The 72,089-nt window shown below is 36.3% G+C and overlaps 2 protein-coding genes and 2 pseudogenes across 5 annotated transcripts; 1 reads left to right on the forward strand and 3 right to left on the reverse strand.

Moving 5' to 3' along the window:
* Positions 1-1,983: 1,983 nt before the first annotated feature.
* On the forward strand, positions 1,984-42,261 carry LOC127789647 (L-type lectin-domain containing receptor kinase IV.1-like). Of its 4 annotated transcripts, none has more exons than XM_052318587.1 (3): positions 1,984-3,517; positions 3,586-3,883; positions 41,851-42,261. In XM_052318587.1, exons 1-3 carry the CDS (start codon positions 1,992-1,994, stop codon positions 42,025-42,027), a joined length of 2,001 nt encoding a protein of 666 aa, XP_052174547.1. In that variant the 5' UTR covers positions 1,984-1,991; the 3' UTR covers positions 42,028-42,261. The 4 variants fall into 4 exon arrangements, with proteins under 4 accessions (XP_052174547.1, XP_052174546.1, XP_052174549.1 ...); XM_052318586.1 differs by lacking the exon at positions 3,586-3,883 and adding an exon at positions 40,505-41,484 and having other exon boundaries at positions 1,984-2,537; positions 41,553-42,226; XM_052318589.1 differs by lacking the exon at positions 41,851-42,261 and having other exon boundaries at positions 3,586-4,060.
* A 3,817-nt stretch (positions 42,262-46,078) lies between these two features.
* On the reverse strand, positions 46,079-53,977 carry LOC127790093 (uncharacterized; annotated as a pseudogene).
* An 11,568-nt stretch (positions 53,978-65,545) lies between these two features.
* LOC127790473 (L-type lectin-domain containing receptor kinase IV.1-like) lies at positions 65,546-67,648 on the reverse strand (annotated as a pseudogene).
* Positions 67,649-69,447: 1,799 nt separating this feature from the next.
* Positions 69,448-71,627, reverse strand: LOC127790094 (uncharacterized). The gene is made up of 5 exons (XM_052319377.1): positions 71,231-71,627; positions 70,784-71,028; positions 70,207-70,670; positions 69,941-70,101; positions 69,448-69,674 (listed from the first exon to the last, which is right to left on the reverse strand). Exons 1-5 carry the CDS (start codon positions 71,625-71,627, stop codon positions 69,448-69,450), a joined length of 1,494 nt encoding a protein of 497 aa, XP_052175337.1.
* Between the last annotated feature and the right edge of the window lie 462 nt (positions 71,628-72,089).

The raw sequence follows: 72,089 nt of genomic DNA on the forward strand, positions 1-72,089 counted from the left end.
GAAAAATCCATGTTTCATCACATTTAGAAGTTTTAATTTATATTTATAATTTATAAATAAATATATAAAATAATAAATAATTTTATTTTAATAATTAATCAATCACTACCGCAAGACTAATGCATGAGTTTTTCAATATTAATTAAAATTTAAGATATTATATTTTTAAGACTAATATATAATTTTTTTAATATTAATTAAAAATTTAATTCATAAATTTATTATAATTATACCTTCCCTACATGGCAAGGGTGAACACTAGTTATAGTTTAAATCCACTCAGTTTTCGTTTCAGCTTGGGATTTAAGAAGCTTCCAAATGAATTAGTAGAAGGAAAATGCCATTTGTATAGAAAATTTTTTACAGAATACTTACAGGGATGATATATCGCGATTTTTGACATCAAAATATCGCGATATTTCGCGATATTTTGATCCCTGTTCATCCCCTTCTCCCTCTCCCCCCTTCCCTCGCCGCTACAACCTCATCCGCCGTCGTTCTTCGCCTCCATTTGCTCCCACCTCGGCTCGCCTCGCCGTCGCCTCGCCTCACCGCTGCAACCTCCACCGCCTTTGCTTCCTCGCCCCGTTGCCTTTGTTGTCTCATCGCGTCGCCTCAGCCGCCTCGCCTCGCCGCTATCGTCGCTTGTCGTTGCCGCTGTTGCCGATGGTGTGAGAGGGAGAGCGAGAGAGAGACAGAGGGAGAGGGAGATGCTATTGGGCACTTGGGTCATTAATTGCAGGGGTAAAATAGATATTTTGATTCTTCTGTAAATTATTCTGTAATATACATTCTATACAAATAGCATGATCCTTAGTAGAAAGCTGTGAGAGCCGAGTTGTGTTGTTAGTACAGAAGCATTCTTACAGAATGCTTTACAGGGGTATTAAAATGACCATTTACCCCTCTGATGAACGACCAAATGACCCAAAAGCCCCAAACCCAAAAGACCTAAAACTCATTCTCTCCCTTTGTCTCTCTCTCGCTCTCCCTCTCGCAGACACAGCCCCAACCCTCCGATCACCCGTCTGTCTCTCTCCGAACATCGTATCCCCAGTCGAAAGTCGTCGAGGCCTCGCTTGGTAGATGCAAGAAGAGTCATTCGACTGGATTGTCATCGAAGAGATGGAAGTTCTGGGATTTGTTTCGGTGAAGCAACAGCGAAGGAAAGGACGCCTTCGTGTTCTTGACTTCGAAGAATAGAGACCAGAAGGCTGATAAACTCGAGAGAACTGAGGTTCCCAAGTAAAGGCGAAACTCCGTCGACGGCTTTCGGGAAGACGAAGGCGAAGGGACTCGCCGTTGATGGGGAAAAGGCGTCTTCATCCGCTCACGAAGTGTTCTACGTACAGAATCGAGCTTCGAAAGAAGGAGACAATAGAAAATCGTATCTCTGGTACAGGCAAGACCATGTTGGCTTCTTTGCGAACGTCAATGGATTGGGAAGAACCTTCCCTCCGTTCTGAACATACTCCATTTTTGCTCTGTTGGAGTCTATACATACACATACATATAACATATATATGCCATATTTACAAATCCATATCCAATCGCTACTTCTCTTTTCTCTTTAAATAATCTGTTGTACAATTATTTCTTAGATTAATTAAGAGTGTATCTTAAGACAGTCGATGATAGTAGTTGATCGATCATCATACTAAAACAGCTTCTCCTGCTTCATTTCTTACAAATTATAGTTTTGTTCCGTCTCTTTTCTTCTCTCTTTTCACTTAGACTAGATTTACCAGAGACGAGATATCGCGATAAATTGCTTTACTTTACAGCCGAGATATCGCTAATTTCTCGCGATATCTCGCCCCTATAAAGCATCCTGTAAGAAAGCTTCTGTACAAATAGTACAACTCGTGAGAGCCACAGGTACATGCATCAAGCAAATTAATTAATTAATTAATTATTAGTAATTGTTAAACGTAATTAGTAATCGTTAAATAGATAGAGATGGGGAGTTGCCCGCAGTCACAGCCACAGCCATGCTACTCAAGCTTCTGGTCCTTCTTCTTCCCTTGCTCCCCCAATCTGCGACCGCCGATGACTCCCACTTTGCCTTCAACGCCTTCAAGTTGGCCAACCTGACCCTCGACGGCTTAGCCAAGTTCACTCCCGGCGGCCTCTTGGCCCTCACCAACGGCACCATACAGAAAACAGGCCACGCCTTCTACCCAAGCCCCATCCACTTCAAGAACTCGCCCACCGGCTTAGCTCTCTCCTTCTCCACCACCTTCGTCTTCGGCATCATTCCCCAGGACCCCACTATCAGCGGCCATGGAATTGTCTTCGTTGTCGCTCCGCAACGCGGGCTTCCCGCCGGCTTTCCCAGCCAGTACCTTGGCCTATTCAATGAGGTCAACGATGGCAAGGAGACCAATCGTGTTGTGGCGGTGGAGCTCGACACGATTTACAACAGCGAACTCAAAGATCTGAATGACAACCATGTCGGAATTGATATCAATGGACTGGAATCAGTCGAAGCCAAGCCAGCGGGCTATTACGTCGAAAAAACCCACCAGTTTCAGAACCTGAGCCTGATCAGCGGCAAAGCGATGCAAGTCTGGGTGGAGTACGGTGGCTCGGAGAAGAAAATGGACGTCACAATCGCTCCGGTCGGTGTTGAAAAGCCGTCAAAGCCACTTCTGTCTTTGTCTCGAGACCTTTCTCCAATCATAAACCAGACCATGTACGTCGGCTTCTCCTCCTCCACCGGCACATTCGTCACATCCCACTATATTCTCGGCTGGAGTTTCAAGATCAACGGCGAGGCTGAACAACTTGATCTTTCTGAGCTTCCGAAGCTTCCACGAATGGCACCCAAGAAGACATCCAAGTTTTTGACAGTTGGGTTGCCTTTGATTTCCTTGGCTTCGGTGTACGCCGCTATTTCCGGCTCGGTTTTCCTTCGGGAAAGGAGGAGAAAGTTCGCCGAAGTGGTGGAAGAATGGGAACGTGTCTATGGCACTCATAGATTCAAGTTCAAAGATCTATACATCGCCACTAAAGGATTCAGAGAGAAAGAGCTTCTCGGCAGTGGCGGATTTGGGAGGGTTTATAGAGGAGTATTACCAACTTCAAACCTTCAAATTGCAGTGAAAAGAATCTCCCATGAATCCAGGCAAGGAATGAGGGAATTTGTGGCCGAAATCGTCAGCATCGGCCGGCTCCGGCACCGGAACTTGGTCCCCCTCCTAGGCTACTGCCGGCGCAAAGGCGAGCTCCTTCTGGTCTATGATTACATGCCCAATGGAAGCCTTGACAAGTTTCTCTATGACCAACCAAAATTCACCCTCAATTGGCAACAAAGATTTGAGGTCATCAAGGGTGTGGCGTCTGGGCTGTTCTATCTACACGAGGAATGGGAGCAAGTGGTGATCCACAGAGATGTCAAGTCCAGTAATGTTTTACTAGACGGCGAACTGAACGGAAGATTGAGCGATTTTGGGCTTGCAAGATTACACGATCATGGAACTGGTCCTCAGACCACTAATGTCGTCGGAACTATCGGGTATTGCTGAATTAATGTTAATCACCGCTTTATCTAATGTCTTGTACTTACACATTTACATTGAACAGGTATATCGCGCCGGAGCACGCCAGAACCGGCAAGGCCTCGACAAGCACAGACGTGTACGCTTTTGGGGTGTTCCTGCTAGAGGTGGCCAGCGGGCGGCGCCCAATAGAGGCCAGCAGCATGGGAGGACATACAGTGTTGATTGATTGGGTATTCTCTTTATGGAGCGAAGGCGAGATTTTGCGAGCGGTGGATGCCAATTTGGGGGGCGAGTATGTGGTTGAGCAAGTGGAGTTAGTACTGAAGTCGGGGTTGCTGTGCTCGCACGGTGAGCCGGCGATGAGGCCGACGATGCGACAGGTGATGCGGTACTTAGAGGGAGATGTTGGACTGCCGGAGCTGGCATCGATCGGCATCTCGGCGACTGAACTCACGTTCTCAAGCCCAGAAAGATTCAATGACTTCGCTTTGTCACATCAGTCTTCCATGGACAAGGGGTCGTCTGTTGCGGAATCGCTTCTCTCTGGTGGTAGGTGATGCCGCCATTCATGGCTATTGGCTTGTGGTCTGTTTCCACTTGAAGTGACAACTTTTTGTCAGCTCTATATTGTTAATTCCCTGTAACTATCGTCTTGTATTGGAATCGTTGGGGTATGTTTCTACTAAATTTTGTTCGAAAATATTTGCTTTCAAAACTTTCCTTCCATTGACTTTCTATTTTTTTATTATTTACTTTTTTTAATTTATTAAAGATTATTTTTTAAAACGTTGTCAGCTCTATATTATTTTTTTATTATTTACTTTTCTCTTGTATTTGTTTTAATTTATTAAGATGTAGTCTTTGAGTGTACACTAATTTTCATAAATTAATCTAATTTAATTTATACCAAATATTAAATTGTTCAAACTTTTGATTCATTTTGAAATACTAAATTTTAAAAACATGAAAAATAACTTCGGGCATCCTAACCAAAAATCTTTAAAAATTCTTAAAATAAATTTTTAAATCACTACAACTCAAAATATAAACTTAAAGGTCTTTCATTTCCTTTAAAATTAAATAATGTCTTAAATAAAAATTTAGTTTGTATAATGGGTTTAACATATTTAATATACTTGATATCACAAAAATAAAATACATACATGTTTCTATTACGTCACATAAAAATATGCATAGTATTTATAAAATATGACATATCACAAAAATAGTGAAGTTTTTAAAATCTACACTTCAAAAACTTCATTTTTCCCTCGAATTGTTTGTCTCACCTAAAACGTTTGAATATTTTAAAAATATTTGAATAATAATAGTGTCATAGTAAGTTAATTAATGATAATGTACAAATTATATAAATGTTTTTTGTAATAAAAATTGTCTATTATTTTAGATTAAGTCGGTCATAGTTTTTGTAGCCACGAAAGGGACAGAATGGACAAAAAAGGGTACATTTCGCAAGAACTTGCCTGTTAATATAGGAAGATCTTCTTCCTCTTGGAGCCATTGATCTTAAAATGGCAGAGGAAAACCCAGAAACCAAGCTTCCTCAACAGCAACTATCTGTATGATCCAGATTCAAGTTACAACCACCCAACTATCTATATGATCAAGAGATTGTGATAGCTATATATAGGATGCTGCAATGCAAACTTCACTCATTCTAATTCCCTCTTCCTCTTCATTTTGCTGCTTCTGAGATTGATTATGTTAAAAGCAGGCATCTTCAAGAGGGGCAAATCCAATTGGCAATGGTATTCATCGACCTGTTCCATTGTGACAAAGTTACTGAACTCGAAGGGCAGCAACAGTAACAGCACCATCGTCGAGCTGTTAAGTTTTGAGTTGGGTGAACCAGCTTCTCTTCCATTATCTTATCACACTTGATCAAATAATCCTAGATTTAAAAGCAGAAGAAATTAAACATCTAAGCAAGATTTCAACATCAACCAACCATCATGGAATTTACCTGCAAAATTTCAGTTGTTCGAACATCACGAATACTTTTGAGTCGAAGAGAATTCAAGTGAGAGGCAGATTGAAGAAAGAGCTGGTATCCAGATTGAGGCAAGAAAGTTGCTTCTTTCTGCAGGCATGCGGCGAAAGCTAGTTGGTGATCTTCCTTAGTCGTGTCGAATGGGGTAATACTGATACTGCCATGTATGATGCATTGATTCTTTTATATATATATATATATGTATATATGTATGTGGACCGTACTAATCCATTGAGCTAGAGCTCACGGCTTGGGATTGAGCCCGGCCCCTAGATCAGATCTTAGCCCAAAAAGCTCATATAACCTTCCCATCTAATTAATTTGAGATCCCGACACCAATAACAAATTCTTTCAATTTTGAGCAACTCGCACGCTGATTCTCATTAGCCCATAATCTTCATCGAATTCGAGATTCTCGAAAATGATCCTTATCACTATCTTGTATCTTGGCCCTCCATCCTCTCGCAATAACTGACAACATGCAAGGCACTTTCATTTTTATAAAAACGATTATGATTAATTATAGGTCAATGTATGTTCTTTACAAACTTTATCCACACTCTGTTATCTTGAAATCTCATTAATTTGAGTGTCGGAGTGCTTGCAAATACTAGTCATCCTCTCAAATTGCGACATTCTACCGCTATTGCAACCAATTTTATTAACCTTGTTGGGACAGAAAGAACACTATATATGTGTATGTTCATAGAAGTATGTCACCCTTTGTGATTTATAGTATTTTTTAGAATATTTCTTGTATTTTAAAATTGACTTTTAAAGTCTATAGTTTTTCAGCGTGGACCTCCTTTTTAATTTTTAAATGTTAATAATCTCTATTATAAATTATAAAATGACTTAATTTTATTAGGGATACTCTTGATAAAATTAAAATAACCTATAGTTAAATTACATTTAATTAAATTTATATAAAAAAAGAAAAGACAAACAACATGTGATCTATATACATACATATATATATGTATATAGATCAAATTAGAGGTTAGGGTTTTCTGTAATTTACCCATACACACACATATATTGCCGTAACAATGGATGAAGACTAGGCTCCATACACAAGCTTTATAAGCCAGCAACAATCAGAAGAGTTACACAACCTTCAGCTGGCAAATACAACAACAAAATAAGCAGACGGGTAACCATCAACTTCTACTTGGCTCTGCAAAGGGCAGAGTCGGCCAGGGAAGCGCAAAATCTGCATGTGAAGAATTATTGACTACTTACCAGGAGGGGAGAGAAAGATGGAAACTCGGTCCAGTGCCTTATGTCATCTTCTGACCTGAAAACAATGCGGAGATGAGGGAAAAGGCTTTCCCACTATATCATCAATAATCGACTCTGGTTTATCATCTTAGTTTGAAAATAAATGATTTCCGTGCCAACGAAAAGAAAAAGAACATACGTTGCCTCCCATTTCCCAGTGAAGAATGTATAATTCTTGGTGTCCACAATTTCCCCCTCCCAGAAGGTCACAACCTGAAAATCTCACAACCAACAGAGGCAATGAGTGCTCAATGAAGTTCGCAAAGTAACAGTGAAACTTTGGTTGGATGGTTAAATTACAGGGCATCTCGACAAAAGATGCTGCAACTAAGCAAACAAGCAGTTGAATGCATCCAAAGTACACTATTTCGATATTGGAAATTTATAGGATTTTCTCTCCTACCTGAAAGACTAGGTGCAGCAAGTCAAAATAAGTGATGATGTATCACTCAAGATGATATTACTTGAGACGTTTTAGGCGGGATAGTACTTGAGCAAATTGAAATGCCATGCAAAGTCCTCTAGGCTCCAGTAACACGAAAATGAGGGGGAAAGGCACATGACACACATGGATGCATAAAGCATGGCTCTTTATTACATGGCATTGCTAAATTATAAACCGCAAAGGCTCTGCTGTTCTATGGCATTGCTGTTTTATAAACCCCAGAGAAATCTTCTTTTTGTCACAGGCAAAAAATATATTCTTGTAGGTTGATCTATCTCCACAAGTACGGCTGTTAGTGGAAAATAACTGCAAAATAGAGAGTTAGTGCAAATCAAAATCGAAAACCAGATTTAACTGAAATTAAAGAATATGAACAACAGTAAGTAAAATTTCCTGTTAAATCGTTCAAGACTCAGATCTGATATGTCCGTTCACCACTTTGATAACGCCAACGAATAGGGATTGCAAAGCCACAAAGAAGCCCCCAAATCAAAAGCCTAGAAAACCCCAACACCTCTTGGCCGAGCAAAACAAAGCACTCTCTCCCCCAATCGATCAAAACCACACAAAATAGGTCACCACACAAGGTAGATCGGTCACAAAGACGATGGGTTAAAAGCATAAAGCCAAGAGAAAAAACTTATCCGTAAAAAAGTCCTAAGTCTCGAATATGTAGATGTTGAGATCAGCATCGAAGGATTGTCCTTTACACACAAGGAAAGGTGGCTGCAAGAAATGAAATGATAGATCAATTCACAAAAGGCAAAAAGTCCCAATCACAATTAGTCGAAAATGGGCTATCAAATAAATAGTGATGGATTTGGGTTCTTCAATCCCAGGACAAAACCTATGAAAATAAAAATCCACCCAAAAAATAGTTATCGCCTTGGATCTCATTAAAAAACACAAACCCAACAACAACTTCAACGAAGAAATTTACACTTCCAACTAAAAACCAAGAATAATCAAAACCCTGATAGGTATCTACCTAAAAACACATTGATGAATCATTAACACATGCCCAAGGATTCTCATAGGTATCTACCTAAAAACACATTGATGAATCATTAACACATGCCCAAGGATCCTCAAACTGAACATGCTCAGAACAAAGAAATATAGAATTACCTGAGTTAAAAAAAAAAAAAAAACATTGAAAGGCTGTATAAGTTTGACTAACAGGGAAGAATAATCACAGAAAATTAAAAAAAAATAACTGGTATTATTTTTTTTTAAAAAAAGAAAAGAATGTTCTGTTCTCATAATTCATATGTCCCACCCAATCACATTGATAAAACTGAAAGCTTCACCAGCACTGACTGTCATGCACTTATACTTATCAGATGTAGGACACTCATGTTGGGTTGAAACAAAACAACCACTCCTTAGCACCAAAAAAAGAAATGAAAAAATAAATAAATAAAACCCCACTGCTCTAGAATTTTATTGTTAATTGCAGTTTGCAATAGTATTGACAGCCTTATAGATCTAATGGCATTCCAGAAGTTTGCTTCCAGTTGCTGTACTATATACCAATGTTTACGTACCATAAAATAAATGGGTGTAATCCACAGCAAAAACAAATAAATGGATGTAAGGGTAATCCATTATCCTAACAGAAACAAAAGCGGCTTACTGGTGTGTCGGCCATAGGAACATTAAGAGCTTCCATGGTGCCACAAAGATAACCATGATCAAGGTCACAGCCCTGGATTCGTACATTAACTCTCCATGCTTCATCCTTGTGTAGACTAGAAACATTCTGTGTTCCAGAGAATGCCTGTAACATAGTAATTTTAGTGCAAGTTCTTTTCAACAGGAGTATAGAGGTAGATGCAGGAGCTTTTACTAGTGACAAAGAAACACATTTGGGAACCGTAGATTTGCCAAGAAAAACAGCATCTAAATAAGTAAATAGTACTTGGAATGGCCTCAAGAAGTACCTTATATAGAGATCAAGAAGGAAAACAAGTAGAAATTCACCTGTGCAACACTCAAAAGGGTACAAGCTGGGGGCGAAGTGTTGCCAAGACTTGCACCTTCAGAGTGAATAATGATAGCATTATTAGAATTTCAGGAACCAATATTTAGAAGAAGGTTCCAACAGTAAGCTAAACCACAACATGCAGATGAATCCCTCTAAATTATGAAAATCAATTTAAACACAATATGTTTTCTAAGAACCTGAAAAGGATCATGGAACAAACAGATCAAGTTAGAAGGCTTAGTGTGCAATGAAAAAATAAACTGCTGTTCTGGATGAATGTGGTAGTAAGATTACATTGATGGTGAATGCTTTAAGTATTAAGCAAAGTACTCAACTTCTGGTCCTTTTTTTTCAATGGTAATCAGCACATATTCCTGCTAGTTTACCTACTTAGGATTCCAACAGCTGATTGCTAAAAGATACCATAAAGATTAAGTTGAAAGACCAGAATTCAATTTTCAGCATGGGATTTTTTTCACTGATTAGCAAATTTCAGTATATGATGTTAGATATATATATAGATGATCTAACATACTACAAACACCAAAAATAGTATTTAGAACAATGCGAAAAATAGATAAAATTACCTCCAGCTATTGTCGTTTTCTTCAGTTTTGATATTGGATCTTCCAAACTCTCAAACATCCCAAGTGATGGTGTATGATGAAGAGAATGGATGATTAAGCTTAAGGACCAAAATCATGAATTTATATTACATTCTCTCATAAAAAATATACATATTTTACCACTTAACAACTCAATCAATAAGTATAATCATGGGAACATAATCATGAAAACTGTTGGGCCATAGAAATGTAAACAATTCCTTTACAACCCACAACCATAATAATGGAAAAACATTTGGGCCATCTTAAGGAACTTTATATTCTCCTACTTGGTCCAAATGTTTAACCTGATGTCTTAACTTAATCTTATTGATTGTCATTTCTTAATAAATAAATACATGAATCATGGTGGTAAGTCCTCTAACAATGAGTATTACCTTTCATGTATTACGATGCATTTGGTTTCTCAAGAATTATACTTCATGTGACAACATTACCTAATGAATAAATCCTATGTTTATTCTTGGTCCTCTACAGATGTGTTTTTCTCAAATAAATTAAGGTCCACATGAATATGAGAAAACATCACAATAAATAAGAGTTTCATCCATATACCAAATGTATACAATTATACAGTGGAACCAAGTCCCATCTTGTCAACATGAACCTTGAATTTCAATGGTGTGGCATGCCTTTAGTTAAAGGATCAGCAATCATCAACTCAGTACTGACATATTCAATGACCACTTTCTTTTCTTTAACACGTTCCCTCCCGGCTAAGTACTTAATGTCGATGTGTTTACTTCGACTTCCACTTTTGTTATTCTTAGTCATAAAGACAACAGCTGAATTGTAAAAGAAAACTCTTAATGGCTTAGAAATGAAATCCATAATCTTAAGCCCAGATATGAAACTCTTGATCCATACACCCTGCGAAGTAGCCTCAAAACAAAAGATAAACACAGCCTCCATAGTAGAAGTAGCAGTCAATGTCTTCTTGACACTCTTCCATGATATAGCTCCACTGGCCATCATAAAAATATATCCTGATGTTGATTTACGAGAATCAATGCAGCCAGTAAAGTCAAAATCTGAGTAGCCAATCACTTACAAATTATCTGTCCGTCTATACATAAGTATATAGTCCTTAGTCCCTTGAAGGTACCTTAGTACTTTCTTTGCAACTCTCCAGTGGTCCATACCTGGATTACTCTGATATCGTCCTAACATTCCTACAACAAATGTAATATCAAGCCTTATGCAGACCTAAGCTTACATCAAGCTTCCGACAACAAAAGCATATGGAATGTTCTTCATTTGTTCCCTTTCAAAATCGTTCTTCGGGTATTGGTTCAAATTGAACCTATTACCCTTCACAATAGGAGCTACACTTGGTGAGCAATCCTTCATCCGAAATCTCCCTAAAACTTTATTGATATAGGTTTCCTGAGATAGACCCAAGATGCCTTGAAATCTGTCTCTATGGATCTTAATGCCAAAGACATAAAATGCCTTACCCATATCCCTCATATCAAAATTTTTAAAGAGGAAATGTTTTACCTCATGTAGCAAACCCTTATCATTGGTTGCAAGCAAAATGTCATCAACGTATAAAACAAGAAAACAAATCTTACTCTCACTAACGTTTTGGTATATACATTGATCCATGGAGTTTTTAACAAATCCAAATGAAGAAATTACCTCATGAAATTTAAAATACCATTGACGAGACGCTTGTTTTAGGCCGTATATGGATTTCTTGAGCTTGCAAACCAAATGCTCACTATCACTAGAGAGGAATCCTTTAGGTTGTTTCATATAAACCTCCTCCTTTAGATCTCCATTGAGAAAAGTCATTTTCACATCCATTTGTTACAACTCAAGGTCAAAATGAGCTACTAATGCCAAAATAACGCGTAAGGAATCTTTCTTAGATACAGGAGAAAAGGTGTATGTGTAATCGATTCCTTCCTTGTGAGTAATTCCTTAGCAACGAGTCTTGCCTTGTATCTCTCAATGTTGCCTAATGAGTCCTTCTTAGTCTTAAAGACCCATTTACAGCCAATGGCTTTTGCATCATGAGGTAACTCAACAAGATCCCAGACTCCGTTACTCTTCATAAAACTCACTCCTATTTCATGGCATTACACCATAATTCTGACTCGTTTTGTAACGTCCCGTTTTCCCAGAACGTGCATTATCTCGAGATTTCGGGATTTTTTTTTTTTTTTCAACATCATACACACAACATAAGTCTCTCGATATACATACCCTCATCATAATCATTTCCCGACAATCCCAATTATACCTTCTCAGCATATCAAAATTTAAAAATTAATAGACTAAGACAGGTATTATCAATCACATTAGCGGAAGCAAGATCGAAATCTCGATAATATATAACCGACAAATTCCTTTTACAATTAAATAACCAAATCGATGTTTCACATGAAAATATCAAAATATTACATAACCTCTGAACATCGTAATCATAGATAAAAACCTACGAAAACTAAACATGGCAGTTACATCTCGACGACATCCTTTCCCTTGGCGCCACTGGTTTCACCTGGAACGTTTGAATATTCCAGGGACATAATCTAAATTAGATGCTGAATCATCTAAATAAGAGTTCAAAAACATTTTCATGAGGATATGCAAAATCACATATAAAACCGATAAATCCTAACATGCCCCAGCCTAAGAGAATCCCACACAGCACTTAACCCTAACCAGGAAAAATGCAATCTCTCTAAAGGTGACATGACCACACCAACCCATTGGCAAACCAATCATGCTTAAGAGGGACAACCTCGACATATGAACCTGAGAATCACTCCATTGTCATTGTTAGGCATTACGTTCTTACTCAAAAGCATTTAACCCAACGTAACCCTAGCCCTAAGAGTGTCACATCAGCACTATCCCTAGAAATCAACGACACCTCGGTATTAATGCTATTGCTCAAAGGAACCTGGGGTGGTGTCCATTCTCAGCCTCGCCACTTGAACCAACAACCAGGGTGGTGTCCACTCTCAGCCCCGCCACTTGAGTACCGTAGGGTAAAGTCCGTCTCAGCCCCGTCCCAAGTGGGTCACATAGCATTAACCCTTGGCATGCATCCTGAGTGCTGTCACTCGAGGCTACGTCATAGGTTAACAACCCAGGTCCCACATGGACAACACATAACATGCCAATGCCGAAAATCATAACATGCATGACATAAAATCAACATCTCAATGTATGTAATTTACCGTACGAAATTTAATACATGTGTAAATAATCATTTGGAAAACCATCAATAACCTTAGCCATGGGGATGAACACTCATAGTAAACATTCACATGCCATAAACAAGTTTTTTGATAGAACCACTCACCTTGGATGCGACTTGATTTCCTCGAAAAGCGCTACACTCCTCGATTTGCGTGCCCACCTCGAACTTCGTACGAGTCACTTCACCTTAAGCTTCAAGGCACCCTAAGCATCATATTTGTTTATAAAAGCATATCAATATCTATTTTCTCCAATTTTCTTCTTATTTCCTCTATATTTCTCTTCAAAAATTCAAATACATACTTACTCAAGGTTTTTCCTCGTTTTTTCTTCACAATAATCCATAAATCAATATTCCATTACTTTTAAAATTTTCTGAAAATTTTCCTATACTTCCTCCTATTTTTCCTAAGCCTTATTTCCTTTTGAAAATTACAAAATGACCATTTCCTCCAACATTTTTCAAAATTTTCTTCCACCATAATTCCTAATTTATTTTTCTCAAAATAATAAAAAAAATTCCAAAAATACCTGGGCCTTCACGCGCCCTCACGCGCGGGCGAGTGGCTGGAGGATTTGGCTGGCGCGTGACAGTCACGCACCGATCATCTTCTTTCTTTTTCCAGTCGCCGGTGATGCTTCAATGCTTGATTTTCTTACATCGATCAAAAGCCCATCTCTAATCTATCCAGATGCCACCGGTTTCAAGCCGAAAGGCCACCGGAAGGCTAGTTACAGGTCGCGGTAGGCGGACCGCCTCGCTTTTCCGGCCACCCTCGAAACACCTTCAAACCACCTCGAAAATTCACCAAACTTTCCAGAAACGCTCTTCTGGCCTCAAGGATCAAAAACCCTTTATTGGCTTCCCTCGATTCGCCCTCAAAATCGAGCAATTTGATGCTCCAAATTCGGCCAAAACCCTTGGCTATTTATAGGCCAAAACTCACCACCACGTGACCAATTTTCAGCCAAAACTTCTCCCACACGCCTCCTGGACAGTCCTTGGCCATGCCCTGACGAGATTTGCTACCCAAATCTCTGGATTTTCAGGCCAAAATCACGGCCAAATCTGCCATGCTTTGGCAGGTTTTCAAAAATTACAGTTTAGCCCCTTAAAAACTTCCTTTTGCATTTTGGTCCTTATCCTTAAGCCCCTGATCTTCCCAACACCATCACTAAGACCCTCAAGATTTGTACTTCTTAGGGTCCGAGGTACTCTCTTCGATTGATTTGGCGATTTATTTCACTTTTACACCCACTTTTCGGTATTTTAAATTCATCTAAACTACACGGTAACCTCATACAAATATGAGGTATTACACTTTAAAACTCATGGCCTGTGAAAATAACTCAAGATCATTTTCGGTTTCAATGCTGTAGTCAGATTCTTGTAGGTACACTATATAATCACTAAGGATTGCTAACCTCTTAGTTCTAGTGGATTCTCTTTAATGTTGTATCAACATCTTCCTGATAAGCTTGTGATTTAGCTGGTTGTTCAAGAGGTACTAGTAATTCTTGAACTACTTGATCCACTGGAATGTTGCCAACAGCTTGTGGAACTTCATTGATTGGTTGTTCAACACCAGTTGGAACTTGAGGGGTGTTGTGAACTATATCCAATCTATCATTTGAGGTGGAAGGTTGAAATTCTAAATGATCATGTTTAGGAATTTCATTCCTAATATGATCACTCTCACTGATCAAGTCATTCTCAAGAAACTTGGCATTTCTTGATTCCATAATCCTAATGTTGTGAGATGGACAGTAAAATCTGTATCCTTTAGACCTTTTGACATATCCAATGAAAAACCCACTAATGGTCCTCGAGTCCAGCTTCTTCTCTTGTGAATTATAAATTCTCACTTCATACAGGCATCCCCAAAGGCGCATATGTCGTAAACTCGATTTCCAGCCTTTCCATAATTCAAATGGTGTCTTTGAAACAACCTTGGTTGGAACCCGATTTAATATATACACAGCCGTCTTTAGTGCTTCAGTCTACAAGGATTTAGGAAGATTGGAGCTGCTAAGCATACTTTGCACCATGTCTAATAATGTTTCATTTTTTCTTTCTGTCACACCATTCTGGTTTGGTGAACCAGGCATAGTGTATTGAGCAACTATTCCATGCTCTTGAAGAAATTTAGCGAATGGACCAGGTACTTGTCCATCATTAGTGTATCTACCATAATATTCTTCATCCATGTCTGATCTCACGATTTTCATTTGTTTCCCACATTGTTTCTCTACTTTAGCTTTAAAGATCTCAAATGCATCTAATGTTTCTCTTTTGTTATGAAGCAAGTAGAGATACATATATCGTGAGTAATCATCAATAAAGGTGATAAAAATCTGATCATGTGAGACAATGTTTGGACTATATATATCAGTATGTATGATTTCTAATATGTCTGAACTCCTATTGGCACCTTTCTTAGACTTGTTGGTCTGCTTTCCCTTAATGCAGTCCACACATGTTTCAAAATTAGTAAAATCTAGAGTACTAAGTGCCCTATCTTTTATTAATCTCTTAATTCTCTCTATGGAGATATATCCTAATCTTCGGTGCCATAATATAGATGAGTCATCGTTAATAATACACCTTTTAGTACCAGTATGAACATGCATTGAACAGTAAGTGGTATTGTCTTGTAAATTAATACGATAAAGACCATCAGACAAAATACCATTCCCAACACAATGAGAGTTATAAAACAAACTGAATGATGTGTCTGAAAATTTTAAGGAATATGCGAAAGGCACAAGTCTAGAAACTAAAATCAAGTTTCGTGAAAAACTTGGAACATAGAAGGTCCTATCTAATTTTAAAATAAAACCACCTCTTAAAGTTAAAACACACGTCCCTATAGCCTCCACATGTGAGCCCATCTTTTTTCCGGATAAGATGCTTTGCTCACTTCCCACTGTCTTCCTTAGGTTTTGCATACTCTGCAAGGAGTTTGCAATACAGATTGTAAAGCCAGAGTCAATCCACCAAGTGTTAATATTAACATTAACCATATTAGATTCATAACAAACAAACGAGGTTGGATTATCTTTATCCTCAAGCCATTTCTTGAATTTAGCATAGTCATTCTTCATGTGTCCCTTCTTCTTACAGAAGAAATACTTGGACTCCTTTTTAATATCAGTCTGGGGTGGTATTTTACCCTTCTCTTTCTGATTGGCATGAGATTTGCCTTTCCCCCGTGTTATAGTCAGCATTGCGCTTTCACCATGCTCTATCACAAGCCTACCTTCATCTTGAACACACATGGTCATTAATTCATTAATCGACCACTTATCCTTATGAGTGTTGTATGAGATTTTGAATGGCCCGTATTGTGATGGGAGAGTGTTCAAGATATAGTGCACCAGAAATGAATCAGACATTGTAACCTCGAGTTTCTTAAGTTGAGCCGGAATGTCCCTCATCTGCATGATGTGCTCACGCACACCTTTCAGACTGGTAAGCCTTAAGGATGAGAACTTCATAATTAGGGTGCTTGCCAGTGCCTTATCTGAAGTGATGAATTGATCATCAATGGCTTTCAGCAAGTCTCAAACTTTTTATGCTGATCAACAGAACCACGTATACTAGCCGAAATTTTAGTCTTAATGAACATCACGCTGAGGCGATTAAATCACTCCCATCGTTCATAAAGCGTGATGTCCGCTGTAGTGCTGGTATCAGTGATTACTGGTGGCTCGTCTTTCCTAATAGCATAATCAATGTCCATCCACCCTAAATAAAGAAGAATTCTCTCCTTCCATATCTTAAAATTATCACCCATTAATTTAGGAATATCGCAACGAATATTAGAGAAATTAGCAAGTTGTGAAGCTGCATAAATATCATAAATGTTTATGTCAAAATTTGAGGTCTAATTAAATAAATTGTATGTGTTTTACCAATGTAAATTATACATGAATGAATCTAATAACATAAAAATTGCCTGTGGGCTAAATTTTTAATCCAAGCAGATTTATGTTTTTCTTAAGATAGAATTATCAAATTATGTATTCAATTCAAGATTTATGGGTACATTAATTCTATCAAAATAAACTTTATGATAAAACCATCAAATTATATACTAACTCATAATTCCTGTGGGAATATTATGAGAATAATTTGATATTTTATTCTAATTAATTATATAAATATAATAAAAGTTCATGTCTGATAAAATTTATTATATTAAGTATAATTAATTACAATTAATGTCTATGAATCTTTGTGTGATCCCAAATAAACATAATATATAATTTTATTTAATTAAGGGTGTTGTGGCTAATCCTTAATTAATTAAAATGATATGGATCACTAGACCTTTAAATATTATGCATAAAACTAAATTTTATGCAAATAATCTAAATTGCATGATTTAACTATCCACAATATGTTATCTCATGCATAAAAAATAATATTGCATAATTAAATCATAATATTATGCACATATTAATAATTTATGCTATAAATTGCATGATTTAACTATGCACAATATGTTATCTTATGCATAAAATATAATATTGCATAATTGAATCATAATATTATGCACATATTATTAATTTATGAACTCATTCAATATTTTGCATAAATTAATATGGACATAATAAATTAATTTATATAAATAATTGAAGTAAATAAATACAAAATTCTTTATTTTTATTTTAATAGAAATGAGCCATCAGCATATTTAATTCTGCAGGCCAATAATTAAAACATGCCCAAACCCGATAATTAAAAGAACAACCCATGAAAATAGGCCTAAACCCAATAATTAAAATAATAGCCCATGAAAACATGCCCAAAATTAAAATATCAATAGCAAAGCCCATCCCCACTTAATGGCCCACAGAAAAATAGCCCAGCCACTGATGAACAGTGTTATCTTCAATCTCCAGCCGAGTCATTTTCACATGGTTTCAACCTATTTTGAAGACCCAGTTATATCTCATGATTTCAGCCATAAAAATTGATGATTTAAATTTCAGAATGCTCACAAAATAACTTCCCAAAGATTTCTAAACTTAAATCATCGAAATATGTCACAATCGTGTAGATCTAATCAAAACTTCAACATATATTCTTGTTGAAAATTTTTTTTTTTTCCAGAAAGATATTTCCTTTTCCGATTCATGATACATCTAAACTTGCATAATATATATATCTCAGATTAGGAGACATAGAAAGATGCTCAAAGTAAAGCAAAACCTAACAACCATCATCATGAACTGAGAATAGACCTACAAAACAAATAACACAATCTGGAATTATAACCAATATTCAACATATAAATACAGATATTTGCAATATGTATGTATGTACCTATATATATAGATATACACACAAAAATATGTAGCAAATTCAGTTGAGAAGGTCTAAGTTCGCGAACTAGCATGTACTAACAAATCATGTATGATTTTGCCCCATTAAGTCAACATAATCCAGTTTGTCCCATTAACAAAGACCAACCAGTAAAGACTGTTTGGATGCCTAGAAAATTGTTGCGTGCTTTCACAACCGTGACTTCATCCACAATTAACTAAGGGTCCACAAGCCATAACTTCAAAACGAGAGTATACATGTTACAAATCTTTTGAAACATCTTTTGAATTGATCAGTTCTTCAGTTCAACTAATTGTTTTGAATTGATGACTAGGTCGCCTTCTTTCATCTTCTCCAACACAGACAGCCGCCAAGGAAGCCTCTTGAATTAAGTGGCCGAGTCAAGAAAGATTTTTAGTTGTGGTCAAATTATATTTATAAATTAAATTTTATTATTTTTATAATTTTATTTTTATTTAATTTTTAAGATACAAAATTTAAATTATTAAATTTGATAGTTATATGTATCTAGTTAGGGCCAAATTATAATTTTAATCCTGACTAAATTATTATTATTTATAATAATATATATAAAAAATTAAAAAAATTAAAAAGTCAACTGAGAACAAGGCCCATCTAGCCATAACATGGCTCCACCATTGCCCGAATTTCCACTCAATTGTGGATGTGTTATCAATTTTGAATAAGATAATGCTACTTGTCAATCAAATATTACTAAATATTACTTTTATAACATAACAACACCAAACAAACCTTAAATGTCAATCAAAATATTTAAATTGTATGTGTAGATAACATTTTGGATTATTAATGGGTTGTTATGCAAGACTTTAGCTTTTCCTTTCAAACTAATAAGTCTACGCTTACTCATGACTAAAACAAGAAATAATCTTATCCTAACTTGTACGCAAAGGGATGACTAGTGGATGACGACGACGTCGTTTCAAATGTTAGTGGTAGCATCATGAATAGATATAAAATCTTTTATATAACGATAATAACACCTTACCGTGTTGACGCGATATTTTAATTTAATAATAATAATATATTACATATTTATGATTAGTACCAATTATTAAAATATCAAGAATATTAAGATTTATATTTTTCATGACTCCTATTTCAATTAGGTTATAGATTTATATAAAGTGTTACGCTTTTAATAGGTACTTAATAAGATAAAATAATTGCAGCAATATTATTATGGTAGTATTTTTTTCTTTTTGTTCATAATTTTTTCTAATTTAGGTTTTTAACATAAAATTTTTATATTCATTTGTGTGTTTGATGGTTTAATCATAGTTATTTTTTATATTAAATTCGTATAAATTTAGTAGAGCTAGAAACTCAATTGTTCAAATATGTTTAAAGCCTAAATTCTAAACCCTAAACAATCATGAAAACAATCCAAATTGTTCAAAATCACTCTTGAAATGTCAAAGGGTCTTTTGCTTTTGTCCAATAAGATTCATTTGACTTTCTATATTCTCTAATAACACCTTAAAATCTGTAGTGTTCAAGAAAATGGATCCAAGGATTGGCTCAATGGGAAAAAAAAAAAAAGTCTAAAAGCCTATTGAAAAAAAAAATTCACAAAAACAAACTATAGGTGCTAAAAGCCATCTGATGATCGAGACTGAGGGATATCAGTCCGAGTGATCGAAAGACCTAAATAAGTGGCTTTCCAGAAACTTGCGAGAGACTGAAGTAAGAAACTTTGATCAAGTACCAGTGTGTCCAAGAGGTCAATGAGGTCACTTGAGATCTAATATGACTGAGAGATTGAGAAAGATTGAGCCAAATTTATCTGTGATGTGCTTGCCTATAAATTCGAAAGAGAGTTCGTAATGCCCGTCGAAAATTGTGATTCTCCCTCTATCTATCAATCTTCTCCTTTGCCAAAGGCATGCTCACACTTCTATTCAAATTATAACTCTACTTATTTTCTGTACTTCGAATACGAGACTAACTTAAGTATTTAAGGGTTCGTGTAAGACATTCACTTATGCCCTTAACTAGTTTTTTCCTTTGTAGATCTCCTGAAGACTACACCTAAGATATTGTCCCATTGACTAATCACTTACAAATTCATTGAGATACTCTGTTGCACAAAAAAAAAAAACAAAAAACAAAAAACAAAAATTATTATTGTATTTGATCAATAACAAAATCATTCTATCTCTGCTTAGCAATTCCCTGACGTTGGAACTAGGTGATAGAGTTGGTTAGTATACTGGTTGTACTAATTATTCAATAATGGCTTAATGTGACATTTTGACAAATAGATTGTATGAAATCTTCTAAACATTTAATTGAAATTGAAAGAAATAATTAGATTTCACACATAGCTAAAACCTAAACCGTAGATAAACACCTAAACTAATAAACTAAATTTCAGGCATAAGTTATAACTAGTTACTGTAAACTACAAATCACCTATGTTGCATGGAAACACCTCATAGGAGTCGTTTTCCCGTTTTTGAAACGTTTCCTATTCCCATTTCGGACCCTATTTATGTCTATTTTTTTAAAAAAATATTCGTTTCCACGTTTCCGTTTTTATTGGAAACGTTTCCCGTTTTCGTTTTCGTGCAACATAGCAAATCACTTAATAACAAGTTAAATTTTACATTACTACCCTTTACTAAATCACTTAACACAATGGAGATACATAATCTCTGATAATCGGATATACAACGTTAAATTCGATTGAACAATGGATTTTTTTTTGTTTAATTTTAAAATCAAATATAAAAATCTTAAAAACCAAGTCACAAGTTGCTCTATTGGCTGGCGACCATTATCAAAGGCTCCCTTACTGACATAAGGCGGCTGGTGGAAGTGGAAGTTTTCAGCCCCGTCCATATGATAATGGGATGCTATATTTGGGCCAAATTTTTATTTTTATTTTTGTATTTTTATGTTTTTTTGTAATTATTTAAATTTTTTAATATTTCAATTATGAATCTAATTTTTAAATCAATTTAACTCTTTGTACTTTAATTTTTTTGTGTAACAATTTAAAATTTTATTATTCCGATTATACTCATATACCTGTATTTTCAACTCAATTTAATCTTTGTATTTTCATGTGTAAAAAAATAAAATAAAATGAAATGATAATGTAAGAATCATCTTGTGCCTCACATGATAATTGATGAAAATATCTAAGTAATAATTATTTGGTATCTTACATGATAATTGAAATGAATATTTTATCTAATATGATGGTGTTAATTTAATGAGATAATTAAATGATTTAATAAAATAATTGATTATCTTAAAATTCAATTTAATTGGTTTAGAAGATATATATAATTCCTGAAGAGTCTTGATGGGAAACTACTTTTACTATTATAAATAGGGATTTGATCTTCTCCATATTTAACATAAAAAAATAAATTACAGTTATATTTACAAGAATTATATATATTTACAAGAGTTTCGAAACTATTATAAAAGTTTCAAAACTATTATATATGTACATAGCAAGTTGTATTTACAATTTCGAAACTCTTTTGAATAAGTTTCAAATGTTTTTCTAAGTATGCATGTTGTATTTCAAAACATCTATGATTTAAGTATTTGTTTCGAAACTACATAGTATGTTTCAAAACCTTTGTCTCTATCAGCAGAACATTTAAATAACTGAGATGCTTTTTGCTTTACACCTTTTCATTTTCGTTCAAAAGTTGTTCTTTAATTCAATCTCCATGTTCTGATAATTTAAATTCAAATTTGAAAGTGGAGAACAAAACAAAGTCATGGTAAGCATTAAACTTTGTCTCCTACTCATTCTTGTCTCTAAGTGCAAGTCCAACTAGAAAGACTGGATGTTTCAAAACATGAGAAGTATGTTTCGAAATCTTAATGTATTTTTGTGCTGTTTCGAAAACCAATAAGACACGTTTCGAAACCTTCTTTCAAATCTTGTCTCTAATGGCTATAATCAATCAAATCTCTATCTCTTAATATATATAGTAGGTCTTTGAAGACAAGTAGAGTATCCTTACAGGCACATACACGAGAATACACATACAAGACACACAAGATACATACACAAGCACAAGTAAACGAAATCATTTTTGACAAACTCTCAAAGAAGATCCATACATACAATCCTTGATGTGCATTCCGGTGTAAAAAGGAAAAGCAAACTGAATCTAAAGTCTCATCTTTCTAGCTTTCCTCATCTCAAACCAAGAGGTTTGTACAGTCATTTGGTAAGGTTTTTTTATTACTTTCAATTTGTTGGACTGTAAAAGATAAGGTTTATTTATCTTGTTAATGTTTGTAAGATTTGAATTTAGTCTTAAAACTCATTGTGGTATAAGGTTTGAATTGATCCATAAAACTCATCGTGTACAAGGTTTTAGGGTGAATCGTGGTAAAACCCTTGTTGTGGTTGATCACTAGTGAAAGTGATTGTGTTTGAAAATCCTTCAAGTGCCTAAGCTTGAAGGTAGTGGACTAGGCAGGGTGTCGAACCACTATAAATCTCATGTGCACTTGTTTTACTATTTTACTTTCCTATTAATCTTTGTTTAAGTGTTCAAAAAACTAAAAGTTTCAAAATAAGTAAAATAGAAAGAAAAGTTTCGAAACATATATAGTAGGTTTTGAAACCTACTTAATAGAAAGGTTGATTTTGAAACATACTCCTTCATATTTCGAAACATAGTGTTATGAAAGCAATCGGCCTTTAAGCTATCGAAGAATTTACCCTAATCCCAATTCACCCCCCTCTTGGGATATATTTTCCATCATTTGGAACTAACAATTGGTATCAGAGCAAAGTTTCTAAGTATTTTGTTGGTTTAACCACCCAAGAGCAAAGATCCAAATGGCATTCAACACCGACTTCAAGTTGGAAGGACAGAACACCTCAAGGCCACCTTATTTCGATGGCTTGAACTACACCTATTGGAAAACAAGAATGAGGTATTTATTAATGCAAAGTATCGAGTTATATGCATGCATATCTAGAACTATTACTTTATTGGAGCCACCTATTGAAACTTGGAGTGAACAACAAAAACACATTAATAAAACAAATGCTAGAGTTGTCAATATATTACATTGTGCATTAAGTCCAATTGAATTTAATAGTCATTTCTTATACTACGGCAAAAGAAATTTGGGATCACTTAGAAGTAACACATGAAGGAACCAAGAAAGTGAAAAGCACTAAAATTGCGATTCTTAGTAGTGAATATCAGAATTTCATAATGAATGCTAGTGAATCCATTAAAGAAATGTTCACAAGATTTAACGACATTGTAACAAACTTACAAGCTTTGGGAAAAATAATAGCCACTGAAGAAAAGGTTCAAAAGATCTTAGGAAGCCTACCATCTAATTGGGAACATAAAGTCACAACTATAGAAGAAGCTAGAGACACATCTACGCTTACAATGGATGATCTATTAGGCTCACTGTTAATTCATGAGATTAAATTAAATAGAAAAGAATCTAACGAGCTAAAAATGAAATCTTTAGCATTTAAGGCCAAAGAAGAAGATGAAAGTGAAATAAGTGATGAAGATGAAGACTTTACTTTACTCACAAAACTCTTTAACAAGTTCATAAGGAAAGAAATATTCCCTAAGAGAAAAATATATGACAACAAGAAGTTTTCTAAAGATACTCCTTATGAAATAAAATATTTTGAGTGTAAGAAATCAGGACATATCAAGGTAGATTGCCCACAATACAAAAAACTAAAAAACAACAAGAAGAAGAAATCATTAGCCACATGGAGTGAAGAAGAGTCCCTCTTATCTTATTCAAGTCAACAAGAAGAGGCTGCTAACTTTTGCCTTATGGCACAAGAAGAAAAAGATGTAAGTTCATGTTCATCTAGTAGTAATTCTCTTTCATTTAATTATTTGCAAGATGAATACAATTTACTATTAGAAACATATAACAAAATTCTAGCTAAAAATAAAGTTCTGAAAAATCTCTTAACAATCAAAGAAAACAAATGCAATGATCTTAAGATTGCATATGATAACTCTAGAGAAGCTAGTATATATATCGAGAATAGTAAGGAAGGAAACAATACCAGTTAGATATCTTTTGGGCTGAATGTGGATAAAGAACTCCGAGTTAAGTGTGCTTGAGTCAAGGTAGCTCAAAGATGGGTGACCCTTGGGAAGTTTACGTAGGCCCATCAGGGTAAGTTGATCCGGTCCTTTCTATTGTCCGATGCGGGATGTTACACTACGGAGGGATAAATTAGATCGATAGGCCCCGCGATTGGAAATGTCAAGTGTGTTGATAAAGTAGAGATGGGAGTAGTAGAAGCATAAGGGAAAACATGTTCATGAAAAAGGACATCTCGAGAAATAAAGATTTTTTTGGTGGCTAAATCATATACCTGATAACCTTTGGTCTATAAGGGTAGTCAAGAAAGATACAATGAAGAGAACGAGCATCAAATTTGCTTGGTTTGTGGTGATGAATAGAGGCAAAATAGAGACAACCAAAAACATGTAAATGATCATAAGTGGGTGATTTATGGAATAATATCTCAAATGGTGTTTTGCCATGAAGGACTAGGGTTGAGGTACGATTGACAAGATAGGTGGCAGTTAGAATAGCATTACCCCAAAAGGTTTTGGGAAGGTTGGCTTAGAAAAGTAAGGCACGGGATACATTGAGGAGATGTTTATGTTTTCGTTCAACAACATCATTTTGGTGTGGGGTTGAGACACAACTAGTTTGGTGAATAATCCCTTTAGCATGATATGTGTTTGGAATGGAAAATTTAGGGTCATTATCACTACGAATGATTTTGATGCGAGAATTAAATTGGGTTTCAACAAGATTTATAAAGGCAAGTAAGTAACTTCTAGCTTCAGACTTGTTGAGTAAGAGATAAACCCACGTACATCGAGAAAAATCATCCACGATTGTGAGAAAATATTTTGCCCTTTGTAAAGTTGGGACATCATAACCACCCCAAATGTCAACATAAATTAATTCAAAACAAGATTTTGTGTAAATAGAACTGGAAGGAAAATGTTGCCTAGTTTGTTTAGCAAGTGGACAAATAGAACAATCATTGATAAAATCGGCTTTGACAGAGTCTAAACATAAAGAAATGGCTTGTAGATTTTTATTGGATGGATGACCAAGACATTGGTGCCAAAGACTAGGATTGATGGAAGTGGTGGTGGCAAGGAAAATATGACACTTAGCATGCTTCGACTTGTCCAGGTAGTAGAGTCCAACTTGCTCAATTCTCATCCCAATCGTCTTCCTTGAATGTTGGTCCTAGACAAAACAAAGATTGTTGGTAAATGTTGCGTAACATGAAGAGATTTGAGTCAATTTGGCCACAAATATTAAGTTGAGTTTAAAAAAAGGAACACAAAACACATTATAAAGAACTAGTGATCTTGAAAATTGAATGGTCCCTATATGTGTGACTTGAGCAAAGAGCATGGTTTGGTAAATGAACATAACGATTGGTGACAGGTATAAACTAGTGAAGAAATGAGGGGAACAAACCATGTGATCAGTGGCTCATGTGTCAAAGATCTATCGAATGCCCTTATCATATGTGAGAAAGTTAGGAGAGATACATTAAAGGTTACTCATTGTTGATACTTGATTGGCAGTACTAACAGATTTTGTCTGAGTAATTAGTTCAAGGAGATCATGACATTGTTCAGCAATGAGACTGTATGAGGAAGAAATTGTTTTAGTCTTGTCAGATTTGAAATCTGCATGATAAATGAGCTTTGGGAAAATCGTTTGAGGGACCTTTCGCATCCCTTTTAGCATTTGCTCGCTTGAGCTTGCGACAAACATCGATGGTATGGCCTTTATAACCACAATGATCACACTTAAGGTGTTGGTGACAATTTACAGTGGTGTACCCAACAAGGTTGCAATGATCACATTTGAGATGTGAATTTCGTGGTGAGTAATTTCTGTTGGAATTTGGTAGTCCATTTTTTACAGCAAAAGCAAATGCATCTGGTGTTTTCCCAATCACCTGTGAAGAGACATTTTGTTGTTTTCTATCTTTAATGATGAGGGAAAATACCTTGTTCACAGGCGACAAAAGATCCATGAGTAAGATCTGCCCTCTAGCTCCAGCATAAATAGGGTTAAGCTTCATGAGAAATTGAATAGTGCATTGCGTTTGTTGGTATTCTTGCAATTATTTTGCCACGTCGCCATCAATAGATGGAAAAGGATGTAGAGCATCACGTGCATCCCACAAGCCCTTTAATTTGGTGTAATAATCACTAATGCTTATGTCCCCTTGAATGCATTTATGGATCTTTTGGTCAACTTGAAAGAGATGCATACTATTTACATGAGAGAAGTGCTCTTTCAATTCCATCCAAATCTTGGATGCATTGTCATTATACATCACACTTTGAGCAATGTTAGGTGAAGTAATGTTGAGGATCTAACGTTTGACGAAGAAATTATAGCGAGTCCATTGCTTGTGTTCTTTGGTGGATGTCGCTGAGGGCTCCATGATGGATTCATCTATAAAGGCATCCTTACTTGATGATAAGAGTCATGAGCATGGCATGGCTCCAAAGGGAATAATTGTGTTGTGCCACTTGTTGAGGCACAAGAATCAAACCTAATTGGTCAGAATGATGGATAAAAGGGGTCGCTTGGATCATCGTACATATTGGAAAAGGACATAGCTACCTTTGAAGTTTTATCACTCTTTGCCATGAAAACTAGAAGGGATAGACGCTTGGAGTTGAGTGGATTTGAACAAATTTGATGGGTCAGATCTGGTTGAATGGGTCAGATTTGAGCTAAATAGATCTGAACGAGTCGGGTCAAACTAGATTTAATATGAGATTCGGATTTTCATTTTAGAAACTAATTAAAGGATAAAAAATGTGTATGGTAGACCTGAAGAAGTAGAACAGTAAGGAATTGGATAGATCTGGGTCTGTAGGTGCAGAGGAAACTGTAATACCCAATATTTAATATCAAAGGTATTTTGGAAATTGTGGGGCTAAAATGAAAAGGAAGTAAAGAAAGGTAAAATTGCTCAAACAATAAGGACTTAACAAAACCAAGAGATTCATAAAGGTTTGGGGTCGAAAACACTTGATTAGGGGCACCCGGGCCAAAGTGCAGAATGTGTAAACCGCTCGAGGGATGTCAAAAAGATAGTTTTTGAAAATTCTTGAGGGAAATGAAGAGTTTGGAACTTGTATGCCTTAAGGGAATTAATGGAAAGTTCAGGGGAATCAAGGATAAGGGCAAACTATAGTTGGAAATTATTTGGGGGGTGTAAGTGCAAAATTGCATAAAGCAATGTGAAACCGACCAGCCACCGGGAAGGTTATCTAGAGGCTCAAGGATAGCCTCCAGGTGATGATGGTTGCGTTCGGGAAGGCCATTGGTCGAGAACAGTGGTGATGTGATCGAGTTTAATGGCGAAGGTGACCGGCCATTTGGCCGAGAATTTTGAGAGATTTTTGGGATGATTCAGGGATATTTGAATCATTTAGAAGCTAGATTTGGTGCTTAAAGAATAAGAATGCCTGAGATTTGGTGGGTTTTGGCGTCAAGAACGAATATAAATAGGGGTTGATGTGGCCGAAACCTTCAGAGATTTAAAGCTCAAATCGAAGGCGTTAGGGGGTAAATCAAGAAACAATGATAGAGGGCTTCTGATCCTTGAGAGTAGTAGAGCATTTCTGGAAAGTTTTGTGAGCAAAGGAGTAGAAACGAGCAAGATCCGAGGCTTCGTCGAAGCCCTAGGGGAATGGTTTGGCCGAGCCTTCAAAAGGTCGGTTGGACCCCTTCCGGTGCTCATTTCAAACCATTCTTGGTGCCATGCTGATCGATTGAAGGTGTAGAAGAAAATAGTGTTGGAATCTAGCATCGTCGGTGTACCGGTATTAGAGAAGACGACCAGCGCGTGAAGCTCACGTGCCAGTCTCACTCTCTCTTTCATACGCGGGGTGTGTGGGCGCATGAGGGGCTGGAAAATTCTTGAAAAATCGAGAAAAATAAGATCTAGTTGTTTGTGCAAAAGGTTTTAGTGTTGGCCTTTCTAGTTTCTCGATTTTTGCAACGACTAGCCTCATTTTACATGCAAACGAAGTATCAGGGTAAGTTCTGAAATTTTCTTTTGAAGTTCTTAGCATATTATGAATTTTTGTGGAGAAAGATATGAGAAATTAATTAAGGAAATATTTATTTGGAATATTAGAGAGAAAAATAGAGAAAATTATGGAAAATTAAGGAAAAATGAATTTTGATGCTCTTTTAAATAAATATGATGTTTAGGGAGTATCGTGGCTCAAGGTTGAGTATAAATACTGGTGTTTGAGTTGTGGCACACAAATCGAGGTCGTGCACTAGAATCGAGACATTCTAAATACGTTCGGGGTGAGTGTTTGCCCCTAAAACTTGATTTATTGTGAGTAATTTTACTCTAAACTTGGTTTATTGTGAGTGGTTCTACCCCAAAAACTTGGTTTTGGCTTGTGGGCGTTCCTACCCTAAAAACTTAGTATTTGTTTTATCTATATGTGTTATGATTTCATGCAAAATGGTTTTGTTGCATGTGAACGGTAACCGATGATGGTTGGTTTCATGTGGGAGGTTTGTCCCCAAAACATTTTATACATGTGTGTTGTATTTTGTAAAATGTTGTTTATATGATTTATTGAGTTGTGATATGTGGCATTATCATGTGTTTTGTGTTATTCATATGGGATGTCATTCTAAAATGTTGTCTAGATAGTGTAGCCATAATTCCCCAAGGGTGTTGTCGGAATAATGTATAAGGGTGTCTTATGTTGGCGTGCATGCCGGGATAGCCGCTTAGGTTTTTATGCTGGATCGTATGGCTAGGGAAGTTGCACTAGGACGACTGGTGGTCCATATGGGATATGAGTTGTGTAACACCCCGCCTCGCCAGGCATGTTACTATAAGGGTATTTTCGGGAATCTTTTTTTTTTCCAAGTTTATCACGTGCGGTGATTTCAAGATCAATCTTCACATGCAGATAACAAATCCCGAGAATCTCAGTCTTGCCCGTTTAACTAACAAAATCAATAATCTTAACAACTAAATGAGACATATTATAACGCAACGGATATATTAACATCAATACCGTGACCTACCACGAGTTCCATACAAGGTGTTTCTACAACCGAACTACGTACTACAAACTACCAAATGATAACATCTCTATCGCACAACTGTTTATACATAAACCGAATTACATACTAAAGCCTCCAAAAGATACAATGACTATCAAACTAAACACCATTGGCCCTCAACTGGACACGCCCTCACCCTTGCAGCAGTTCCTGACTGGAACGTTGAATGTTCCAGGGGCATAACCCAAGTTAGATGATAAAATATCTAAGTGATGGCATGAACAGTTTACATAATGCATGAAAGACATACGAGCATGGCATATACAGACAAAACAACATGCAACACCTCTAACTTGAGAAATCTCCCTAACATACTCAACCTCCTATGGAAAATCCATTCCACACACCATTGGGGTTGACCTTGCCGCGACATACTTAATCCCTCGAGTGCCCTACCGTGTTACTCGTTCACCCGAATTAACCTTGTCCCATTCTCAAGAAGACCCCATCCCATCCCACATGGACACAACACCGATAAGAATACCAATACCCCAATGATATGAAAATCACACACTATGCACAAACTCTTTTATAAGTAAAAATAGTTGATGCAATATACCACATGATCAACATGCAAATGATGCCATAAATACATAAATAAAACACGTAAGCATAGCATCCCAAGTTCTGGTACGACAACTCACCTGAACTCACTACACACATACCAAGACATTTCCAAACAAGGGTAAAACTGGAGTCAGACTACTCACCTGAACGCATTCAGAATGTCTCGATCCTTGTGTAACGTCTCAATTTGCGTGCCAAATCGGAATCACTTGAACTTACACTCAACCTCGAACCAAAACACTTCCTAAACACCATAATTAATTAAGGAATCATTAAAATCTATTTTCCTCAATTTTTCCATAATTTTCTCTATTTTTCTCCCATTTTTCACCTCGATAATTCAAAAATAATTATCTTCTCAGACATTTTCCAAAATATTTCAACACAATAATTTCTAAAATAATTAAAGAAAATTACTGGAAGAAAATTACAAAATTGCCCCTATCACACGCACCCTGCGTGTGAAGGATGGCGTGTGGAGCCACGCGCCGATCATCTTCCCCAATTTTCTGACGCCGGTGACTGCTCCGATGGAAGATTTGATCCCACCCTCTTCAAGCCCTTGACCAGTCAATCCTATTGGCATTGGTTTTAGGCCGAAATACCACCGAAAAATAGCCCAAACGGCCAGTTGCGGGTAGCCCTAGGCGGTCCGCCACCCGACTTTGGCCAAGCTTCAATCAGCCATTAAACTCACTCAAAAACCCACCAAATGCTCCAGAATGACTCTCCTTGATGCAAGGATCAAAAGCCCCTTAACCATTCTCTCAAAATCATCCAAAAATGCGATTGATTTGATTCTTTAAAAGTCAAAGCCCTCGGCCCCCATTTATACTCAAATTCCGACCGGATCTCGGCCAATCACCGGCCAAGCTTGGTCCCCAAGCATTCCCTCGGCCATATACGACCTTCCCCAGGTCTGCCTCAGTCGTCCCATCTCCAGAAACAGCCCCCATGTGTGACGGATTGCAGCGACCGTTCTTGCTGTTGTGTTCACATTGCCATATTTTCATAATTTGCACTTCAGCTCCTAGATTCTTCAATTAACATTTCTTCCCTTCCCATAACACCTCTGCTAAATCCAACTGTACCACTAAGGCCCACAAGTTTTTTACTTTTCATTTCATCCTTGAAATTTATGAAAAATTACCATTTTGACTTCCCCCTAGCAAATTTAGAAAATTGCACTTAGGCCCGGTTGATCGTTTTAACCCTAATTTCTTTCGTTTCAACCAGAAATCACTCAAGGGTTGTTTCATACATAAAATCTAAGTCTTCAAGACACTTCATTGACTTTTCGGATATTCCCTACATTGATTCGGTTTTCTCAGCCCGAACGATAGTTGTACCAAAAACTGTTCCCGATTCAACTTCTTTCATCACCTAAAATCATAATTCGTATTACTTTTCGATACCATTACATTTTCCTTGGCTATATAAGGTTCGGGGTACTCCCTCTAAACGGTTCGATCGCTTAAGACTGCGATAGTGTATCCTAAAGCCTATTTTTTCTGAAAATTCTAGTTATACCCTTCACAAAATCCAATTTATATCCTTAAGAAATTCCTGGGTATTACAAGTTGCGATTGGGTAATGGTTCTTGAATGCTTTTGAGTGGGAACATTATACTTGACGTAATTGTGGTGATCCGGGTTCCTGCGTTGATGTGACCCTCCTGGGATAAAAGTAGTAATGATTATTCCCAAGGTGTTTAGGAGATGCATTAACTTTGCCCCTCTTAAGATAATATTGTGTTGTGTCAATATGTCGGTGTGATGATGTTGCCTTTAAAGAGATTGCTCTTTCCCCGTGGTTGGGTTAAGCGTTGTAAGGGATTCTCATACGCTGGGGCATGTCGAGTTGTGTTGTTTGTTTCATGTCTTGCATACATTTATGAAAACATGTTTTGAACTCTCACTTAGATGATTCATCATTTAATATGGAAAAGCAGCGATGCAAAAGGGAAAGGGATTATTGAGGAGTAACGGCGATTAGTAGATAGTTTTTAGTATGTCGTTTTCAATTATGTTGTTTATTTTGATGACATCATGTAAAACGATGGTTTGACTTTAAAGTTATGAACAAGATGGTTTCGGTTGTACACCATTTGAGGTTTCGATTTAGCTTCAGCATTTGAGGTGATTTATCTGTCTTAGTTTATTAATGATTCTGAGTTGATATACAGAGAAGGTGTAACGGGATTGTCGGGGAACAGTTTATATGTTGAGTTTCTGTTGGAAAAAAATTATATCCCTGAAATCTTACGTTATTTAATGCCCTGGGAAGGCGGGGTGTTACAGAAACCATAAGTAGTGATGGCGGATGCAGATCTAGGCGACGGCGGTGGAGGCGGAGGTGCGGCCAGATCTGGAGGCAGCGACGAGCGTGGATCTAGGCGACGACAACATGAGAAAACTGCAACAATGGGTAGCTGCAAGGTGTAAGATCTGGAGGAGGTGCGACTGGATCTGAGGTCCCGATGCTCAATGAATGAGGTTGATGTAGCGGTCAACGACGAAGAGACGGTAATCGATGATAGCAGCGAGGTGATGGTTGGATCTGGGTAGCGTAGTCACAATTTGCTAGAGACAGCAATTGACCACGGTTGTTGATGGTGGCAGCGACTTCAGTTGTAGATGAGGAGGCCAAAATGAAGGAGAAGATCTGGCGACTAGGTTTTGTACTACTCTAATACCATGATAAAATCTTGAAAGAGTAATGTTTCATACATATTTTGAACAAGGCAATAGCAATATTTATATACAAGGTAGAGACAAAAACAAAAGGCTCTAAAGTAAAACACCTTTCCTAGAAAACATCCTCATTTTGAGGATCTTGGTTCCTCATTTTGTGGATCTTGGTTCTTAATAAAATGACGAAAAAGATAGGTTTTAACCCATCTAAATGGGTCGGTCCAGCTTGGGTAATACCTCATATTGGCATAAGGTTACCATATAAGTTAAGTGAGTTTAAAATACCGAAAATCAGATTGATAGTAAAAATAAGTTGCCGAATCAACTGTAGGGAGTGCCCTAGAACCTTGATGTCTAAGGAAAATGATATGGTATTGACGAGCATCTCGATATAGGATTTATGGTATTAAAAGAAATCAGAATCGAGACTATTTTCGGTACAACTGTAGTTTAGTCTGAAAAATTGAATGGTCATAAGGGACCTTCGGTAAGTTAACGGAATCTTTAGTGGGGCTCTAGTTTTACGTAAGGATCAACCTTGAAGTGATTTTGGGACGAAACAAAGGTCCTGTGAGGGTGCTGGGGCGAAATCGTCCTTATCGAGTAAGCTTGAACTTATTAATCTTGAATTTTAAGTATTTCAATGATTATTAATTCGATATTTGAGAATTGTGCAAAGTCTAAAATGGGGTTATGAAGTTAATTGAGGTTAATTATAAGGAGTAATAAAGTGAGGTGATGTGTTAGGTGTGGGGAAAAATGAAAAATATGGTGAGGTGATGTGTTATGAGGAAAAGTGAAATGTATGGTGAGGTGATATGTTAGGAATGGGAAAAGATGAAAGATATGGTGAGGTGATGTGTTAGAAATAGGAGAAAGTGAGAGATATAATTGCGGATTTCATAACTCATTTCATTCCAACTTTGGAATACTTTGGAGTCCCAATCTTTTGAAGCTTATAAATAGGGCCATGGGGTTGTTCTCAAAATCATTCCATTTGATAGAGATTGAGGTGAGGGATTTGTGCTTGAGAAAGAGGAGAGATATCTGCAAAAGGAATAAGGAAGGTCGGAGCAAAATCGAGATTGTGCACGAGAATCTAGATGGTTTGAGATATGTTTAAGGTGAGAGTTCCTAACCAAAGTTTGGTTTTATCATGAAAAGTTTCTATTTTAAACTTGGTTTATTGTGAGTGTTCTTAATTAAAAAAATTGGTTTATTGTGAGTAGTTATACTGAAAATTGGTTTGTTGCATGTGAGAGTTTCTACTTCAAACTTGATTTTTGTGAGTGTTTCTACTATCAAAACTTAGCTTGTTTTATACAAATGGTTTTGATTTGTGAAAGTTTCTACTTCAAACTTGGTTTATTGCGGGTGGTTCGACCCTATACTTGATTTTGTTTCATGCATTGGTTTTAGCATATGAATGGTTGATTTCATGTGAATGGTTCATTCAAAATGTTTATTTACGCATGCAATGAAATATGTGCATTCAAAAGTTATTTTATGTAATTCAGCATTACATGTTGTGGTTATGGCATTGACATGTGTGTTGGACATGGGTAGTGTTTCAAGATGCTTTTGAGTGGGAACATAATCTCTCACGTGATTGTGGTGAGGCGGGTTCCTACGTTAATGTTAATCCTCCCATGTCGAGAGTGGTAACGATTGTTCCCGAGATGTCAAAGAGATGAATTGATGTTACCCCTCTTAAGCTAGGATTGTGTTATGCCAATGCGTTAATGTGATTATGTTGCCTATAGAGAGATTGCTCTTTTCCTATGATATGGGTTAAGCGCTGTGTCAAATTCTCTTGGGCTGGGACATGTCGGGATATGTCAGTTTGTTTCATGGTCTTGCATACATTCATGAAAATATTTTTGAACTCTCACTTAAATGATTCAACATCTAATTTGAACTATGTCTCTAGAATATTCAAACGTTCCAGGTAAAAATAGTCACGCTAAAGGAAAATAGATTATTAACATGTAGCCGTCATTTACGTTGGTGATCTTTAATGTATATTTTATCTATATTTGAGGTGTTTAGTAATTGTTGTTGAGATATGAGTCCTATATATTTTGTTTTGAAGATGTCATGTCAAACGATGGTTCGAATTTTATATTATGAATAAAGGAATTATAGTTATATATATTCGAGATTTTGATTCTGCTTTCGCTGATGTGATGATATTACTAGTATTAGTTTATTCTTTTGAGTTAATATACTAAGATGGTAGATCGGGATTATCGGGTTTAATTTATGTTGAGTGTATGTTGAATGATTGTTTAAAGAAAAAAATATCCTTGAAATCTCGAGTTAACGCACCCTTGGAAAAAACGCAGCATTATAGATCGGGTTAACCCAATCCATAGTAACCAATGAGAGGATCTGGGTCAATCAACTCAACCCATTAGTGAATAAATTGTTGCGAATCTAGTCAGGGTTGACCCAACCTAGATTGCAATCCATAATCGGATCCCTTTTAAAAAAAGGAATTATGAAATATAAAGTATATATTATTTACATATATAATTATAGAAAATATTTATAATTTGAAATTTATATTAAGATTAATTTGTTAGTCACCAAAATGGCAAAATTTTAAAAGTGAATAAATTTTAAATTATAAATTATTTTCAATTACCCACAAACCTTATGTTCGATGATGACATTAAATTTATGCATGATATTTGTTTGTGAGTAAATAGAAGTTTGCATTATAAGAGAATTTGAGATTAACTCAAAGATTAACTATTTGTTCTTATAATTGACAAATATAAATATGATAATTAGTATATTCTATTAGTTTTATTTTGCATATCCAAATATAGCAAAATAGATTAATTAGTGCATATATGATTATCGATTATTGTTTTATTTTGTATATCTTAGTATCACCCAAAGAAAACTTTGATGTAACTTATGTTTAAATATTTGAATCTAAGCTTATGTGAGATTTTATATTTCAAAGTATTTACATATGAGTATTTTAATTTTATTTACAGCATCTACACTTGTTTTAATGCATTTGAACATTTCGTTTATTTCCCTATTTAATGAATTGAATTTCTCTTATTGGAGTGAACAAGTCCAATTTTACTTAGGTATTATAGATCTTGATTTGGCACTCCAAATTGGGAACCCACTACTTCTTACTAATGAAAATAACAATGATCAAAGGGTTATTCATAAAGCATGAGACAGATTGAACCTAATATTTATGCGGACAACAATTGCAAATAATTTAAAGACAACACTTCCCAAAATTGATAATGATAAAGAATTTATGAAATTTGTGAAAGAGCATTCTCTAATAAATCTTTTGCTGATACATTAATAAATACTCTGACCACTATAAAATATGATAGTTGTTGTACCATATATAAGCATGTTCTTAAGATGACGACCTTAGCATCAAAGTTAAAGACTCTGGTGATGAATGTGGATGAGTATTTCTTGGTACAATTTATACTAAATTCTTTGCTTCCTGATCAATATAGACTATTTTAAATAAATTACAATACTATAAAAGATAAGTGGAATGTAAATAAATTGACAGATTTGCTTATTCAAGAGAAGACAAGATTAAAGAATCAAATAGTTCATTCTGTTCATTTCCTAAGTCATCAAGAAACTAGAAAGAACTCTAAAAGAAAAAGTGCAAAAAGCAAAAAGAAATGTTTACACAACTTGAACAAATCTTCAAAAAATGCTCATAAGAAAGAACATGAGACTGTTAAATGTTACTTTTGTAATAAAAGTAGACACCTCAAGAAAGACTGCCTAAAACTTAAAGTTTAGTTTGAAAAGAAAAGTAAACCTTGTGTTGCACTATGTATTGAATCAAACTTTATTGAAATTTCACATAATACTTAGTGGATTGATTTAGGTTCCATATACCCAGCATGATACAGGGATTCCTTATACGATCTGAAAAATAAAGCCAAATGAAAATTTTGTGTTCTTAGCGAATAAAAGTAAAGCTAGCTCATATTGAAAGTGTAACGACCCGATCGAGCGATAGAAAGAACCAGAACAACTTACCCTAATGGGCCTACACGAACTTCCCAAGGGGGTCACCCATCCCTGGATTACCCCAGGTCAAGCACGCTTAACTTGGGAGTTCTTTGTCAACATTCAGCCCAAAAGGTATCCAACTGGTGTTGTTTCATTTCTTACACTATCCTCGATATATACTAACTTCTCTGGGCTCTCGGGGTATTACATTCTCCCCCCTTAAGAAAATGACGTCCTCGTCATGCGACCTTACAACCGGTCCCAGATCTCCCCCCTTGCATGGCCGATGTGGGATTCGCCTAAGGTACCTACACACCCCCCTCATAGGGGCCTACACACACCCCCCTCGGGACTCAGCCTCCTCGCTGAGGTTTGCTCCACCATTGCGCTCAGAGGCTCGGGGGTCGGCTTTGAAACCACTTGTAACATCCCGTTCGAGCGATAGGAAGGACCGGAACAACTTACCCTGATGGGCCTACACGAACTTCCCAAAGGGTCACCCATCATTGGAATACCCCAGGTTAAGCACGCTTAACTTGGGAGTTTTGTGCCAACATTCAGCCCAAAAGGTATCCAGCTAGTGTTGTTTCTTTTCTTACACTATCCTCGATATATACTAACTTCTCTGGGCTCTCGGGGTATTACAGAAAGCGTTGGTGCTTACAATTTAATTTCAAATACCAAATATTATTTAGATTTATTATAAACCCTTTATGTGCCTACAGGTTCCCGCAAATATTTAGTTTCTTTGAAGAAACTTGTTATAGCAGGTTTTTATTTTAAATTCAGTTATGAATCTTTTAGTTTATTTAAAAATAATATTTTATTGGTTCTAGAATATTACGTTATGGTTCTTACAAGTTTAATCTTGATAATATTTTTGTTGGGACCTTTATGGCCTTGCATCATAATATTGGTACTAAATACAGTTTAGTTGATGAAAATTCTATTTGTGACATAAACGTTTGGGTCACATATCTAAAGAAATGATGGAAGCTGAAATTGTCACATGCTTTGAGACCATTAATCATGGATTATGGTTGCGTAATTTTATTTCAAGACTTCAAATTGTTGATAATATTACCAAACCATTGAAAATTTATTTTAATAACCTCGCAATAGTATTTTTCTCTAAAAATAACAAGCATTCCAAAGATGCTAAACATATGAAAGATATGTATAATTCTTGATGATTCTTGATAGGAGACTATTACTATTATTATAAATAGGGGTTTAGTCTTCTCCCTATCCCAACAAAGAAAAATAAATTACGGTTATATTTTACATCGTCATTAAGGTTGGGATTAAGGGTAAAAATCAAATTCCAATAGTTTTCGTCATCAAGTGACAATCTTCTTTATGAGCTTAATTAATTTCTAACAGAGTAAGGTAAGTTTCTATCACACTAAGTGAATTACATGAAGTTTTACAATTTATAGGTACTTGATGATATATTATTTTTTTATTACTTGAACAAATAATATTATAGTTTATAAATAAAATATATGTCACACTCTATTCATATCAAAATACAAGAGCTAAATTAAGTCCAAAACATAGGTCTAAAAATATAATCAAAAAAATTAAAAATTTAGATTATCATATGAAAAAAAATTAAATTACAGATGTTAAATTAATTTAAAAATATAAATAAAAATTAAATATAATCAAAATAATAAAAAATTTAACTCATCACAAGGAAATGAAAAAAAAAATGTGAGAGCAAAGAATGAAAAATATAGGTTTCACTATTAATAGTTATAATCTTTATATATATAAAAGTATGATAGTTTGCAAAAGAATTGTTTTTCCAAAAACTTGCATTAATTACTAAAAGTAGTAGTAATTAAATGCTTTTGTTTTTCAATAAATTAAAGATAGTAATTAAATTAAAAAAGTAAGCATGGGTTTCAAATACTATTTATAATATTTATTTATAACTTAATTTTAAACTCAATTAATTTTCTCATCAATTAATTCTTCAATTAATTAAAAATAAGTATTATTTTTTATCAATATTATTAATTAAAAATATTCATAATATTATTTTTGATTAATTTCTCAATTAATCCTTCAATCAATCAAAAATAAATATTATTTCTGAAGAATATGAATAGATAACTTAAACTATTAATTAAGTCATAAAAAATTATTTATTTATATAAAATAAAAATAATTTGCATTTAGTATTTATTATTTCAAAACAATTGGAGATCTCCTATAAAATACCTTGAAATTTTTCATTATCAATTAAATAAATAATATTAATAAGAAATTTGAATAAACAATTTAAATTATTAATTAAGTCATGTATATATATATATAATTTCTCAATAAATTACAAATAAATATTTTTTATAAATATTATTAATCAAAATTATTTATAATATCAATTTTGATTAATTTCTCAATTATTAAAAAATAAATATTAATGTATAAATTTTTCAATATTAATTAAGATTTAACATATCACATTTGCAAGACTATGTAAGAAAATTATTACATAGTAAAAGAAAAATAAATCAAAATTCATATTTTTAATGTTTTGTTATTACTGTAAAAATTAAATTTCAAGATAAGAAATTAAAACTTTTAAATAAATTTTTAATTAGTATTGAAAAATCCATGTTTCATCACATTTAGAGGTTTTAATTTATATTAATAATATATAGATAAATATATAATATAATAAATAATTTTATTTTAAAAATTAATCAATCACTACTTTTAATTTAATGCAAGACAAATGCATAAGTATTTCAATACTAATTAAAATTTAAGATATTTTATTTTCAAGATTAATATATAAATTTTTTAATATTAATTAAAATTTAATTTTTAAATTTATTGTAATTACACCTTCCCGACATGGCAAGGGCGAACACTAGTTATAGTTTAAATCCACTAAGTTTTCGTTTCAGCTCGGGATTTAAGAAGCTTCCAAATGAATTAGTAGAAAGCTGGGAGAGCCACAGGTACATGCATCAACCAAATTAATAAATTAATTATTATTAGTAATTGTTAAACGTAATTAGTAATCGTTAAATAGATAGAGATGGGGAGTTGCCCGCAGTCACAGCCATAGCCATGCTACTCAAGCTTCTGGTCTTTCTTCTTCCCTTGCTCCCCCAATCTGCGACCGCCGATGACTCCCACTTTGCCTTCAACGGCTTCAAGTTGGCCAACCTGACCCTCGACGGCATAGCCAAGTTCACTCCCGGCGGCCTCTTGGCCCTCACCAACGGCACCATACAGAAAACAGGCCACGCCTTCTACCCAAGCCCCATCCACTTCAAGAACTCGCCCACCGGCTCGGCTCTCTCCTTCTCCACCACCTTCGTCTTCGGCATAATTCACCAGGACCCCAATCTCAGCGGCCATGGAATTGTCTTCGTTGTCGCTCCACAACGCGGACTTCCCGGCGGCCTTCCCAGCCAGAACCTTGGCCTATTCAATGAGTACAACGATGGCAAGGAGACCAATCGTGTTGTGGCGGTGGAGCTCGACACGATCTACAACAGCGAACTCAAAGATCTGAATGACAACCATGTCGGAATTGATATCAATGGACTGGAATCAGTCTTAGCCCAGCCAGCGGGCTATTACGTCGAAAAAACCCACCAGTTTCAGAACCTGAGCCTGATCAGCGGCAAAGCGATGCAAGTCTGGTTGGAGTACGGTGGCTCGGAGAAGAAAATGGACGTCACAATCGCTCCGATCGGTGTTGAAAAGCCGTCAAAGCCTCTTCTGTCTTTGTCTCGAGACCTTTCTCCGATCATAAACCAGACCATGTACGTCGGCTTCTCCTCCTCTACCGGCTCACTCGTCACATCCCACTATATTCTCGGCTGGAGTTTCAAGATCAACGGCGAGGCTCAACCGCTTGATCTTTCTGAGCTTCCGAAGCTTCCACGAATGGCACCCAAGAAGACATCCAAGTTTTTGACAGATGGATTGCCTCTGATTTCCTTGGCTTCGGTGTTCGCCGCTATTTCTGGCGCGGTTTTCCTTCGGGAAAGGAGGAGAAAGTTCGCCGAAGTGGTGGAAGAATGGGAACGTGTCTATGGCACTCATAGATTCAAGTTCAAAGATCTATACATCGCCACTAAAGGATTCAGAGAGAAAGAGCTTCTCGGCAGTGGCGGATTTGGGAGGGTTTATAGAGGAGTATTACCAACTTCAAAGCTTGAGATTGCAGTGAAAAGAATCTCCCATGAATCCCAGCAAGGAATGAGGGAATTTGTGGCCGAAATCGTCAGCATCGGCCGGCTCCGGCACCGGAACTTGGTCCCCCTCCTAGGCTACTGCCGGCGCAAAGGCGAGCTCCTTCTGGTCTATGATTACATGCCCAATGGAAGCCTTGACAAGTTTCTCTATGACCAACCAAAATTCACCCTCAATTGGCAACAAAGATTTGAGGTCATCAAGGGTGTGGCGTCTGGGTTGTTCTATCTACACGAGGAATGGGAGCAAGTGGTGATCCACAGAGATGTCAAGTCCAGTAATGTTTTACTAGACGGCGAACTGAACGGAAGATTGAGCGATTTTGGGCTTGCAAGATTACACGATCATGGAACTGGTCCTCAGACCACTAATGTCGTCGGAACTATCGGGTATTGCTAAATTAATGTTAATCACCGCTTCATCTAATGTCTTGTACTTACACATTTACATTGAATAGGTATATCGCACCGGAGCACGCCAGAACCGGCAAGGCCTCGACAAGCACGGACGTGTACGCTTTTGGGGCGTTCTTGCTAGAGGTGGCCAGCGGGCGGCGCCCAATAGAGGCCAGCAGCATGGGGGGACATACAGTGTTGATTGATTGGGTATTCTCTTTATGGAGCGAAGGCGAGATTTTGCGAGCGGTGGATGCCAATTTGGGGGGCGAGTATGTGGTTGAGCAAGCGGAGTTAGTACTGAAGTTGGGGTTGCTGTGCTCGCACGGTGAGCCGGCGACGAGGCCGACGATGCGACAGGTGGTGCAGTACTTAGAGGGAGATGTTGGACTGCCGGAGCTGGCGTCGATCGGCATCTCGGCGACTGGACTCACGTTCTCAAACCCAGAAAGATTTAGTGACTTCGCTTTGTCCCATCAGTCTTCCATGGACAAGGGGTCGTCTATTGCGGAATCGCTTCTCTCTTGTGGCAGGTGATGCCGCCATTCATGGCTATTGGCTTGTGGTCTGTTTCCACTTGAAGTGACAGCTTTTTGTCAGCTCTATATTGTTAATTCCCTGTAACTATCGTCTTGTATTGGAATCGTTAAGGTATGTTTCTACTAAATTTTGTTTGAAAATATTTGCTTTCAAAACTTTCCTTCCACTGACTTTCTATTTTTTAAGATTTACTTTTTATAATTTATTAAAGATTATTTTTTTAAAACGTTGTTTAGGGAGATTTATCTTGCCTGCCTTTTCATCTAAACTCTTGTATTTGTTTTAATTTATTAAGATATTTGAGTGTATTCTAATTTTTATAAATTAATCTAATTTAATTTATAACTCGTATTAAATTATTCAAACTTTTGATTCATTTTAAAATACTAAATTTTAAAAACATGAAAAATAAGATCTTCCTTTTAAAAAATTTAAAAAATTTTTGAAACAAATTTTTAAATCACTACAATTCAAAATAAAAACGTAAAGGTCTTTTATTTCCTTTAAAATAAAATAATGTGTCTTAAATAAAAACTTAATTTGTATAATGGACTTGACATATTTAATATACTTGATATCACAAAAATAGTGAAGTTTTTAAAATCTACACTTCAAAAACTTCATTTCTCGCTCGAATTGCATGTCTCACCTAAAACGTTTGAATATTTTAAAAATGTTTGAATAATAATAGTGTCATAGTAAGTTAATTAATGATAATGTACAAATTATATAAATGTTTTATGTAATAAAAATTGTCTATTATTTTAGATTAAGTCGGTCGCTCCAATTGTGCTGCCGACCATAGTTTTTGTAGCCACGAAAGGGACAGAATGGACAAAAAAGGGTACATTTTGCAAGAACTTGCATGTTAATATAGGAAGATCTTCTTCCTCTTGGATCCATTGATCTTATAATGGCACAGGGAAACCCAGAAACCAAGCTTCCTCAACAGCAAGTATATATTTATATGATCAAGATTCAAGTTACAACCCTAGAATTGTGATCAGATTCAAGTTACAACCAGTCAACAACCCAACTATCTATATGAGCAAGAGATTGTGATAGCTATATATAGGATGCTGCAATGCAAACTTCACTCATTCTAATTCCCTCTTCCTCTTCATTTTGGCTGCTTCTGAGATTGATTATATACGTTAAAAACAGGCATCTTCAAGAGAGGCAAATCCAATTGGCAATGTATTCATCGACCTTCCATTGTGACGAAAGTTACTGAACTCCAAAGGCAGCAACAGTAGCATTACCATCGTCGAGCTGTTAAGTTTTGAGTTGGGCGAACCAGCTTCTCTTCCATTATCTAATTATCACACTTGATCAAATAATCCTAGATTTAAAAGCAGAAGAAATTAAACATCTAAGCAAGATTTCAACATCAACCCAACACCATGGAATTGACCTGCAAAATTTCAGTTGTTGGAACATCACGAATACTTTTTTGAGTCGAAGAGAATTCAAGTGGGAGGCAGATTGAAGAAAGTGCTGGTATCCAGATTGAGGCAAGAAAGTTGCTTCTTTCTGCAGGCATGCGGCGAAAGCTAGTTGGTAATCTTCCTTAGTCGTGTCAAATGGGGTAACACTGATACTGCCATGTATGATGCATTGATTCTTCTCTCTCTCTCTCTATATATATATATATGTATATGTGTGTGTTGACCATACTAATCCTTTGGGGAGCTTGGCACTGAGCTCGGCCCTCAGACTAGATCTCATCCCAAAAGCTCGTATAGCCTTTTCATCTAATTAATTTGAGATCCCGGCGTCAATAACATATCCTTTCAATTTCGAGCATCTCGCACTCTAATTCCCATTAGCCCATAATCTTCATCTAATCTGAGATCCTCGAAAATAATCTCTATCATTATCCTATATCTCGGCCCTCCATCTTCCTGCGATAACCAATGTTTTAAAAATCGAACCGGACTGGCCGGTCGGACTGGTTCAACCGGGAATCGGTGGCCTATCCGGTCCGGTTTAACTTAAATGGTCAACTATCTTTTAACCCGGTCAAAATCCGGTTGGACCGGTGAACCGAAAATCGGATTGACTCCGATTTTTTTCACCCCTCACTTATTTTTAAATTTTTAATTATTAATTAATTTTATAATAACATATATAGCAATTATATATGAAATATTAGTTGTACATTAGTTAATAATAACATTTTTCATAATAATATATAAAATATTAATATTTTAAATATATATTTAATATATATATTATTTAATTATAAAATATATATATGACATCATTCAGTCGGACCACTCCGGTCTAACCGGTCGAACCAAGTGACCCATGACCTAATTAATAGGTCGGTCCGCTCTCCGGTCCGATTTTTAAACAATTGGCAATAACTGACAACATGCAAGACACCTTCATCTCTATATAAATCAGTCTGATTATAGGTTAATGTATATTCTTTTCAAACTTTATCCGCACTTTGTTATCTTGAAACCTCACTAACTTGAACGTCGGAGTGCTTGCAGGTATTAGTCACCCTCGCTGAACTGTAACGTTTTGTCGTTATTGTAGCCAATTTTATTAACCTTGTTGGGACAAAAAGAATAGTATATATGTGTAGATTTATAGAAGTATGTTGTATATATATAGGGTTCACCCTTTGTGATTTATGGTATTTTTTAGAATATTTCTTGTATTTTAAAATTGACTTTTAAAGTCTATAGTTTTTCAGCGTGGACCCCCTTTTTAATTTTTAGATGTTAATAATCTCTATTATAAGTTAAAATGACTTAATTTTATTAGGGATACTCTTGATAAAATTAAAATAACCTATAGTTAAATTACATTTAATTAAATTTATAAAAAAAAAGAAAGACAAACAACATGTGGTCGATGAGGTTCTAATTGCTGAAATCATGGCTGTTGGTTGGTGGAGTCATAGCCCGACCATGGCCTGTGATGGATCTAGAGAGAAGAAGAAGAAGAATGAAAAGATGTCATTTTTGGAGATTAATTATTATCCAATATCGGCATGTGTATAGATATATAGATGCATACATACATACATATATATATATATATAGATCATATTAGAGGTTAGGGTTTTCTATAATTTTCGCATACACACACACACACACACACACATATATATATATATATATTGCAGTAACAATGGATGAAGACTAGTCTCCATAAACAAGCATTATAAGCCAGCAACATTCAGAAGAGTTACACAACCTTCAGCTGGCAAATACAAAAACAAAATAAGCAGACGGGTAATCATCAGCACTTGATAGAGTGTTTTCACAGGGCTAGTTTGGCTATAATTTTTATTTAGCATAATTTAAGCTGGGTAGTGTTTAAGTAGTTGATAGCATTTAAATTAGATAGCATTTAAGTTAATAATGTGTTTAGATAGATATACTTTTAAGCTATCAATGAATATTTATGTGTTTGGTTTATAAAAGTTGACATGCTATCAGAATTTGACAAAAAAACTAAAATAGACATATTGCTCAATAATAAGAATAAAATTAAAAAAAATTAAATATATTAATATAACATACATTAATATTTATAATATTATATATATACACATATAGTGAACCAATAATGGAGGCAACGAGATTGGAAAATGGAGGCAACGGGATTGGCAGATGGGAGCAACGACGACCGCGAGAAGAGGCAGCGATGGAGGCCACGGAGGCGGCGGACAATAGGCCTGTGCGATGGACGACAGATGACTAGCTGGAGCGACAACGACGACGATGGCTAGGGTGCTGGACAACGGACGATGAGGACAGCTAGGGTGATGGCAAGAGCGATTGCAGCGGGCGATGCGACTGTGGCTGTTAGAGAAGGTTTGGCAACAAGGGAAATGGCGTTGCAGAGGATGAAGAAGATGGGGTTATAGGTTGGAAATAAGAAGAATATATGAGGGTAAATCCGTAAATGAATCGGTCAACTCAGCTTTTAAAGTATAGAGCTTTTGCAAAAGCTGGCCCCATGTAGCTTTCTTCAAACAATGTTGAAGTAGAGTTTAAGTTGCCCAGTGTAAACGCTCTTATTTTTTTTAATAGCTTATAAGCTGTTAATACAGCTTAAAAGCGGTCAAACCGCTTTGCCAAACTAAGCCACAGTCTACTTGGTGCAAATGCACCCCTGGAAGAAAAGCTGAACCCTGATCTTCCTTCATTCGTCGTTTCCAGCTCCAGTTTCTGAAATGGGCTGCAGAGAGGGTTGGGTAGTCTTCATCAATTGTTAGAAGAGGAAAACATAAAAACGTGATGCATAGAGTTTAGGGTTTTATAAGATTTAGAGAGCGAAGAATGTGAAAACTGCGAGCAAACATGCAATTCAGTAGAGGGCAAAAGCAAGAAGCTACCACAGCAACAATTTTGTGCTTTCAACAATGAGACTGGTTGATGAATCATTGGGTAAGGAGGCTGACTTGCTATTAGGATCACAGTAGAAGCCATTGGTGGAGCCATTGCTACAGGAGAAGCAAACATAGTAGAAACCAGCAATAGTCAACCCACAGTCTGTTCCAACATTCACAAAGTACTGCTCTTTCCATCTCTGCACGGTCAAAGACAAGACAAACGTAATTCCAAGCAATTAGTTAACGAAGCAAAGCTTCTTTACTAGTCAGCGGAAATTCGAACCAGGTTACCATGAATATGTATGGATAGTTATTTAGGTCGAGAGATCTGCCGCCATCAACTTCTACTTGGCTCTGGAAAGGACAGAGTCGGTCAGGGAAGCGAAAATCTGCATGTGAAGAACTATTGACTACTTACCAGGAGGGGAGAGAAAGATGGAAACTTGGTTCAGTGCCTTATGTCATCTTCTGACCTGAAAACAATGCGGAGATGAGGAAAAAGGCTTTCCCACTATATCATCAATAATCGACTCTGGTTTATCATCTTAGTTTGAAAATAAATGATTTCCGTGCCAACGAAAAGAAAAAGAACATACGTTGCCTCCCATTTCCCAGTGAAGAATGTATAATTCTTGGTGTCGACAATTTCCCCCTCCCAGAAGGTCACAACATGAAAATCTCACAACCAACAGAGGCAATGAGTGCTCAAAGAAGTTCGCAAAGTAACAGTGAAACTTTGGTTGGATGGTTAAATTACCGGGCATCTCGACAAAAGATGCTGCAACTAAGCAAACAAGTAGTTGAATGCATCTAAAGTACACTATTTCGATATTGGAAATTTATAGGATTCTCTCCTATATACCTTAAAAACTGTTGTAAAACAAATAATATTTCAAATGACCTTTTGCAGTTGAGGAAGACCAAGTCATGGTTGACCAAGACTCCCACGTTGGCTCCAATTGCGTGCGTTGGCTTCAATTGCGTCTTATTCTCTTACCATTTTGCTTTTGAATTAGTCTTGCTTCTTTATCCTTTGGCCGATTATTTCTCTCTTTCAACGAACACTTCTTTGGCTATAAAAGGCAGCCTTCGCTGCACTTGTAAACAGAACCACAAGCAAGTCTTGCTTTAGCTTACTATTAGTAATCTCCCAGATATATAATTCGTTGTTGCTTTTTGTTTATGTTCTCAATATACATTCCTTGGCAGCTTACTTATGCATTCCTTGGCTGCTTCCTATTTCTGTTCGTGATATACTCATTGATGTTGCTGTATGTGCTATCATTCAATTACTGCCACTGTAATTTGTTGTTGGGTTCATTGTTTTCTTGCTCTCCTCTTTTTCCCAAACACCGTGAGTGCACGCGGGGTTGGAAGTGCTCATTGTATTCTGGGAGAGTATCCACCGGAGCCTTTGCACTTCATCGAGGGGTGGAAAATACTCTTAAGAACAGTGACTTTTGTCACGCCTCGCGTTCCAGCTACTGTCCGTTTCTGTCCATTATTCTTCTTCAAAAACTCGGTGCAGCAAGTCAAAATAAGTGATGACGTATCACTCATGATGATATTACTTGAGACTTTTTAGGCGGGATAGTACTTGAGCAAATTGAAATGGCAAGCAAAGTCCTCCAGGCTCCAGTAACACGAAAATGAGGGGGGAAGGCACATGACACACATGGATGCTTAAAGCATGGCTCTTTATTACATGGCATTGCTAAATTATAAACCGCAAAGGCTCTGCTGCTCTATGGCATCGCTGTTTTATAAACCCCAGAGAAATCTTTTTTTTTTGTCACAGGCAAAAAATATATTCTGGTAGGTTGATCTATCTTCACAAGTACAGCTTCAACGAAGAAACACTTCCAACTAAAAACCAAGAACAATCAAAACCCTCAAACTGAACATGTACAAGGATCCTCAAACTGAACATGCTCAGAACAAAGAAACATAGAATTACCTGTGTTAAAAAAAAAAAAAAAAAAAAACATTGAAAGGCTGTATAAGTTTTACAAACAGTAAGCTAAACCACAACATGCAGATGAATCCCTCTAAATTATGAAAATCAATTTAAACACAATATGTTTTCTAAGAACCTGAAAAGGATCATGGAACAAACAGATCAAGTTAGAAGGCTTAGTGTGCAATGAAAAAATAAACTGCTGTTCTGGATGAATGTGGTAGTAAGATTACATTGATGGTGAATGCTTTAATTAGTATTAAGCATGCTCAACTTCTGGTCCTTTTTTTTCAATGGTAATCAGCACATATTCCTGCTAGAGTTTACCTACTTAGGATTCCAACAGCTGATTGCCAAAAGATACCATAAAGATTAAGTTGAAAGACCAGAATTCAATTTTCAGCATGGGATTTTTTTCACTGATTAGCAAATTTCAGTATATGAAACATGGGAGAAACCAATAATAATTAAGTGAAGAAGTGTTTTTTAATTCTGAAATTGTGTCCTAACTTCGTAACAGAAGTAACGGGTAAATCACACTAAAGGTCACAAAACTTTGATGTTCTTTTCAATTTGATCACTAAACTTCAATTCCTTGCAAAGTGATAACAAAATTTTAAAATATTTTGTAATGTGATCACTAAAGTGATTTTTTTTATAGTTCTTAGTTCAAATTGCTGACGTGGCGATGATGTGGCGATAATGTGACCATTGCCACATCAGCATTTTTGGTAAGAAATTGTCAAAAAATCACTTTAGTGACCATATTACAAAATATTTTAAAGATTTGTTATCACTTTGCAAAGAATTGAAGTTTAGTGATCAAATTGCAAAAAACACTAAAATTTTGTGACTTTTAGTGTGATTTATCCCAAAGTAACATGGAACTTCACTGACGAGACAACTAAGGAAAGCCAATCCATGCTTGCGTCTCCACGACATTTTGGAGAAGAGCGTCAAAAGGGATGGAATTTCAAGTCCACTTTGGAGCACTTAGGCTATGTTTGGAACAGGGATTTTATGTTTGAGAGAAAAATGAAAAGAAAATGGCTTAACTTATTTACATGCATTAATTACGCACACTGATGTGGATGAGATGGCTTTAGCATTTTATGAAAAGTGCGCTGAAATGGCTTCGCTGGTAAGGTCTATGCTTTTTCGGGCAAATTCCTTCGTTTAGACCTTGAAATTAGTAATTTTTCTATTTTAGGAAATAATTAATTCGCTAATAACTTTCATAAGAAAGTGAATTTTAACATGTCGTTTTGAGAGATTTTCCTTATTTCATGCTGATTTTTAATTCTATAATGAAATCTCAATCTTGCCCTTTTTGATAAGATTTGAGATTTAAGATTTTGGGATATTTTCCAAATTATAGCCTATAAATTCTATGTTTATAGGAGGCTTTTGATTGATTGATAAATTTTCAATAAAATTTCTGTTGAAATTTTTTCTTAATTCTCTTCAATTTATTCGTTATTCTTTAGAATCAACGAGTTTTTGATTAAATCCTATAATCCGATATTCATGAGTGAATCAACGGGTTATTAAAGACTTCCACTACGTCACACACATAAGTACTTATTTTCCTTTCTGCTTCTTTCCATTCCAAAAATCCTAGTTCCAATGTAGCAATAATATTTACGGATTCGAAGGAAAAGAACTCCCTATATATCTTACCATTGAAAAGTGGCATCTATTAACAAATTAAAGCCTGGATATTTCCTTTTCCTATTCATGATACATCTAAACTTGCATAATATATATATCTCAGATTAGGAGACATAGAAAGATGCTCAAAGTAAAGCAAAACCTAACAACCATCATCATGAACTCAGAATAGACCTACAAAACAAATAACACAATCTGGAAGTATAACCAATATTCAACATATAAATACAGATATTTGCAATATGTATGTATGTGCCTATATATATAGATATACACACAAAAATATGTAGCAAATTCAGTTGATAGAAGGTCTAAGTTCGCGAACTAGCACGTATTAATTAATCATGTATGATATTGCCCCGTTAAAGTTAACATAATCCAGTTTGTCCCATTAACAAAGACCAACCAGTAAAAACTGTTCGGATGCCTAGAAAACTGTTGCCTGCTTTCACAAGCCGCGACTTCATTCACACTTAAATTGCAAGGTAAAATTTGATTGGAAAAAAAATGAATTTTAGGAAATTAATTGTAGGGAAAATAAATTTTTAGAAATTAAAAGTTTAAACTGTTTAATTACTATAATTTTTTACTTGAAAAATAATATTATTTTTCATCTTTTAGTGTTTGATTGATAATATTTTTTATAGAATTTGATCATTTTCCTAGCATTTCGTGTTTGATAAGCATTATTTTCTATAAAAAAATGTATAATTTTTTATGAAATTCAATAGTGAAAATGTATTAAGAAACACTGAATCTTGTATAAAAAAATCAAAATAATAACGTATTTTAGATTAATTAAATCATTTCCTAAAAAAAATTAAGCCACAAAATTAAAAAATATATATTTTCCAAACTTATTAATTTGTCCATGATTTTTTATTTTTTATTTTTATACGTTCCTATTTATCAATTATTTCTCATCACAAAAATTAGATACAACACAATTATTTTAAATTTTTGGTGTTTAATAACAATAAACACACTCCTATTTCTCACCCCCAAATCCAAACCCACTTTCTCACCCTCTCTAAATCTCTCTAACAGTCAATCTCTCACCCTCAAACCCACTCTCTCACCCTCTCTGTCTCCTTCCCGCCATCGTCGTTGTAAACCCCCGCCCGGATATCCCCCAATCACGCGGATTACCCGAACGGGAGTGCCTACGAGAGGAGAAAGAAGAAAACATAAGACAGAAATCACCTTAGCATGCATACACAAGAATGAAAACAATGGAAGCAAAGCTATATTCATACATGCACTATGGGAACACCGCTAGCACAGCGGTCACAAGATAAATAAATAAATGTAGACTCCTATGCCAACACACATGAGACACGAGAAATGATCTGGCACAATCAAAACTAATAAAGTATATTCTACTCAAACATTAGAGTTAACAGGGACTGACGAAACTGCATGTACACCATACCGACTCTGCTGCTAAACACTGGCTCCCTTGCCCATGACCTACGCTGTCACTACCTGGAATGATGGAAAATAAAGTGAGTCGAGAGACTCAGCAAGCATAAGAAAGAAAGGCTGACGGCTGCACATATCCAATAAACTATCCCCAGAACACTAACCCCCAAGCACACACAAGCCATGAGACGTTATCACACAATAGTATAACATAATGAAAGCACATACCGATCCTTAGGGCTCACATAAGACACACGGCACCCAAGTCCCATACCAACCTACTGCTGCCCTGAAAGGCAACATGTATCTCCAACAAACCTGCGTGCGCTGTCCCAGGTCGGTGCTCCCGTCACCTATGTGTCCGTGTCGGTACTCCCGACACCCGAGCCATAGGCTCTCTTAGAACAGTCCTCCCATCTGAGATCTGATAACTACCAATAACCATACAATGCACATAAAAATACAATGGCATAATGAGCATCAACGTGATACACTGGCGCCCATACATCCAAGCATCAAGCCATGCTCCGCCCACATATTAAACCACACACAATGCATATGCCCGTGCTGGATGCAACCTAACCAAGCTAGAATGTCCATGTCTAAGCATGCTCAATAAATGAATACCCCAACATGCATCTCTTACCCATGTGCATATCAAATCATGAACAGTAATACAATGTATCTAATCATGCAATAAATCACATACAGGCAGAGCTAGTCAGCAGTGCTCGGCACCGGTTAACGGCTAGTGCCTAGGAGTGTCCACCCGACGGTCCATTTCAGGGTCGTACAATAGTCTACCCCAACGTCACCAAATAGCTGACCCCTGCCCTACTGCTCGGTAGCTCTATCCGAACCATAAATAAATTCGAGAAAATCATAAATAAACCCGCATATCTAGGAACCTAGTCCCCAAGCTAGGTTTAATATCATTTTGAAAGAAATTGGGGTGGTACAAACCCCCGAAGGCACACAATAAATAAAACTCTATACGTCTCGGATTTAATTTAAATCAAAACAAATGAATAGTACTCAATAAATAATGCTAGGCGCCGAATTAGAGTAAGGGAGATGATAGAATACGAAAAATTACGGAGTCTCTCACGGGAATTAAAGAACACGAGAAGAGTGTTAGGAGTTTGCCTTTGCATGGCCATTTCCTGCCTTTCTTGCACTCCCGCTGCGAAGTAAAATGTTTCCTAATAATTAATAAAATCATAACTTTAATTAAATAAATCTACCATGTAATATAAATAATTTAGCCGTCTAAAATCCCACGTAGGCGCACCACAAATAAAATCCCAATAAGTCTCATATTTATTTTAAATTAAATCACGCTAATAAAATCCTCATTTCTTATAATTAATACACGAAATCGAAACGAATTGAGAGAAGGCGAGGGGTTCACAAAATGGAAAGAGATCGCAATGGTAGAGGAATGTTGTCTTGTTTAAGCTGATTACAGCGTTTTTACACTTGAATGCTACCAAAATAATACACGCTATAAAATAGATTAAATTCCCAAAATTAACAAAATTGGACCCAAAACAAAATTCCAACCGTACAGAATGTTTAAATCTTGCATTTTTTTTCCCAAAATTCCCCACTGGCGTGCCTTCTTCTTCCCTTAATTTCTTCTCTGTTTCCTACTTCAGAAATGGCCGAAATTGGCCTTAAAATGAAGCAAAAACGAAGGCAGCCCGCGCAAGGAAATGGGTGGCTGAGAGCGCGCCGCGTGGCGCAACCAATAGCCGCGCACGCTGCCACCGCCTTTGGCCGAAACGATGTCGTTTCGGCCCTCCCTTGGCCTAATAAAATCAGCAAAATCCCTCACCTCGCACGCGCCCGCGCGGATCAAACCCGAGACCTGCCGCACACAGCTCTCGCGTGCGACCGCTCATGCCCGCGCTCACCTTCAACCATAATATGCCTCCAATTCATTTTAAACTCATCCCCAACTCGCTTTCCAAAAATTGCAAAGGCACCCCAAAACTTTCAGAAACTCACAGATATACACCCACATCCAGTTTTCCTCTTATTTCACTTTCACCCCACAATTTTCAAAAATTTCACTAATTTAATTAAATACTTAAATTTCATATTTCCTCAAAATTACATAAATAAACATTTTTCTTAAATCTCCAAATACCTAAATAAATTAATATTTCATAACCCACAAATATTCAATAATCAACACAAATACGATGATTAATACTTATTAACCATTTTCAAATAATTTAATTAATTACCTTTAATTCTTTATTTTCCTCAAAACCACATAAATAAATACTTCCTCTTAAATTCTCAAATATTCAATAATGTTCTCAAACATCGATTTGAGTAATTATTATTTATTTTTAAATTTTGAGATATTACAGTCGTCAACCCCTATCGCCAACATTGTCGCATCCCCGTCGATCGCTACTACCAACGTCGCCGCCAATCCTCCATTCCTCCCCCGCTCCAGCTTTCCCTTCCTTCCTCCGCCCGCCGCTCCCGCCACCCCTTTCTTCCTCCACCGTCGATCCCACTACCATCGGTCGATCCGCCAAGTTTCAATGAATCTCTCTCTCTCTCTCTGGCTCGCTCTTTTGCTCCCTTGCTCTGTCATTGTGAAGACGTCAAGCATAATGGGTTTGGTTGCTTTAATTGCCAGAAAAATCGAAACTCCCCCCCACCCCCCAAGGAATTTCGTTTCCTTGATTTAAAGGAAAAATCCATTATGTGAGCATAAGTGGAAAAATGAATTATTTGAAAAAAAAAATAGCTAGGAAAAATCCATCATGTGAGCCTAAGGTGGAAAAATGAATTATTTGAAAAAAAATAGCTAGGAAAAATCCATCATGTGAGCATAAGTGGGAAAATGAATTATTTAAAAAAAAAAATAGCTATCAAATACTACACAAGTGAAAAATTGGATAAAAAAAATGTCTTTTCCTTGTAAAAAAAGTGGCTATCAAAGGGGGCTCAAGGGTCCACAAGCCATAACTTCAAAATGAGAGTATAGATTTTACAGATCTTTTGAAACATCTTTTGAATTGATCAGCTCATCAGTTCAACTAATTGTTTTGAATTGATCAGTTCATCACTTCAACTAATTGTTTTGAATTTGATAACTAGGTCACCTTCTTTCATCTTCTCCAACACATGACAACCGCCAGGGGGAAGACTCCTGAATTTCCACCTAATTGTGAGTGTGCTGTCAATTTTGAATAGGACTACTTTACTTATATATCAAGAATTATATTTTGGATCGTAAATAATTAAAATATTTTTTAAGTTGTCTCACCGCTTTAGGTGATAGGTATTTTAGTCACGTAACTCACTATCTCGCGTTGCTTCACCAGTGAAAGATATTTTTACTATTTTAAAAATATTATGTAACCCAATAAATACAAGTAACATTTTCTTACTAAATATTACTTTTATAACATAACAACACCAAACAAACCTTAAATGTCAATCAAAATATTAAAATTGTATGTGTAGATAACATTTTGGATTATTAATGGATTGTTATGCAAGACCTTGGCTTTTCTTTTCAGACTAATAAGTCTACGCTTAGTCATTAATAAAACGATAAATAATCTTACCTTGACCTGTATGCAAAAGGGAAGACTAGCGGATGACGACGACGTTGTTTCAGATATTACCATAAATAGATATGAAACATTTAATATATATATATATATATATATATAACACGATAATAGCACCTGACTGTGTAGACGTGATATTTGAATTTGTTAAACCCGTGCCATGCATGGGAAATGTAATTAAAATAGATTTAAATTTTTTTTTAAAAAAACTAAACTCATTATTTTAAATGACTCTAACGAATCAGTAATTACAATTTTTTTAATACTTAACTTTTTATCAAAATTTAAGTTTAATTAATTATTCGTTATTCAATGTACTAATAAAAAACACACTTAATTCAATGTATCGTCATTCAATATGTTAAAAAATATTTAACACATTAAGTAGGTTGTTATCGACGTTAAGAATTGGTCAATCGTAATTTGTTGGACCATGCACACTGAGAAAATGAATGCGAGAGGGAGGAAGAGAAGGTACACCAAGGGATGCTGTGTGATTCGGTCTGCGTTTCTCCGGCCAGTAGGCCTCTACAAATACTCCGACGTTCAAATAAGTAAGGGAGTAAGGATAAGCTATATATCAGTAGGTTCACCGAAAAAAAACATATCTTGGCTCTAGAAAGAGCTTACTGAGATAAGAAAAGGAGATGTCCCTCCGTACGCATGCATCGTGCATCTGCAAGTGATGGGATTGAATATCTGACGTCGGTGAAGGTACCCAAGTGGTGGCAAGGTACCGACAGGACCCTCATTAATGTGGATGAGATCCGCTATTAATGAGGATTGGATATGAGACTGTAATGATATTGTTTTCAATCTGATATGGGACCGGCATAGGCCAAGAAATAGGCCGAAATGGTAGAGCCAAACTGGGCCTGGAAAATGTCGGAATAATGCCTAGTCCACGATTGTTCTCTAGGCACAACTATTCTCTAGCTATTTCGTGGTCTTCTTATTATGCAAGCTGAACAGTTCGTCCAGCGAGTAGAAATATCTCTGGGAGTTTGCTTGGCTAGGTCAGCGAGCTGGAACATTGCTGGGACCTTGCTTGGTTCCCGCGGTCTAAACTCGGGCATCAACGAAGTGTGGCCTTGCTCTGGTGAGCTCAGCCTTGGGGCCAGTGGGTTTCAAGAAATTGGGCTGATCTACTGAGTCGAATTCAATCCATAAGAAAGGGTTCAAAAAATACCCGTAACAGTTGTCATATTTTCTCGCTTGTCCTTCCACATGATTTTTGGCACTTAGCATTGTTTTTGCTAACGACCTTTTTAATTATATCTTTAATAAAATTGAAAAAAAAATTATCAATTACAAAGGCATAAATAATTACATAATCAACTTTACACTTACCAAATAATTTACTTTCATCAATTTCAATTGCACTCAAAATATTAGCAAATGATCTAAAGATAAAATTTTGTATTTGAAAAACTTTCATCTATAGTATCTACAACAGTAGTCTCGGACATTAAATTTAACTTGTACTTGTGACTTGTAGTTTTGTATTTCATATTATTGTATCTAAGTATAAAATTGGCCATAAATTATCATTATCCTTCACAAATCAATGTTTTGAAATACTGAACCAATTAACGCTTGATTGTTGCATGAATCCTTCCACCCTATAAATTTGATGGCAAAATCGATATAAATAATTAGTAATAAATTTATTTATAAGGGGAAAAAAATATGTATGAAAATCATCTCAATAGCAATGTTATAAGTTTCTGACTTATCTTCAAAGCATGAAATCTCCTAAAGTCTCACAACTCGAGCCTTCAATGTCCATTGCATTTTGCTAGCATTGATTTAATTGATAAAATCAACTCTTTCATCCATATTTTGAAAAGTTACTAACTTTATATAAAATGAAAATGCTTGACATAAATTTTCTATTTATACACAAAAAATATTACATTGAAACAACAAATCATTAAATATTTACATTGCATTAAAGATAGTGATTAATTAATTATTAAAGTAAAATTATTTATTATATTATATATTTATTTATAAATTATAAATATAAATTAAAACTTCTAAACGTAAGGAATAATGGATTTTTCCAATGCTAATTAAAAATTCTCTTGAAATTTGTAATTTTTTCTCTTGAAAGTTAATTTCTACAATGATAACAAAATATTGAAAATATGGATTTTGATTTATTTTTCTTTCACAATGCATTAAATTTTTTTCCATGGTTTTGAAAATATGATATATTAAATCTTAATTAGCATTGAAAAACTTATACATTAGTCTTAAAAATGTGATATCTTAAATCTTAATTAGTATTGAAAAACTCATGCATTAGTTTTACATTAAATTAAAGGTAATGATTAATTAATTATTAAAGTAAAGCCATTTATTATATTATATTTTTTTTATAAATTATAAATATAAATATAAATTAAAACTTCTAAACATAAGGAAGCATGGGTTTGTTGTTGTACTTTTTGTACATCAGTTTTAATGATGAAAAACATCTATTGGTTTAATCCCTAAGTCATGAGTCAAGTATATGGTTTTCAACATATATGAATTTCAATATCAAGTTTCACTTTGTGAAAATGAAAACCTTATTTTGTAGAGGTGTTCACGGTGCGGTTTGGACGGTTTAGACTATTTTCAACACACCAAACTACAGGTGCGGTTTGGCACTAAACCACACCGCACGGTTTGGTTTAGTCTACAAAAATCGGACCAGACTGCACCGCAATTTACAGTGCGGTCTGGTGCGATTTTCGCGATCTATTGCAATATTGATCATTTTTGCTTAACAAACACACTATTGACTGATCTTGCATTAATCTTTCAATTAGAAAGCCTCAGAAAATGGAAGAACAGATCTGAAAGTACACCCACATGAAACCAAACAAAGCACAAACACTACTTCTCGTGAACAGGCAGGTCTCTCTCTCTCCGGTGCGAGAATCTAAGTCGTCCATGGACTGGTGTGACCGACGGCGAGGGATGGGTCATCGCAAGTCTTCATCGCTCGTGCCTGGACTGGTGCGGCCAGCAGTGGGGGTCGTCGCTCACTCATGCGTGGACTGGTCCAGCCAGTAGTGAAGGTCGTCACAAGTCTTCATCGCTTGTGCCTCGTGGTCTAGTGCGGCGGCTGACAGGGGATGGGTCAGGTGGTCTGGTGCGGCAGTTGACGGACGATGGGTGGGTGCAAGACTGGTGCAGCAGCCGGCGAGGATAGGTGCGTGTGAAGCTTTGAGAGACAAAGAGGGAGAGATGAAAGAAATGCTGAAATGATTTAGGGTTACCCTCACCCCTTTTTATATTTTTTATTTTATTTTTTATATTTTTAATTACTATAATATATATTGGGCAGTTCGCTTTGAAATCAAACCACGAAACCCCCAAACCGTGCGGTGTGCGATTTGGGGGTGTCTCAAACCATGCCGAACCGCCACTCTAAAAAAATCGCGCGGTCCGGTTCAGTGCGGGCGGTTTCCGCGGTGCGTCGGTTTTTTTGAACACCCCTACTATTTTGACTAAATCTTAAAGATTAGCACCTTATAAGGAGATATATAAAAAAAGTTTTTTTAAAAAAAATTATCTCCCGATATTTTAATATCTAATATCCATTGGTGTTAAAACGATTTTTAATGAATTTTTCATTAAATAGAAAGTATATATTTTGGAGGTGGTAATATTGCTAAATCTTGAGTTTGTACTAAAACCCAGAATCTACTTTCTTATTCTTATGGATTTTGATTTTCTAGATATTTTTATTGAATCCAAATAGGGGGTACTTTGTTATTTACATTTATATATTAAAATAAATGGAAGGTAAAATATAAATAAAAGAAAATGTAAATAAGTTGTGATGAATACATGTTGTGAATTATGCTTTCAAGTATATCATTCTGAAAATCTGTTATGTTTCTATGCATGTTTTGAAATCCCTTTGAAAATGTTTTCAATGATTTCTAAGTATGTTATTTCAAAACATCTATGCAATGCATGTATTTTCAAAATAGGTTTCGAACTATATTTCGAAACCTATATGTTATGTTTCAAAATCTCAATTCCAGAGAGGTATCTTTCGAAACATAGATATATCATGTTTCGAAACTTCTGGCATTCTGTCAGCATATCATTTAAAAATCGAACTGCATTTGTTTTGCAATTTTGTTTTTATCAAAATCATTTATTTAATGCTTTCTCCATGCTTTAAGGATTCAAATTCAAATTTGAATTAGAGATCATTATTAATCATAGTGGGCATAAGTGTAATACCTCAAGAGCCCAAAGAATGATAATATATATCGAGGATAAATAAGGAAGGAAACAACACCAACTAAATACCTTTTGGGCTAAATGTAGGTAAGGAACACTCGGGTTAAACGTGTTTGAGCTGGGGAAGCTCAAGGATGGGTGACCCCCTGGGAAGTTTGTGTAGGCCTATCAAGGTAAGTTGTTCCGGTCTTTCCTATCGCTCGATGCGGCATGTTACAGATGGTATCAGAGCCGACCCCTGAGCCTCTGAGCGCGATAGTGGGATAAACCTCAGTAAGGACGCTGAGTCCTTAAGGGGGGGTGCGTGTAGGCACCTTAGGCGAATCCTACATCGGCCATGCAAATGGGGGAGATCTGTGACCGATTGTAAGGTCGCATGACGAGGATGTCATATGCTCAAGGGGGGAGAATGTAATACCCTAAGAGCCCAGAGAAAGGCAGTACATATCGAGAATAAGTAAGGAAGAAAACAACACTAGCTGGATACCTTTTGGGCTAAATGTAGATAAGGAACTCTTGGGTTAAGCGTGCTTGAGCTGGGAAAGTTCAAGGATGGGTGACCCCCTGGGAAGTTCGTGTAGGCCCATCAAGATAAGTTATTCTGGTCTTTCCTCTCGCTCGATATGGCATGTTACAGGTTGTAGGCACCTTAGGTGTAACATCCCGTTCGAGCGATACGAAGGACCGGAACAACTTATCCTGATGGGTCTACGCGAACTTCCCAGGAGGGTCACCCATCCCTAGATTACCCCAGGTCAAGCACGCTTAACTTGGGAGTTCTTTGCCAACATTCAGCCCAAAAGGTATCCAGCTAGTATTGTTTCCTTCCTTACACTATTCCCGATATATACTAACTTCTCTGTGCTCTCGGGGTATTACATTCTCCCCCCCTTGAGCATATGACGTCCTCGTCATGCGACCTTACAACCAGTCCCAGATCTCCCCCCGATGCATGGCCGATGTGGGATTCGCCTAAGGTGCCTACACGCACCCCCCCTCGGGGACTCAGCGTCCTAGTTGAGGTTTGCCCCACCACCACGCTTAGAGGCTCGGGGGTCGTCTCTGATACCACCTGTAACATCTCATTCAAGCCATAGGAAGGATCGGAACAACTTATCCTGATGGGCCTACGCGAACTTCCTAGGGGGGTCACCAATCCCTGGATTACCCCAGGTCAAGCACGCTTAACTTGGGAGTTTTTTGCCAACATTCAGCCGAAAAGGTATCCAACTGGTGTTGTTTCTTTCCTTACACTATCCTCGATATATACTAACTTCTCTGTGCTCTCGGGGTATTACGAGCGATAGGAATGACCGGAACAACTTATCCTGATGGGGCTACGCGAACTTCCCAAGGGGGTCACCCATCCCTCGATTACCCCAGGTCAAGCACGCTTAACTTGGGAGTTCTTTGCCAACATTCAGCCCAAAAGGTATCCAGCTGATATTGTTTCCTTTCTTACACTATCCTCGATATATACTAACTTTTCTGTACTCTCGGGGTATTACAACCATTTTCTCAATATTCCATAATTAAATTCTTTTATGAAATTAATTCCAAAATTTTTAAAATATCCTTTGTGAATTTATTAACCCCATATATCTCTACATAATTACAAAATTGGGATTTAATTCACTTACACATCTAATTCCACATAGGAATTATTTATAATTTATCAAAATACCCTTTATTAGAATTTACTATCCAAATTATCAAAATACCCCTCATAGGGCACCCTCATTATCAAGGATCCATCACCTTTTTAAGAGTATTTTTAAAAATTTCACACTTCCTTTCTTATTATCTTTACACCGATTATATCAAGTGTTACAGTTTGAGAGGGGGTGGTTTTGAGTGAGTGGGGGAGAGATAAAGTAGGTTTGAGAGAGGGTGGTTACGAGAGAAAGAGAGGGCTTGAAAATGGCTGGCAGAGTGAAAATTTTAATTCAAAAATAAATTTAAAAAATTTGATAAACCATTTTTTGAATCTTTCACAACAAGTAGCTTAATCCTATATAAAATAATGTTATTTATCTCTTCAGTTTAGGTGGAGCATAATTGTGCTTTTTCATTAGTTAATGAAAAGGTGTCACTTAGACTTTAGATGAATAGCATTATTCGAGATGATCGCTCTTGCGTGATTTTCGGTGCTCGTGTCATCGATTACATCACAAGAGATAAATTACAAGTTGAGATTTTGACTATTACACAGGATAAAAATCAAATTCACAACCCACCAAAATAACGCTAATATATTGCTCATCCGACCTCTTGACCTATGCTCTGGGCATAAATAGCGTGTGGTCTGTGGTCGCTAGTTTAGACATTTTATTGGCCTTTTGACTGCAGCAACCAATTGCGTGAGCACACGAGGATATTCCCCTGTTCACCCTTTCATTTACTCTCCTGCCACGTCATCCTGGCTCCACACCTCAACCTCCTTCGAAATTAGTTTTTCTTTTTCTTAATCATTTTTGGAGTAACACACTACTATGTAATTTAAAGTAAATTTCGCTTCAGACCTTTAGTATAAAAATAGATACTTTATCTCATTTTTTAAAAATTAATGGTGTGAAGAACCGTCACTAAGAATTCCTAATTCACATAATTGTAAACCTTGTTAAGATAAGTGGTGCACCGATTTTATATATATATGTATATATATATTGTTATAATTATTATTCAAATTTTAAATTTAATTAAGATTAGAATTCTTAATTTGATCGTAATTATAATTTTGATTATGATATTATCAAATTCGATTGTATGTTAATTTTATCTCATTTAGAGAAATATTCTCATGAATCATTTTTTTATCAGAATATGATTTTTTGTATAAATAATTTTAGGTCTATAAATGAGTGACCAATGTTCTAAATTACATCTATTTGTTTAATGATATTTTGTTTTTTCTGTCCGTGATTTTTTTTTAATTTAGATTTTTTATATAAAATTATGTATTTATGTGTAGTTGATTGGTTTGATTATACAAAGTAAAAAGAGTATTTTGTATACACATATAGGGTTGACCCTTTGTGATTTATGATATTTTTGAGGATATTTCTTGTATTTTAAAATTAGCATTTAAAGTCTATATTTTGTTAGCACACACCTCATTTTCTATTTTTTAAATATTAATATAATCTATTATAAGTTAAAATAACAAAACAACATGTAATTAATGAAGTTCTATAATTTTTGAAATCATCGCTTATAGTCGATGGACCATAAGTCAATGATGGCTTGTGGTGGGTGTTGAAAGAAGAAGAAAAAGAAGTCATTTTCAGAGACTAATTATTGTCTAATACATGGGAGATGTGTGTGTATATATATGTATACACATATATATAGAGAGAGAGAGATCAAATTAGAGATTAGGGATTTCTATAATTTAGGAAGAAGATGAAATTAAGTGTTAGGGTTTCTTTTGATTTAGGATGAAAATTGAATCATTGTGGTTGATGACCTTCTTCTTCTCCTGCCCCAAACAAGACCTTATCCTTTTCTTCTCGCATAATCGATCTCTCTTTGGATTCAACTCCAACTTAAAGTCTATTGAAATTGTCTTCTCCATACGGCTTTTGAGATTCCAATTGCTAAAACCATCACTAACCAATCGTTCTAGTTTTTCTCCTCAAGGCAACACCTTGGAATTGACCCGAAAAATGGTGCATTGATTCTTATATATATACATATATTGTTACAATTATATATTATTTGATATTTAAATTTGACTAATTAGATTGAAACTCAAAATTTGACCGTAATTATGATTTCAAATTTAATTTTGATTATCATATTATCAAATTTGATTTTATATGAAATTTATCTCATTTGGAGAAATATTGTAATACCCTGAGGGCCTAGAGGAATTAGTATATATCGAGAATAGTGTAAGAAATGAAACAACACCAGCTGGATACCTTTTGGGTCTGAATGTTGGTAAAGAACTCCCAAGTTAAATGTGCTTGATCTGAGGTAATTCAAGGATGGGGTGATCTCCCTGAGAAGTTCGCGTAGGCCCATCAAGATAAGTCATTTCGGTCTTTCCTATCGCTCGATGCGGGATGTTATAGGTGGTATCAGAGCCGACCCTTGGAGAAGGCGGTCCAATGAGGGCGGGGAGTAGCACCGGGGCGCGAGGCCTGATCAAGGAGCGGCTCCTCACAGGTTTCTAGGATGGCAGCCTCCAAATGAGTGAAGATCTGGGACCAATTGTAAGGTCGCATGACGAGGACGTCATGTGCTCAAAGGGGGAGAATGTAATACCCTGAGGGCCCAGATGAGTTAGTATATATCGATGATAGTGTAAGAAAGGAAACAATACCAGCTGAATACCTTTTGAGCTAAATATTGGCAAAAAACTCCCAAGTTAAGCGTGCTTGACCTGGGGTAATTTAAGAATGGGTGACCTCCTTGGAAAGTTCGCATAGGCCCATCAGGGTAAGTTGTTCCGATCCTTCCTATCGCTCGATGCGAGATGTTACAAATATTCTCATGAATCATTTTTTGATCAGGATATAATTTTCTGTGTATATCTATAGATAATTTTAAATCTATAGATGGGTGACCAATGCTCTAGAATTACATCTATTTATTTAGTGATATTTTATTTTTTTTATTCATATTTTTTTTTCAATTTTTAAATCCTAATATTGTCTATTATAAGTTAAAATGACAAAACAACGTGTGATTGACGAGGTTCTATAATTGTTGAAATCATTGCTGCTATTCGATGGACCATAAGTCAATGTTGGCTTGTGGTGGATGTTGAGAGTAGAAGAAAAAGATGCGACTTTTGGAGATTAATTATTATCTAATATCTAGTGTGTGTATACATTATACATATATATATATATATATATAAAGAGAGAGAGATCAAATTAGAGATTAGGGATTTCTATAATTTGGGAAGAAGATAAAATTAAGTGTTAGGGTTGCTTTTGATTTAGGATGAAAATTGAATCTTTCTGGTTGATTCTCCTTCTTCCCAAACAAGACCTTATCTTTTATATATATAAAATTTGTAGTAAAATTTTGGTAATGAAAGAGAATGATGGCTTTAATTTTAGCAGATTTTTTTTTTTGAAAATTGAAGTAAAAGAGAATTAGACGAAAATATAGAGATTTTTAATAGGATTGTAAATGAGTCAAGTCGCTCGTGGGTTATTCGGAACTCGACTCAATAAAAGATTATTCAAGCTCGTTTTTCAGAACTCGTTTAATAAATGAGCCAAATTCTAGGCAAAACTCGGCTTAATAAGGCTCGTGAACTGCTCGATTTTAGGTTCGTGAGTTAGTTCGTATAAAAATTTATGAATAATTTAATATATATTTTTGAAATTTTCATATATTTATTTAGAATATTTACAAAATCATATATTTTAAGTAATTTTATTAAAAAATATGCATAGAAAAGTTATAATATTTCATGAATTTATATAATTATATACTAAATATTAAAAATTTTGAATAAATTTATCATCAATTTAATTTATTATTTACTTTATTAAATAAAATTGAAACTCAATAAGGCTCGTAAACTTAATGTGAGGCACAAGATATTAGACTCAATTATAAATGAACATACTCGTTTATAAAGAAGTTAAACTTGAGCTTTTTAAAACTCAACTCGATTTAACGATTACAACCCTAATTTTTAAAGAAGAAAGAAAGAGTCCATGAATGATTATTCTATCCTTAAGTTTACAACAATGATTATAAGTGGTGCTCACTGGCATTCATGCAACACATTAAAATATTTTTTTTATTAGTAATTTGGATACTAATTTTTTTTTTATCAAATGAATGGGTCAAATAACTTAAAATAATAAAATATAAAGTGGATGTATATATAATAATAAGAAGGGAAGGCCAGCAGTCTAGCCCATGTGCCACCTACTAGGCGACGTGAGCATGAGGTCATTTTGTATTACTTTTGTATTTTTTATTTTATATATCTGTTTTATCATAATTATTTAACAGAATTTTTAATAATGAACTAAATTGTAAAAAGATTAAAAATTTAATAATTAATATAAAAAAGTTAAAATAAAAAACTAATTTATTATAAAGAATACAATTTAAAAAAGATTAACAATATTATTTATCCCAAAGTACTCTCACCATTAATTACATAATTTTTCTCATAATTGTTCGTCATAAGTGTCATATAAGAGAATTAACAATAGAGATAGAGCTGACAAAAAGCTTTCACTTCCAAGTCGAAACAGAGAACAAGCCAGTAGCCATGAATGGCCGCATCACGGCATCACCTACAAACAGAGAGAAGCACATCAGACGACGAGCGTGTAAACTCCTTGTCCATGGAAGACGGATACGACAAAGCGAAGTCACTGAATCCTTCTGGGTTTGAGAACGTGAGCTCGGTCGCCGAGACGCCAATCGACGCCAGCTCCGGCAGTTCAACTTCTCCCTCTAAGTACTGCACCGCCTGTCGCATCGTCGGCCTCATCGACGGTTCACCGTGCGAGCACAGCAACCCCAACTTCAGTACTAACTCCGCTTGCTCAACCACATACTCGCCCCCCAAATTGGCATCCACCGCTCGGAAAATCTCGCCTTCGCTCCATAAAGAGAATACCCAATCAATCAACACCGTATGTCCCCCCATACTGCTGGCCTCTATTGGGCGCCGCCCGCTGGCCACCTCTAGCAAGAACGCCCCAAAAGCGTACACGTCCGTACTTGTCGAGGCCTTGCCGGTTCTGGCGTGCTCTGGCGCGATATACCTGTTCAATGTAAATGTGTAAGTACAAGACATTAGATGAAGCAGTGATTAACATTAATTCAGCAATACCCGATAGTTCCGACGACATTAGTGGTCTGAGGACCAGTTCCATGATCGTATAGTCTTGCAATCCCAAAATCGCTCAATCTTCCGTTCAATTCGCCGTCTAGTAACACATTACTGGCCTTGATATCTTTGTGGATCACCACTTGCTCCCATTCCTCGTGTAGATAAACCAGCCCAGACGCCACACCCTTGATGACTTTAAATCTTTGCTGCCAATTGAGGGTGAATTTTGGTTGGTCATAGCTAAGAGACACTTGTCAAGGCTTCCATTGGGCATGTAATCATAGACCAGAAGGAGCTCTCCTTTGCGCCGGCAGTAGCCTAGGAGGGGGACCAAGTTCCGGTGCCGGAGCCGGCCTATGCTGACGATTTCGGCCACAAATTCCCTCATTCCTTGCCGGGATTCATGGGAGATTCTTTTCACTGCAATCTCAAGCTTTGAAGTTGGTAATACTCCTCTATAAACCTTTCCAAATCCGCCACTGCCGAGAAGCTCTTTCTCTCTGAATCCTTTAGTGGCGATGTATAGATCTTTGAACTTGAATCTATGAGTGCCATAGACACGTTCCCATTCTTCCACCACTTCGGCGTACTTTCTCCTCCTTTCCCCGAAGGAAAACCACGCCGGAAATAGCGGCGAACAACGAAGCCAAGGAAATCAGAGGCATCCCAACTGTCAAAAACTTGGATGTCTTCTTGGGTGCCATTCGTGGAAGCTTCGGAAGCTCAGAAAGATCAAGCGGTTGAGCCTCGCCGTTGATCTTGAAACTCCAGCCGAGAATATAGTGGGATGTGACGAGTGAGCCCGTGGAGGAGGAGAAGCCGACGTACATGGTCTGGTTTATGATCGGAGAAAGGTCTCGAGACAAAGACAGAAGAGGCTTTGACGGCTTTTCAACACCGATCGGAGCGATTGTGACGTCCATTTTCTTCTCCGAGCCATGGTACTCCACCCAGACTTGCATCGCTTTGCCGCTGATCAGACTCAGGTTCTGAAACCGGTGGGTTTTTTCGACGTAATAGCCCGCTGGCTTGGCTTCGACTGATTTCAGTCCATTGATGTCAATTCCGACATGGTTGTCATTCAGATCTTTGAGTTCGCTGTTGTAGATCGTGTCGAGCTCCACCGCCACAGCACGATTGGTGTCATTGCCATCGTTGAACTCATTGAATAAGCCAAGGTGCTGGCTGGGAAGGCCGCCGGGAAGCCCGCGTTGCGGAGCGACAATGAAGACAATTCCATGGCCGCTGAGAGTGGGGTACTGGGGAATGATGCCGAAGACGAAGGTGGTGGAGAAGGAGAGAGCCGAGCCGGTGGGCGAGTTCTTGAAGTGGATGGGGCTTGGGTAGAAGGCGTGGCCTGTTTTCTGTTTGGTGCCGTCGGTGAGGGCCAAGAGGCCGCCGGGAGTGAACGTGGCTATGCCGTCGAGGGTCAGGTTGGCCAACTTGAAGGCGTTGAAGGCAAAGTGGGAGTCATCGGCGGTCGCAGATTGGGGGAGCAAGGGAAGATGAAGGACCAGAAGCTTGAGTAGCATGGCTGCGGCTGCGGCTGCTGGCAACTATCCCCATATCTGTCTATTTAACAATTACTAATAAGAATTAATTAATTAATTTGGGTTGCATACAAGTCAAGATGCATATGGGTTTGTGATAAGAAAAACCCAAGCGTGGAAACGTCGTCGATGCATGTAACTGGCTCTCACAGCTTTCTGCTAATTCATTTGGAAGCTTCTTAAATCCCCCAGCTGAAACGAAAACTGAGTGGATTTAAACTATAACTAGTTCTCGACCCGTGCAATATTCAACAAATATATATATATATATATATAAAATAATAGTTCAAAATATGAAATACATATTATAGTAAATTTAATATATTACATGAATTAATGAAGAAACAATAATTTTATTTCATTGTGATTAAAATAAATTTTGAAAGACTTCTTTGTATATAACATTTGTTATCAAAGTTGTTTGTTTACCCTCTTTATCACATATTAACATCTTCAATCCACTACGACTTGTAACTCTTGATATTGTAACCTACAATTACCCATGATTGAACATAGGTTTCTTCAAAAAAAGACCTACATGGGTCAAAGATTGGCCTTGACTCTTATTGATAGTCATGGCGTACGAAACAATAAGGGGAAATTGTCTTCGTTGAAATTTGAAGGGCAACCTTATATCGAATGGAGTCAACGACATTCTCGGAATTAACACTTTATGCCCTGCATTAGTACCTGACAATATTGTAGCCTCCAACACGTGACATCCAAGTCTTGTAACAATTAGCCTAGTCCCATTGCAAAGTCCAGCGGTATGATCAATGTTCCTCAACAACATAACCGGAATACCAACATTTAATCTCAACTAGTGGTTAGAGACACCAAAACATTTGATACTGTTTAAAAATTCTGTGGAATGAAGATCTTCCAACAAATCAATATTTGTATCTGACCTGCAAATCGTATCTGAACTTAAGTATGTCGTTCCTTCACAATCACTAATAGAAATCATGTAATCGTTGACAGATTTAACAACATCCAATATTGGTGCAAGAATGACCCTACCTTGCAAGTAAGATGCATTATCAACGTTGTTTGAAAATAATGGGTAAAATTGATTCAATCATATTACCGGACCCATGTATCAAAATATCATCTGGTATTTCCACATGTCCATCATTTTGGCCACCTAAAATCCTGTCACCGATGCTTGATATCCATTCAGAAAATTCTTTCAAGTAAACACTGTGATCGTTATCAATGAGATTTTGGAGCCTCATATTCTTTGTCAATTTCAACACCTTGCAATGTCGCCACAAATAAGACGAATTAATTGTTGTATGCACAATATCTTGTCTACTACCTTTCGGTATGACTGGTAAAATTTGCCTGAAATCCCCACCAAACACCACAGTTTTCCCTCCGAATGATTGGTTTAAACTTGATGGATTTTTGAATCTCATAATATCTCGCAAACTTTTGTCAAGTGCCTCAAAACAGTATTTATGCATCATAGGGGCTTCATCCCAAATAATAAGCTTTGTCTTTAATATCAATTCAGCTAATGGACTCCCCTGTTTAATGTTGCATGTGGAGTCTTCAGTCGGATTGAGAGGGATCGCAAATCTTGAATGGGTTGTTCTACCACCGGGCAAGAGCAAAGATGCAATTCCACTTGATGCCACATTTAAGACAACTTCCCCTTTTAATCGCAAACCTGCAGAAAGGGTTTTCCATACAAATCTTTTCCCCGTGCCACCGCATCCGTACAAAAAGAATACACCACCTTGATCAGACTGAACATCACTCATTATCGTATCATAAACACCTCTCTACTCATCTGTCAGTCTGGAAACAAACAACTTGTGATCTTCGGCAAGAGACCTTCTATCATATTGCATCTCATCGTGGATAAGCTTATTTTTTGAAAATGAAATGTCGATCTCGTACGAAAATGGCATTGATTGAAATTCACGAAGACTCTTCCCTCTACTACGCAATATCTTTTCAATCTCCAAAAGAATATAATTTTTCAGTTCCTCTTCACTTAGTTCCAAATCTGTAGTCATTTAAAACAACCAAATAAATAATTATAAATTTGAAACATATAAGTAAAACTTGGACGACATACAAAATCAATACAAACTAATTTTTGCATAAGTAATTTGTGATATTTGTTTTGGATGGAAAAAATAAATCTAAAACTTTTCACTGAACATGTTAAGTGATATTATGATCATTGATTCGTAAAAAATCACAGAGTACCTTTATGAGCTAAAACACATCGCTATCTATGAAGGATATCGTTAGACAGTAACAACCAACATTGTTCCCAAACATATTCAGGTCTCGACAAAGAATCAGATGCCAACAATGTTGCGAATAGATTTCTCAACGATTGCGTCGAACCCCAATGACTTGCTTCAACAATACTGTCGATGTACTCTTTATCGTCATCCAACAAACCTAGCGCATAGCAAACATCCCTGAATGAATAGTACTGCACACCATTAACACACCTAATCTCTTCGTAGCTCTATGGACCCCATACTATATTGAGAAGGGTTCTTAAATAATACATCTCTCCACACCCTGGAGGAACGTAAAATATACGCCCTATTGAAAAGCCACGTTGTCTTGGAAGCCATTCTCTCTGTTCATGTTTCAAAACGAATTTAGTTGGAAATTCCACATATGTAAGTTCCCTTGCAGCTTTATACTTTCTATTAGCATCCATCCAAGCAATGAACATACTTTCCTTAACCGAAGGACGACTAAGAACATCATCAATATGATCAGAGTCGGAGAAGAATATATTTTGCTGGTTTGGTATATGAAATGATAAGCGCTCAACCGGGGGATTCCTGTAGTGAATGTCATAACCAAACATCCTCCAAGTTGCCTCACAAGATGATATATATCTGCAATCATAGTACATGCTTATCTCATCAACCTGCTTATTAGTGTTTTCATCTGCAGCGGTCTGATAAAAACTGGTTGTGACACGATCATGGCCCTTGTTCACATACTTGAAAAGATATTTAATTGATCTGGACTGATTGCACCATTCCACATTTATGTGAGCACCATACTTCAATAACAAGTAACGATTATGGGGAATGACAAATCTATTGTCAAGATCAATGCCACTCTTGTTGACAGTTATACCATTATCTCATCGTCGGTAAACTGGGTACCTATCATCGTCAACATTTGTAAACTCTGCAAATTTTTTTGGAAAATGCTTAGAGCATCGTCCATTGACCATGCATGGGGAGTGCTTCTCAAATTGCCACATGGACCATGAATCATTAGATCTCTCATTGCAGTATAATATTTGGGATCAATCGATTCATCAGGGATTTCTGCAGATGTGATGCGGTCTATGTCATCTCCAGTTGGGTACTTAGCATCTTGAGATAAAAAAAAAAAAAAGCAATATATGGGCATGGGGCAAGCCACACTTCTGAAACTCAATCGTGTAAACAACTAAAAAATAATTGAAAAAGGAAAAAGAAATAATGTGAACAGAACGTCATGCAAAGTCTCAACTAACAATGTGAAAATAAGATTATTAATTATGAATGTCTAAATAGTTAATAGATGTATATTTACTTGCTCTGACAGTCCCGAATACTTTATTTTGCCTATGATCTTTCATCAAATGGTCCAACTTGACCTTGAATATTCTGCACAATATGTCAGGCCGGTCCTCTGATTTCAGGCTTCCATTTTCTAGGAAGCAGATAACCTCTGGCCATTTCGGGTTACACGTAAATGTAATGAAAAGGTCAGGATATCCAACCCAACGACAGATAGCTATTGCATCTTGATAGTTCTGTATCATGTACTGCGCTCCACCAGTAAAAGTAGATGATAGAACAACTCTTTTTCCTTGTGTGGATGGATTAGTCTCGCCTCGTAATAATGCGTCGGCCAAACCATTGTAAATGTCACATCTCAATTGCTTTTGATGATTGCGCACATAATTCAATCGAGACGTCTCGACCATAGTGTACGCATCGACTAAAAATTGCTGGAACAATTTTCTGGAGAATAGTATGTGAGGCGATTCACAATCCCTTTCCTGTAGTCTATACGAAAAGGATTCTCGCATGCTTAACTTTTTTCGTGCACCAGATGATCTTGATCTCGAATTCTTTAACTGAACGTCTTCTTTATAGCCATCTTGGCCGTACACGAAAAGCAATAGGTACTAAAGCCCAAGATATGAAGGATTTAATTCATTAATTCACTTGAGAAGTCCACTTCGAGTTTCAACAACTATATCTCTCTCACCAAGTGCAGTCTCGAAATCGCCGGGTACCAAACCCGCAACCTGTTCAGCTGATGGAAGGTTATATCTCATTCCATCTGCAGATCGCTTTCCAATTAATCTAAGCTTTACTTCAGAGTAATTAGGCTTTCGCATACTTTCCCTCACCATCCTGAAAGACTTCACAAGGACATTGTG

The sequence above is a fragment of the Diospyros lotus genome, chromosome 14 (assembly GCF_014633365.1).
Source record: "Diospyros lotus cultivar Yz01 chromosome 14, ASM1463336v1, whole genome shotgun sequence".
Classification (NCBI taxonomy): domain Eukaryota; kingdom Viridiplantae; phylum Streptophyta; class Magnoliopsida; order Ericales; family Ebenaceae; genus Diospyros; species Diospyros lotus.

What these genes read in the sequence shown, in the direction of transcription:
- LOC127789647 (XM_052318587.1), top strand. Translation starts at nt 1,992, where the DNA reads ATGCTACTCAAGCTTCTGGTCCTTCTTCTTCCCTTGCTCCCCCAATCT. An exon ending in AATGTCGTCGGAACTATCGG is followed by an intron (nt 3,518 to 3,585) that starts GTATTGCTGAAT and finishes TACATTGAACAG; the next exon opens with GTATATCGCGCCGGAGCACG. An exon ending in TGAGGCCGACGATGCGACAG is followed by an intron (nt 3,884 to 41,850) that starts GTGATGCGGTAC and finishes ACGATGCGACAG; the next exon opens with GTGGTGCAGTACTTAGAGGG.
- LOC127790094 (XM_052319377.1), bottom strand. Translation starts at nt 71,627, where the DNA reads ATGGTCGAGACGTCTCGATTGAATTATGTGCGCAATCATCAAAAGCAA. An exon ending in TTACCGACGATGAGATAATG is followed by an intron (nt 70,671 to 70,783) that starts GTATAACTGTCA and finishes TGGTGCAATCAG; the next exon opens with TCCAGATCAATTAAATATCT. An exon ending in ATATTTTACGTTCCTCCAGG is followed by an intron (nt 70,102 to 70,206) that starts GTGTGGAGAGAT and finishes CTATTCATTCAG; the next exon opens with GGATGTTTGCTATGCGCTAG.